This window comes from Mus caroli, unplaced genomic scaffold (genome assembly GCF_978045245.1).
Source record: "Mus caroli unplaced genomic scaffold, Mus_caroli_1 scaffold_11, whole genome shotgun sequence".
NCBI classification, from domain to species: Eukaryota; Metazoa; Chordata; class Mammalia; order Rodentia; family Muridae; genus Mus; species Mus caroli.
In genome coordinates this window covers 122782842-122854930 of record NW_028227266.1, presented here as the reverse complement: position 1 = coordinate 122854930, position 72089 = coordinate 122782842, and the positions used below count along the sequence as shown (strand labels likewise).

General features: G+C 40.0%; 2 protein-coding genes across 2 annotated transcripts; both read left to right on the top strand.

Moving 5' to 3' along the window:
* The first annotated feature begins 32178 nt into the window (after positions 1–32178).
* Positions 32179–33249, top strand: LOC110302544 (C-C chemokine receptor 1-like protein 1). The gene has a single exon (XM_021173351.2). It carries the CDS (start codon positions 32179–32181, stop codon positions 33247–33249), a length of 1071 nt encoding a protein of 356 aa, XP_021029010.1.
* An 8648-nt stretch (positions 33250–41897) lies between these two features.
* On the top strand, positions 41898–47871 carry LOC110302114 (C-C chemokine receptor type 1). Its single transcript, XM_021172896.2, has 2 exons — positions 41898–42260; positions 45975–47871. Exon 2 carries the CDS (start codon positions 46042–46044, stop codon positions 47107–47109), a length of 1068 nt encoding a protein of 355 aa, XP_021028555.1. The 5' UTR covers positions 41898–42260; positions 45975–46041; the 3' UTR covers positions 47110–47871.
* Positions 47872–72089: the final 24218 nt, after the last annotated feature.

Genomic DNA, 72089 nt, shown 5'->3' with positions numbered 1-72089 from the left:
TCTAATTTAACATCCCAGCCACACATACCTAGTTACTTGCTGTTTTTCCTGGACACATGCTCGGGGTCTATAACCTCTCATGAACACTTCCTCCTCTCTCTGTCTCCTCTCTTCTCTTTTCCTCTCTACCTGTGATCTGGCCCATTTGGGTAACTGAAAACCTGCCTACCTCTATCTACTGCCAAATCATAGGCTTTAGTCTTTATTAACCAATCTGGGATAACTTGGGGAGCAAGCATCATTTTGTATGAGTGAGTCTCTCCAAGTCAGGGGCAACCAGATCTTAGAGGCCAGTATTTAGCAGTCAAATACATAATAGCACTATGTGGGTGTTGAAGCTCCAAATTTAGATCCTCACAGTTACATGACAAGCACTTTGCCAGATGAGCCATCTCCTCAGCCTCTTAGTCTCTCTTCATTATCACTTAAAAAATGGTATGAGCTTTGAGTTATGAAATCTCTGTGTCTCAGGTATTTTTGTTAAAATGGCACATGTATACTTTATAGTCATGATTCATATTTCTCATTATTCATGAAAAATAAATGACTTGGGACTATGTGCCAACCAGTGTGTATCAAGTGATTCAGGCCATATGCTTGAATTCTAGTATAATCTACTGTGTTCTATGAATGAATGTGTGGAACACCAAATGAAAGTTCTGAGGAGTTCAGAAAACATGTCCATGTGGGCCACTGGAACTAGAAAGTCTTCACAACAGAGCAAGAGTCTCATACATAAAACTTCAGGTGATAGAGGGAAATTGTCCAAGAAAGGGTAAATATACTCTCCACAGCCAGGAGCTAAGATTTGTCCTTGTAGCAAATGACACTAGGGAACAAATATACATGGGTCCTGATACTGGGACTCAAAAGTCAGTGAAATATACAAATGTATCTATATGCCTACCTGTCTATATATCTATTAATCCGTTCATCCATTAGGAAGACGTTGATTCAGAAGCTCCATCTCTCAGAGAATTCAGAACCATTGGAAGGTCTGTTCCAGAAGATGGAAGTCTATGTTACCACTGCTACTACTTTATTCCATACACTTCCAGAGAGGTTTTATCTTTCGATTCAGTGAAACATCAACAAGAGGCTGATGACATCTCAAGATGAACCTGGCAGAGACATAGAAGCTTGAAATGAAGTGCAGAGACATACAATTGAGCATTGACCTTAACTAGATTATAAAAAGCTAAAGCAGGTGGAGTACATTCTATAGAAACTGAGGAACCACTGAAGGTTTGGAATAACAAACTAGTCATCATCTTACTTTAGGTCTAGGTTGATAACCTTTAAAGCATTTCTACAGACAGTTTATGACAAAACCATACCAATTTTTGTTATACTAGGATTATTATCTTCCCATGAGTGCCTCCAGAGAGAACACTATAATGTTCATAAACATTTCTTCTGGGAACTGCAAAACATCACAAGGAGAAGCATATTCTGGCAGTTTCCTAACTGCAAGTAAGTGAACCACATCCACACAGGACCAAATAGTGATGCCAAAATTCAGACTGCTTTCTCACATTCATGTGAGAAAATGCCACAGGCTTAGAACCAATCGAACAAAATGTGTATTTGCCTCAGCTTCACTCAAGTCTCCAGCATGCAATACTCAGGGCAGTGGAAATTATAGCTAAAGTGGAGCACAGGACAAATACTTGATAAGGAACCCCAGCTACCGAATGATGCCTTTGCAGAGAAGAAACTAGGAATTAAAAATCATCAAATTGTAGTGTTTCCTAGAAAGTTGGAGAGATTTTAAAACCATTGGAAGATTTCTGTAAAGATACTACTGCACAAGATGTTTAAAGGTAATGTTAAAAACATTTTAAAAAAAAAGTATCTTCACTTAGATTTCTAGACCCTGTAGAAAAGCACAGGGGTGAAGAAGCACCTTCTGCTGCTTGGAAACAAAGTTGTTTTGTTTGTTTCTAACATTTCCACTTCCCACCAGTTCTTTAGTCAGCCATATGTCAGGGTTTTTAATTTTTACTTGTGCCCATTTTTGGTGTACAGTTCAATAAATGTGACTGCTACATACTCCCTTGAAATGCTGTCATAATCAAATATAGAACACTTGCAGCTCTTGTCCTCTATGACTTCCTCATCCTCACTGGATCTTTCATGCTAAGTTAGCAAGAATGCAAAAAATATGATGAAAATGCTTTAAAAAAAATAAGGGCATTTCTTTCCTCCAAATCCTTGAGCACTTTTTAAAAGTTTTAAATGGTTCTTGTTTTTCAATTGAAAATAATATCATGCAATATATTCTTAGCATAGTTGCCCCTCCCCTACTTACCCAGACCTTTTTTGCCTTCCCCTTTCTTTAGAAAGTAAACAGTCAAACAAAATATAATTTTCAAACTTAAAACCATAAGAAACAAACACAACAAAACCCATTAAAACATAAGATTGGAAACATATATAGACAAAATATAAAACAAAAAAATGTCCAAGCAAAGCAATAGGAAACTCTTTTAAAAATATACAAAAATACCATTGCATTCCATTCCTGAAGGGTGGTTAGAATACCCAATGAAACTCCATTGGAGAACACTAGTTTTTCATTTGTAAGCAGGTGTCAGTTGTAGATAATTTCTTGGTTAGGGGTGGAAGCCTATCTCTACTTCCCCTTCTCAGTGGTAGAACCCCATCTGGCTTGAATCTGTGCAGACCCTGTAAATGCTGCCACAATCTCTGTGAGTTCATATCTGCATCAGTTTCATGGTGTCCAAAAGACTGTTTCCTTGGAAACAGTCATCTATCCCCTCTAGTTTTAAAAATCTTTACACCTTCTCTTCCACATAGCTCCCTGAACCCCAAAGAGAGGTTTTGATGAAGAAATTCTATTTAGGACTGAGTATTCTTTCTTCTTCTTCTTCTTCTTCTTCTTCTTCTTCTTCTTCTTCTTCTTCTTCTTCTTCTTCTTCTTCTTCTTCTTCTTCTTCTTCTTCTTTGCATTCCTTTTTTTAAAGTATTAGATATTTTCTTTATTTACATTTCAAATGTTATCCCCTTTCCTAATTTTCCCTCCGAAAATTCCCTATCCCCTACCCCTTCTCCCTGTTCCCCAACTCACCCACTCCCATTCCTGGTCCTGGCATTCCCCTATACTGGGGCATAGAACCTTCACAGGACCAAGGGCCTCTCCTCCCATTGATGACCAACTAGGCCATCCTCTGCTCCATATATAGCTAGAGCTACAAGTTCCACCATGTGTTTTCTTTGATTGGTGGTATAATTCCAAGGAGCTCTGGAGGTACTAGTTAGTTCATATTGATGTTCCTCCTATGGGGCTTCAGTCCCCTTCAGCTCCCTGGGTATTTCTCTGGCTCCTTCATTGGGGACCCTGTGCTCTGTCCAATGGATGACTGTGAGCATCCACTTCTGTATTTGTTAGGCACTGGCAGAGCCTCGAAGGAGACAGCTATATCAGGCTCCTGTCAGCAGGCTCTTGTTGGCATCTGCCTAGTGACTGGGTGTGATGGTTATTTATGGGTTATATGCACTCACTGATAAGTGGATATTAGCCCAGAAACTTAGAATACCCAAGATACAATTTGCAAAACACATGAAATTCAAGAAGGAAGACCAAAGTGTGGATACTTTGTTTATTCTTAGAATGGGGAACAAAATACCCGTGGAAGGAGTTACAGAGACAAAGTTCAGAGCAGAGCCTGAAGGAACAATTATCCAGGACTGAGTATTCTAAGATCTTTCTACACACTGTCCAGTTGTGGGTCTCTGCATTAGTTCTCATATACTGTAAGAAGCAGTATCTCTGATGATGACTAAATGAGGCACTGTTCTATGTGTACAGAACAACATTAGGGATCATTTTGTTTCTATGTCCCTTTAGCAGAACAATAGTGTTTGGATTTCCCCTAAATCTATTTGGTCTAAGATTCAAGACCACTCAATCAGTGTCAGATATGAGTTTATCTCAGAAAATGAGACTGAAATACAATCATAGAGTGGTTGGTTACTCATATAATCTTTGTGTCACTGTTGTGTCAATATTTTTTTAAAAAAAGTGATTTTAAAATGTAGCATTTGGGACTGGGAAAACTGCTTAGTAAGCAAAGTGCTTTCCTCGCAAATACAAGGTCCTGTATTTAATAACCTGAACCTACATAAAATGCTGTATATAGTAGAATATACGTATAATCCCAGCTCTGGAGAAGTAGAGAGAGGAGGATCCCTGGGGCCTAGCCTAATTGGTAAACTTAAGGCCAAGTAGAGAACTGGTGTCAAAGAAAGTGGACACTGTTACTGGCACCAATACTCAACATTGTCTTTCAGTCTCCACATGCATGCACATATATGCTGCACATATGTAAATAATAAATAAACATAACAAGGAATTCAAACAATGTCTAAAAATTTCAAAATAAAAAATGTCAAAATAAGTCGTATTATGTACTCTTAATATCTTAGTTACTGCTCTATTGCTGTGAAGACACACCATGATCAAGGAAGCCTATAAAAGAAAGCCTTTGATTGGGGCTCACTAATCTTCCTCAAGTAGTGCCACTTCCTGGTGACTAAGCATTCAAATCTATGAGACTATGGGGGCTGTTCTTAGTCAAAGCTCTTCTGGCTTGCCCTTTCTAGTCTCCCTTTTTCCCCCCACCCCCACTTCTTCTCTCCTTCTGTTCTTCCTTTCCTTCCTTCTATCCTTCTTTGATATTTTTTATGATTTCTTTTACGCTGGATCTCATTCTGTAGGCTAGGCTATCCTTGAACTACAGAATGCCTTGCCTCAGCTACCCTACTACTGAAATAACAAGCATGTGTGACAACAACCAGCACACATATCCCTTTCAGCTTAGAAAGACAATAATCCAGTTGCATTGAATGACCAGGAATGCATAAGTAATATACATTTTACTAAAAATCAATATCACAGGATCCTCAGGGATGAGAGGGCTGGGTGAACTAACTCATGATGATGCTTGACTGTTAGGAAGTAACCCATGATGCTCATCAGGATTAGGGATTGTAGACTATGGCCAACCTAGCTTTTAATGTTTCCACCACCTGGTTTTCTGGAACTTGACATGATCTGAAGACAGTAAGGCTTCCCTCTGCTTTTGTCGTCATCATTGTCTAGATGTTTAGCAAGTTAAGAAATGGAGAAGAGAGTGAGAAAAGGAGTCTTGTTAATCAACCTACAGACATAGATATACACACATATCACATACAAAAACACAAGTTAATTTTAAAAATAAAAATAACCAATGGCATCAGCATTGACTCAGAAATGGAGTCACTGTTCACTCCACATGTAAATAAGGAAAACTCAGATAATATCAATTGCTAAACACAGTAAAGGCAATGGTTGAATGTCAGTTGAAAGAGTAAGTCTCTGAGAAACATGCTTCTTGATGGAATGTGTCAATAAAGGAGCCAGATGTAATTCTGAGTAGTAGGTCATAGTCCTGGGAGACTTTGCATCAGTCTCACAGATGACAAGGAGCCTTTGTACCTTTGAGAATGTAGCTTCTCCAATGAATAAACCAAGGATCCATACCCATGTTTGTTCTTTTAAGATCCAAGCATCACTGTCATAGTTGGCATCAAATTAAATAGTTGTGTCCTCCATCCAAGAACGTCAATATTGTCTAAGATGGTCTTTCTTTAAGCATATGGCATGGACTCATGAAATTTAGAGGGGATTCTCTTATATACTATTGAAGGGGGTAAACGTTGTAGTGATAAGCCTGTTAAAACTTAGGAGAGATACATTCATCTCAAATAATTTCCAACACCCCTCAAGACCAAGCTCCCTAGGAACATCTTGAAGGTGCTGGTTTGATGGCCAGTTGCCTAGTTCACATAGACCATACACAGTGCTCTGGGCCTATTACTTCACATTCTTAGAAATCTTGCTACAAGTTCCTGGGTTAGTATCAATGATCCTGCTGAATCTGTCCTATAGATAAGGAAAAAGAGATTCAGAAACGTCATAACAGCCACAGAGAGAGAACAGTTGACTCCTTTTTCTGCACTGTTTTACTATAGCCAGGTGTCTGTCACCCTTCAACTAAAGATGGCAACAAACACAAAAGGAAGCAGAATCCAAAGTTTCTTTCTGAGACTGAGAGTAGTCTGCACTCTCTAAGCTCTTTCTAAACTGGGAAAAATATTTGGGACATCTATTCTGGAGTTGTGTGCTTAAGGCTCTTAGCTCTCAGGGAAAACTAGGGCAAATGGGAAAGCCTGAACAAAATCTTTATACTCTTCGACCTTCCAATTCTCTGTGTCACTTTACACTAAAGCAGAAACATCTCTGGGGGAAAGAAATCCCATATCACAATAAAATAAAAGACAGATTAGGTTTATAAGAGAATGTAAAGAAAAAGCAAACAAAAGCCATTTACTGTGGGTAATCCCAGCACACAAGATGGGTTTGAGGCTATTCTAGGGTACATAGGGACCCTGTCTGTAAATACCCTTCAGAACTATGAAAAAGGCAAAACTCTTGCAGGAGAACCCAGTTCAAGCTGTGGCTTTGAGCACACAAAAGGAAGGATTGTCTAACAGCAGAGAGAGAAACAGAACAGAAAGAAGTACAGGCTTCTTTTGCTTATGTCCATTTTCTTTCACACAGATGAAGAGACTGGTGGCTACTTGAGACAGAAATGTTAGGCCCAAATCGAGATTTCTACTTACTATCATTTCCCCAAGAAAATCAGTAGACATTTAATGCATATCCTCCTATGCTTCCTCCAAAGTGACTGAATATATTTCTGTGCAAAACAATCTAGACTTTATGGATCCCAAACATCAACAGCAGCAAGTCTTTAAAAAAATTTCCCACAGTAGCCCACTATGCAAGAAAGACTGAGAATGTGGAAGTTGAACTACTATTTGAAGAAGTGGTGAGCTGATGACAGACTCATGTCTGTGCCTACCAATAAGTGAGCATGGATCGGGTACTCAGTAGAATTGTTTGGACAGAAACTTTTCAACAAAATACACCCATAGTAAAAGCTGAGTCCACAATACAATGTCAACAAACAGGGCTTTATGAGAAGATGGGAAAGTGATTAGATCGTGGAGCACTGGTATAACCAATGGATTAATTTATTAGTAGATTCACAATAGAACCACATAGGGTGAGAGGTTCAGAGAGTTAATTTCATTTGGAGTGGTTAAGCATTGCAAAAAGTGAATGATTTTTTTAAATGTGGTAAAGTAGCTACACTGAAATACAAAAGGAAAGAGCTAATGTGAAAATTGATGGAAAGGGTATCAGTCTTGAATCGCAGGGGTGTTAATGGATTCAAACTAAGGAACCACACAGTAAAGAGAATAGATGAGAGCCTGAAGAAGGGACAATGTAGGGACTATGCTACCATCCTGCCAGAGATGGTGCTGAGAGATTTACCTGCCCCTTCTTGGTTAAGCCTCCAGTGAGCCTATGAGGTAACTGCATTTGTTTTTTTTACAACTTATCAGAAGAGGAACTGAAGTAAACTATTAAGTAACAAGTCAACAACTACATACTAAGAAAGGACTGGGGCTCGACTTGGAACAGTTCTATCAGATACCTGATCTTAGCTTCTAACTCCCACATCTTCTGCCTCCATGCAACTCTGAGCATGTGCCAGGTGGAGGGATGAATGTGCAGTTGACACTTGGCTGTGTATGACAGAGTGCTTTTATGGGATCCCAAATTTCCAATGTCCCAGACTAAGCCCCCTATTTTTTTAAGTCAGAACATCTCTGCTTTAATTCTACACTTACTTTTTTTTTTTTAATAAAGAAAATTTTCATGTGGTGACTTCCTTATAACAAAGAATATGTTCTCTTTTCAAAGGAGAGAATGTGAGCACTGACAATTCTCTGCAGCATTCTCTAGTCCCTCCATCTGTTTGAAAATGTACTGGTCTCTGGATTACTGGAATCCTAACAAAAACATGGAACTTAGTATGTGTTGTGGATGGCCCTGGTGATGCCTGTATTTTGATGTTAAATCTGCTTCCCCAGGAGGAGTTGTCTGGAAAGAGGAATGAGTCACATACTCAGGTGACTTCTTGTGAACCTTCCCCCAAATGAATAAAGGGGTCAATCACTGGGTGAGCAGGTGGGACTTCCGGGTTGGACAAAGGAAGAGAGGAAGCAGGAGAGAGTTAGGGCCTTTTGGGACAGGGATAGTGAGAGGGCAAGATGTAACTACTAGTGTCTCCCAGCTTATATGCCGAATCTGCCAGGATTTGCCACCCTAGGGTTTAGATTTAATATGGCTTATAAGATTAAAATTCTAGTTGTTGTTATCTAGTGATGGAGTTGGAGTTACCATTGTTTCTGAACTAAGTTTGTGTGGTGTTTTCCTTCACACCGTGGCTCAACTGGGTTCAAGAGAGAAAAGTGCTGCAGCAAAGCATGGGATTGCCTGATGTGCACCACAAAGGCTGTGGGGATTTTGAAGCATGGGGCTGATGTGGTAGCAACCCAACAGTGGGAATTTAGCAAGCTGGGTGGAGAAATTTTGGAGCTCTGAGTCAGAGAGTCTCCATAAGATAAGAAATGGCAGGTAAGACAGCTGGGGCTGAGATTAGCTAGGTATAGTGTGGGAACTTGCCGTTCTTTTTAATATTTCCCACAACTATGTTATTTTTTTTAAAAAGTTATTAAAATATAATGAATGCACATTAAACCTTTCATTTCTACAGAGTAAAAATATCTTGACATCTTCTGTTAGTTTGAGTTTCTATTGCTCTAATAAAACACCATGACTTTGAGGCTAGGGGAAAGGGTTTATTTTATCTTAAAGCTTCTAGGCCATCATCCATGGAATCAAGACAAAAACTCAAGGCAGGAACTAATCAAAGGCCATGGAGGAGTATTAATTATTACTAGCTTACTTCTCATCACTTGCTCTCTCTGCAAGTACTGGTTGTCCTGAAACTCACTATGTAGAGCAGGTTGGCCTGCTTCTGCCTTCTAAGTGCTAAGATTACATAAGGTATGTGCTACCATGACAAGATCAGCTTGCTTTCTTATAATATCTAAGACCATCCAGTCAGTGATGGCACTGTCCACTGTGGGGTACCCACTCACACTATGCATCAATCAAGAAAATAGTTCACAGGCTTTCGCACAGGCCAAATTGATGGGGCATTTCTTCAATTGGGGTTCCCTTTCCCCAAATGACCCTAGCTTGTATCAAGTTGCCATAAATGTTAGCTAGCACATGATTGTTTACATAATTGTAACAATTCCTACTATAAATAAAGAATATTTCCATCACTCTAGGATACTCACTATATCTCATATTCCATTCTCTTTTCTACCTCAAACTCCTGATAACCACCACTTCCAGTTCTGAAGATAAGTTTCCATAACATATAATGAATGCTTCTTGTAAAAGTAACTTTTATTCTCCTGATGTAATTGTCATCTCTGAGACTTACTTCCCCAGTCTGCTAACCTAGACCTAGTTCTGGAAGCTTTTAGCCTCCATAAAATTTTATCTAGGCCTAGAATGTTTTCAACCTCTGAAATTTACTGCTGAATAAGTTTACCCTTTCCTAGGACTTTCTGAGCTCTGGCTACCTGGTTCAACTCAGCTGTTGTGTGTCAAACTTTTCTCCAAGCTGACTGATTCAATCTAGCTTCTCTTAGTATCTTACTGAATTCCTCCACTTGGCCTCAAATTAATTCTGGCAATATGTTCAAATCTTCAGTCGATCTCTGGCTCATTCTGTCTTCACCTTGCTCTCTCTTCAATCTGTCTCTATAAAACTCTCCCAGTAAAATTCCCTCCTTCTCCCTCTCTGTGTTGCTCTACTCTCCCTTTCTACTGCACTGCTCTCCACCAACTCTACTGTATTCCTATACTGCTCTCTTCTTCCTGTGCTATCTTTCTCTTGAGTAGCTTCCCTTTCTTTTTCTTCCAATTTTTTATTAGGTATTTTCTTCATTTACATTTCAAATGCTATCTGGAAAGTCCCGTATACCCTCCCCCCACTACTCCCCTACCCACCCTTTCCCACTTCGTGGCCCTGGTGCTCCTCTGTACTGGGGCATATAAAGTTTGCAAGACCAAAGGGCCTCTCTTCCCAATGATGGCCCAATGTTTTTTAAATTTTCACGTCACTTTTGTTTCTTACTGAGTTTTGAGATGTGTTCCAGGCACAATTCAGTTCTTATGCTACAAATCAGCATTCTTTCTTTTTTTTAATATTTTTTTATTATGTATTTTCCTCAATTACATTTCCAATGCTATCCCAAAAGTCCCCCATACTCTCCTCACAGTCAGCTATTGGATGGATCACAGGGCTCCCAATGGAGGAGCTAGAGAAAGTACCCAAGGAGCTAAAGGGATCTGCAACCCTATAGGTGGAACAACGTTATGAACTAACCAGTACCCCGGAACTCTTGACTCTAGCTGCATACGTATCAAAAGATGGCCTAGTCGGCCATCACTGGAAAGAGAGGCCCATTGGACATGCAAACTTTATATGCCCCAGCACAGGGGAACGCCAGGGCCAAAAAAATGGGAATGGGTGGGTAGAGTAGCTTCCCTTTTGTCTTAGGGTTTCTATTCCTGCATAATAATGACCAAGAAGCAAGTTGGGGAGGAACGGATTTATTCAGCTTACACTTCCAAATTGCTGTTCGTCACCAAAGGAGGTCAGGACTGGGACTCAGGCAGGTCAGGATACAGGAGCTGAAGCAGAAAACATGGAGGGATGTTTCTTACTGGCTTGCTTCCCCTGGTTTGCTCAGCTTGCTTTCTTATAGAACCCAAGACTACCAGCTCAGTGATGGCACCACCCACAAAGGGCCCTCCCACCCTTGATCAATAATTGAGAAAATGCCTTACAGCTGGATCTCATGGAGGCATTTCCTCAACTGAAGCTCTTTTCTCTGTGATAACTTCAGCCTGTGTCAAGTTGACACCCAAACCAGCCAGTACACCTTTCTTCTCTGTTCAGATGGGCATATCTGATTCTGTCAAATTTTTCTTTGATTCATCATTTTGTCTGCCACTCAATTAGACAACACTTTCAAACGTGGGTGATTTATTCTAAAAACTAACTTTACTTTCATTGTTTTGGATTAAAGGTAAGGGCATGTCTGTATTCCATCCAGAGGAACTAAAGGTATGTGCTAAGGCATGAGTCCCACCACAACTAGAAACAGGTTCAAATATCACTTAACAGCTATTTGTTTCAAGTTTTATGTGGTAGCCTCCCTTTCCAAGGTTCTTATTTCTATGTTAGTTAATAAAATTCTAGGTACCATAGCAAATAAATTCCAAAATATAAAATGACTTGAATGCATAAGAGTATAGTTATTGTTCATGTAGCACTAATGAGGGTTTCTAATTAGTCTCTAAGTGTTAATTCAGAGACCAAGGCATCTTTCATGTTGCAATTCTGGTATCACAAAAGTCAACATGCAAAATCACATTTTTATAGCTATCCTTAGGAAAAAAGAATGCATAAAAGAATGTTAATGATGTGTAAAAATCTCAAAAACTAATATAATAGATTTTTTTTAAAAACAATGTAAAAAATTTAAAAGATGATGTTAGTGGAATGGTTTTATAGGCCACTTTAGAAATTACTCATTCATTTTTTTTTGTCTGTTTCATTACCTCATTCAGTGAAACAGCCATATACAAGATTAGATGAGCTAGAAATGTAGCCACCTATGTGCCACATGCAACATATGTAATACCAATATCACCATCATTGATAATGCAACATCATAACAATAAAACAACCAACCATAGGTAAGGGTAATTATCCTCAATGCAGGTGGCACACACTTGTTATCTAAGCACCCAGCAGGCAAACACTGGATTGTGAGGTTTTCCAACTTGACTACATAGCCAGATTTTGTCATAAAACAACAATAATAAAAACAAACATAAGCAATAATATCTGGGTTTGGTGGCTACATGTGGGATGGATACTCAGGTAGGGCAGTCTCCGGATGGCCTTTCCTTCAGTCTCTGCTCCACTCTTTGTCCCTGTATTTCCTTTAGACAGGAGCAATTCTTGGTTAAAATTTTCGAGATGGGTGGGTGACCTCATCCCTCAAATGGGGAACGTGCCTAACCTCTGGATATGGTCTGTACAGTTTCTCTCTCCCCTTTGTTGGGTATTTCAGCTAATGTCATCCCTGTTGAGTCCTGGGAGCCTCTTGCTTTCCAGGCATCTGGGACTTTCTGGTAGCTACCCCTAGTTTCCCATCCCCCCCATGCTACACACCTCTGTCCAATTTCCTGACCCTCTGTACATCTCCCTCATCTCCTTCCACACCTGATCCTGGCCCCCTTTTCCCCCTCCCTCTTCTCTCTTCCTCCCATGTCCCTTCCACCCTCTACCTCCCATGATTATTTTGTTCCCTCTTCTAAGTAGGACTGAAGCATCCACACTTTGGTCTTCCTTCTTCTTGAACTTCATTTTGTCTGTAAGTTGTATTGTGGGTATTCTGAGCTTTTTTCCTAATATCCACTTATCAGTGAGTACATACCATGTGTGTTCTTTTGTGACTGGGTTACCTTACTCAGGATGATATTTTCTAGTTCCATCCATTTGCCTGCGAATTATGAGAAGTCATTGTTTTTAATAGCTGAGTAGTACTCCATTGTGTAAATGTACGACATTTTCTGTATCCATTCCTCTGATGAAAGACTTCTGTGTTGTTTCCAACTTCTGGCTATTAAAGGTCCCATGGCTCCAGCTGCATATGTAGGAGAGGATGGCCTTATCTAGCATCAATGGGAGGGGAGGCCCTTGGTTCTGTGAAGGCTCAATGCCCCAGCATAGGGGAATGCTAGGGCAGTGAGGGACAAATGGGTGGGTGGGTGAGAAGCACTCTCATTGAAGCAGGGGGTGGGGGATGGGATATAGGGTTTGTAGAGGGGAAACCAGGAAGGGGAATAACATTTGAAATGTAAATAAATAAAATAACCAATAAAAAATTAAAAACAAACATAAAAGAAGAAATACTGTCTGTTCAACTGTTGTGTGCCATTTTTTTTTTTTATCAAACAGTATCACATATATCCTTCAAACTCTATGACTTTCCTACCGACAGACTAGAAATGAAGCAGTATGGTATCATATGACCATGTCCTGCCAAGTATATATAGCTTTCAAGTGTGCAAGAATAGATCGGTGCCTTGGTCTTTGCTCAGCCCTTATTCTGTGATGATAACATCAAACAAAGCAATCGATTGCAGTAGTTCCTCCTCTGTGAGAGATACAAAACATCCACAGCAGAGTTCAAAGGTCACCAGAATATCAAGATAATGTCATGTTGTTCAAGAACTCTAGAAAGACTAGGAGAAATACTCACCATGACTTAGTCCTTAGAGCAGATTGCCAAGCAGAAATCTATACCACAGATAGAGAGTGGGGTTATTTCATGTGTCACAAATAAAATATTTTTTGAAATGTTAGGTGAAAATACAAATTTGAATATCAAGGGGGAAATCTATCTGAAAGAAAAGGATTAAAGAAGGTGGGGTTGGTATGAATATGAAATAAGACCCAGGGAGGAAGACAGTACCAGTGATACCTGAAAGGCTGTATTGTGGGGACTGTACGAAGAAATAGACTCAGATACTGGGCAGCAAGAAAGACATTTGGTTAACAATGACAGAGATGTTAGAAACAGATTTTCACTAAGTTCTGTGCATGTCACTTCCCTATTATTTAGAGTTTAGTCATGAAAATTCTTCCCTGGGTATGTTAAGTAGGAAATGGTCTCCAGATATAACTCAAGTCATATATGACTTCACAGTCAGTAGGGTTTTTTTTTCATGGTACCCACTAAAATAAACTACGCCCAAGTTAAAATTAAATCATATAGAATGTATTCTCATGAAAAAATAGTCAAGTAAAATTTAATAACAGGAAGATAATAAATGTTCTGTGAATGAGTTTGTCTTTTCTTCGATATATATATATATATGACTTGTGTTTTATCTTTGGCTCTTTTTGTTCCATTTGTTTTGTCCTATTCCAATTTGTTTGTTTTCATTTTATCTTTTTTTATTAGTATTCTTTAGATGCCCATTTGTTTTCTAACTAAAGACATAAAGGGGGTAAATTTGAATAGGAGAGGAAATGGGAATGGTCTCAGAGGTGCTGATGGAGGAGAAACCATACTCAGAATATGTTGCATGAAAAAAATCTATTTTCAGTGAAAGAAAAATGGAAAAATGTTCTGGAAATTTCAAAATCATTTTTCTGAGTAATCTAAGGGTTAACAAGGAAAGACTGGTACACATCTTTAACCCCAGCACTCCAGAGGCAAAAGCAAGTGGATCTGTGAGTTTGAAGCCAGGCTTGTCTGCAGAGTGAATTCCAGGATAGAAGGGGCTACACAGAACCCTATCTTGGAAAGAAAAACCAACAAACAAACAAAAAAGGGAAGCGTTAAAGAAATAAAAATACTTAAAACTATGAAGCTGGAGAGATGGCTCAGTGGTTAAAAGCACTCATTGCACTTCCACAGGGCCTGGGTTCAATTCCCAGCACCCAAAAGATGCCTGAAACTTCCATTCCAGGGGATCTGACCCTCTCTTCTGGCCAGATATGCATGCATGTGTTGCCAAGCCATACTTATAGGGAAAAAAAAAACCTCATATACATAAAATAAATTAATTTTAAATACACAGGATTCAATTAACATAAAATTAACAGTTTTGAAGATATATTACACATAGCTAAAACACAGGAAAGTGTGCAGAAGTGTTAAATACTTATTTTAAAAAAGAGCTTAGGCAAACGGCTAAGAAAAGCAAACAAAATCAACCCAAAGTCAATAGAAAGAGCAAGATATATGAAAATAAAAGTAAACTTTTAAAATTACTCATTGACTCTAATTTGTGTCACCCATGTCCTGCTTAACAATGGAAGGTGGTCACCTACTAAAGCCATAATATTAAAGAAAACTGACTGTCCCACCCACAAAAGCCACCAACTGTCCATAGCTATTCAGTTAGCTGTGGGGATTCATGAACCTCTACTCTCCATGATATAATGTTGATGGGCTTAATCTTACTCACGTTATTTGCAAATAACCATGACTGATATGAGTCCACAAATGCAGTAAGGCATCCTGTTATGTTTAGAAGATACAGTTTTGCTCCAGCTCTCCCCAACTTCTGACTCTTACAGTCTTCCCACTTCCCTTCAGTGGCTCCTTCACCTTGTGGAGGGAGTGTGAACTACCTGTCCCATTTGTGGCTGAGCACTTCACTGACAGTCATTTCCTCAACTTTGACCAGTTGTGAGTTTCTATGTTAACCACCATCCACTATACAAAAACATATTTTTCTGATGAGGTCTGAGATATGCACTAATCTATGGATAAATATGTGCAAATTTGCAGGGCAGTCTGACACCATATCCTTTTAGCTGAATAATAGTAATAGGTTCACCTCTGGGGTCTATGTGGTCTCCAACCTTGGGATTTGGGCCAGGTTTACACTACCAGAAATGTGTCCTTTCTGTGGATTAGCTTTTAATCCAATTAGATTTTTCCCATAGCATACATGCCACTCTTGGACCAATGGACATATCTTGCCATGCTGGTCATCACTGTACCTCACAAACTTCAAGCTGGGTAAGACAGCTACTGAGTTTCTTCCCCACTCAGCAGCAGTCATGATACTTTCCCATAGTATGAAAGATATGCAGCAGGAGGAAGTTTCCTGATCAGTAATGGTTGATCTCTCCATTCCTGTGACATATGGTATCTTCAGAAATAGTGTTATATTAAAGTTCTGGTAAACAACAATGAGAAAAGGAAGACCATAAAGAAGAAAAAAAATGAAAAGATAAGAAAAACTCAACCAACAGAAAATGAAATGAATACAGGAAATCAGTGAAACTAACAGCTGGTTTTTTTAATTAAATAATAAACCTCTAGAATACTTAGAATGATAGAAAGAGGGAACAGGTTTAAGAAAGAGAAAGAGGGAAAATAGGAGAGAGAGGTAGTGAAGAAAGGAGGGGAAAGAGGAGGGAAGGAATCTAAAATCACCAATGCCATTGTGATTGTTGTTGATGGAGATGGAGGGGAGTACACTGTGGGCTATGCCGTCACTGAGCAGGTGGTCCCAGGTTGTCTAAGAAATCAGGCTGAGCATGAACCACTAATTGAGCTAGTAAGCAGTGTTTCCCCATTATTTCTGCGTCAAACACTTGCCTTAGTTCCTGCACTGACTTTCTTCAATGATAGATTGTTACCTGGAAGTATAAGCTAAAATAAACCTAAACCTTTTCCTTCCCTAAGTTGCTTTGGGTCATGGTTTTATCACAGCAACAGAATAAAAACTAGAACACAATATATTGGTGTGTGTGTGTGTGTGTGTGTGTGTGTGTGTGTGTGTGTGTTTGTACTGTAGGTGGAAGGCAGTTGGCAGTCAGAGATAAGTGAATATCAGGTATCTTCCTTGGTAGCTCCCCACCAGTTTGTTGTTTTGTTGTTGTTTGCTTTTTATTTTGTTTTGTGCTTTTGATACTGCATTTCTAAATGAACCTGGAGCTCACCACTTCAGCTAGGCTAAATGGCCAGAGAGCTCCAAGGACCTTTGTGTCTCAATCTCCCCAACACTGAAATTACAGACACATGATGCTGTGCCCCTCAAATTTCATGTGAGTGGTGAGAATCTGAATTCAGATATTCATGCTTGTCTGACAAGTACATTACCAAATGAACCATCTCCTCAGCCCTAAGATTTTTTTACATTAAAATGTAACTTTCCTAAAATGCACTTTACTAAGCTTAAGATTTCCCACAAAATTGCAGAGCTTCTGCAAGGCAAAAGACACTGTCAATGAGACAAAAAGGTCACCAACAGATTGGGAAAGGATCTTTACCTATCCTAAATCAGATAGGGGACTAATATCCAATATATACAAAGAACTCAAGAAGGTGGACTCCAGAAAGTCAAATAACCCCATTAAAAAATGGGGCTCAGAGCTAAACAAAGAATTCTCACCTGAGGAATACTGAATGGCTGAGAAGCACCTGAAAAAATGTTCAACATCCTTAATCATCAGGGAAATGCAAATCAAAACAACCCTGAGATTCCACCTCACACCAGTCAGAATGGCTAAGATCAAAAATTCAGGTGACAGCAGATGCTGGCGAGGATGTGGAGAAAAAGGAACACTCCTCCATTGGTGGGATTGCAAGCTTGTACAACCACTCTGGAAATCAGTCTGGCAGTTCCTCAGAAAATTGAACATAGTACTACTAGAGGATCCCGCAATACCTCTCCTGGGCATATATCCAGAAGATGTTCCAACCGGTAAGACGGACACATGCTCCACTATGTTCATAGCAGCCTTATTTATAATAGCCAGAAGCTGGAAAGAACCCAGATGCCCCTCAACAGAGGAATGGATACAGAAAATGTGGTACATTCACACAATGGAGTACTACTCAGCTATTAAAAAGAATGAATTTATGAAATTCCTAGGCAAATGGATGGACCTGGAGGGCATCATCCTGAGTGAGGTAAACCAATCACAAAAGAACTCACATAATATGTACTCACTGATAAGTGGATATTAGCCCAGAAACTTAGAATACCCAAGATATAAGATACAATTTGCTAAGCACATGAAACTCAAGAACGAAGACCAAAGTGTGGACACTTTGCTCCTTAGAATTGGGAACAAAACACACATGGAAGGAGTTACAGAGACAAAGTTTAGACCTGAGACGAAAGGATGGACCATCTAAAGACTGCCATATTCAGGGATCTGTCCCATAATCAGCTCCCAAACGCTGACACCATTGCATATACTAGCAAGATTTTGCTGAAAGGACCCAGATATAGCTGTCTCTTGTGAGACTATGCCGAGGCCTAGCAAACACAGAAGTGGATGCTCACAGTCAGCTAATGGATGGATCACAGGGTCCCCAATGGAAGAGCTAGAGAAAGTAACCAAGGAGTTAAAGGGATCTGCAACCCTATAGGTGGAACAACAATATGAACTAACCAGTACCCCCTGGAGCTCGTGTCTCTAGCTGCATATGTATCAGAAGATGGCCTAGTCGGCCATCAGTGGAAATAGAGGCCCATTGGTCGTGCAAACTTTATATGCCTCAGTACAGGGGAATGCCCTGGCCAAGAAGTGGGAGTGGGTTGGTGGGGGAGTGGGTGGGGGAGCAGGTGGGGGACTTTTGGGATAGCATTGGAAATGCAAATGAAATAAATACCTAATTAAAAAAAGAAAAAAAAAAGATTTCCCACATGCTTACACCCATATAATGACCAGTCAGGACAGTGCCAGAAGCTCAGAACATCCCTAGTGCTTCTTCTCCATCAGTATACATAGAAGTCACTGCTATCTTCATCTCTATCACCATATATTATGGTGTCTATGGTGATAATCTTTAATTAATATAAAGGAGCTCATAAAATGCATGGGATGGTGGTATTTTATTTTTCCTGCATGGCATTCCATCATACAAATATAGAAAAATATATTTTATTATTAATGTCTTTTCTTGCTCAGAAAGTGCAAAGGTCATCCAAGGCCTCACATGTGTTAGACTTGAGAAAGAAAACATTTCCACAATGATCTGATGAAGCAAGCTTTATTTAGACTGGCCAGACAACTGCCTCTCCCTAAATCAGCATTTCAGGCAGCATCCCTAGCTGTGTTTTGAGGTCCCTCTTATGGGGAAGGGTTAGGGTTAATAGAAAACAGCTGTTAAGATAACTGGCTTTTAGCACCTGGACAGAAGTGTGGGGGACTTGGCTCAAGGCTGCCTGTGAGTTAGATACTAACAAGAATACATCCTGGGGATGGGGAGTCAGCACAGGTGTTCAGGAGCTTAGCAAGGTAATGGGGTGGGCACACTTCATGGGGTTACAAGTTCAGCCATGTGCATGATTTGCATGATACAGTAGGTTTAGGAAATAGAAACGTATTCTTGTAAGGTGTGGAAGCATAATAGCAATGTATAACATTATGGCTCCTTAACAACAATGTGGCTCCTGTTTGGTTTCACTCTTTTTTTTTTTTTTGATTTTTTTTTATTAGGTAATTTCCTCAATTACATTTCCAATGAGTGCTTTTGCAGCTATGTCTTTTTTGGCCTCTCTTCCTCTTACTAAGTCACTATTCAATTATTAGGTCTTCTTGTTTTTTTTTTTTTTAACTATTCTTAATCACCACCCAATGACCTCAATTCTAAATATTATACCCATATTGTTACCACTCTAGTAATTCCTCACAATAAAGATTATATTTCAGCGAGTAGAACCATGGAAGAGGGGCACATCTGAATCATATACAAGCCACAGCAATAGGAATTTGAGATTTCTAGTTCAAGACTTTGTAAATAAAGTTAATAAAAATGTTTTTGAGCCTATCTTGGGTTTGTATGCATCTGTTTACCTTGAGTAGATTTTCCTGGTCATGGAAATGACATGTATTTAGCTTTGCAATTATCTAAGTAGTTCTATCAATTTACACATACCAACAATGTGTAAGAGTTCTGGTTGCTCCAAAAATTTATCAACACTTCATATTGTCTACTATAAGGGTTTGCTTTTGTGTAGTTTTATTATTAGTTTTGCACATTAGCCTTTCTGCAGGGTATGCACTACCTTCTCAATGTAATTTTAATTTTGTATTTCTTGAATGACTAATGGTATTTTGAATACTATTCATATACACGTTGGTTATTTGGATACATGATTTTATGTAGAACCTAATCAAGACTTTTGCTTATTAAAAAAACTTTACAGTATCTGAAGATTTCCTTACTGTCTTGTAGAAGGTTTAGTATATTTTCTATATAAATCTTTTGTCAGAAAAGATATCTCTGACCTATTTCTGACCATAGACATACCAGTCCTTGATACTACTACTCCCATCAAACCTGGTGCTGATCTGTTGTTTAGCTATTTCCTCCAAACTGAAACACTTTCCTTGAGAGAGATTAATAAAACTCAGAGAGTAAATAAAACTTACATCTCAGGAAGCTCTCAAAAGTTAAAAGCTTCACAGGGCCCTCCTCAGGCTTATGTACATGGTGACAATTGCTGGGAAGAAAACACTCTCTGACCAACCTGTTGTCGAATTGTGAAGAAAACTCTAGGAAGAAAGTTTTGTGAGTTATCACCCATGCTAAGAAGGGATTTTGATGTGTGGCATCCTAAGAGCTACTCCTGCTCCTGTAAGTCAGTAAACCAGTCAACTTACTGGTCCTCTAGAGTAGAATGGAAACAGAATAATTTCTTTGGTCCATCTTCAGAGCCCAATCTGGGTATCAGCTGTTTACTCACAGAACATAATGTGATCCTATTTGAAAATACCTCTACAGTTAAGGGTCTGAACCTTACTCAAGTCATCCACCATCTGCCTGTGCCTCAGGCTCAGCACATTGCCCTGGCCAACCAGCCAAGTGTATAAAAGGATCAAAGTATCCTTTCTTTCTCAGAAGAAAGTTTTTGTGCTAGTGAATTTTGTTAACAGAAACATAGACATATCTAAGAAGAGAGAATCTTAATTACAAAAAAAAAACCCAAAAAAACAAACAAAAAAAAAACAATACCTCCAAAAGTTTGACTTGAAGACCAGTCTGTGGAGTATTGTCTTAATAATGGATGTGGGAACACCCAACTCACTGTGCACAATGCTACCCCTGGGCAGATTATCTTGGGTTGTATAAGAAAACAGGCTAAGTAAGCCATGGGGAATAAGCTAGTAAGCACCATTCCTTCTTGGTATCTATGTCAGTTCCTGCCCTCCTCCCTTTCTCCCTCTCCCCCTCCCCCTCCCCTTCCCTCTCCCTCTCCCTGTCTTTCTCTGTCTCACCTCCACACTCATCCTTTCTCTCTTTTTCATACACACATTCTGCTCCATGCTGGGAATTATAGAAAAATGCATGATAAAGGATTAGGAATAGGCCCAGATGGAAAGAAGTTTACAATACATTGGGAAAGAAAGACATAATGCAGATGACATAATATAACAAGGTATGACATTAGCTAGTACAAGGATCAGTATAGAATCAAGAGTTTTAAAGCTTGGCATGAAGCACCACAAAGTGTTAACTTGAACTGAACAAAGAGGAGATATTTCTAGAGCACTTCCTTGAGATACTCTCTCCTTTCTCTTTTCAGCGTGCGAATTTCTTGGCTGCTTACATATAGAAGGCATTTATCAGATACTTACAGGTGTCACTGAGGCTTTGGGTGAGGAAACAAACAAATGCATAACTCCCATTCATTGAATACCTTTATGTGCAAGGCATATGTATTAAACTACATTTAATTTCCCCCAACAAATCTAAGGAGGAAATATCATGGTCCCTGTAGGAAAAATGAGACTCAAGAAAGTGATAAAGAAAACTACCCACAGCCATATGGCTGGCATCTGTAAGAACTCTTGAGTTAGTCATAGGCATAGGCAGTGTCTGGAGGAATCCTGTAGGAGTGTACTGCAAACAGTGTAAGACTGGCTTTCTTTAGGAGGGACAAAAAAAAAAAGAAAGAACTGAGAGACGAGAGGGAAGTGTGTGTGTGTGTGTGTGTGTGTGTGTGTGAGAGAGAGAGAGAGAGAGAGAGAGAGAGAGAGAGAGAGAGAGAGAGAGAGAGAGTAAAGGCACTTGTGTACGCAGAGGTCAGATAATGATGTGGGTATCTTGCTTTTTCACTCTCTGCCTATTCTCTTGAGGCTGGTTCTCTCATTTAACCCAAAGCAAGGATAACAGCCAGAAATCCTCTTGTTTCAGAGAATCTAGGTGCTCTTACCCACTAAGTCATCTCCTCAATACCATTTATTTACTTCCAGTCACCTTGGTGAACTCTTTGGCCAATATCAAACTGTCAACTTAATACCACCAAAGACTGACAAAGGTACCTCAAGATTTAGATTTTGGTTTTATTTAAAATGCATGCTAAGTGCTTTATATGAGTTATTTTCTTTAATTTATTAATTTATTTTTATGTGTATTATGAGCATATGCATGAGTTTTTGTGGCTCACATGCATGCAACAGTCCACAGAAGCTTGAAACTAAAGTTACAGGCAGTTATGAGCCACCATATGGGTGTGGGGAATTAACCCTGGGTCCTCTGCAAGAACAAGTGCTCTCAACTGCTGAGTCATATCTCCAGCCTGTGAGTTATTTAATTAATAGTCATAGATGAGAAAAAATGAGGATAAGAAAAAATATTAATTCTCTTAATACAAAAACTTACATGTAACAGAAGTGACAGTAATTATATTTCACAAAATGAAAGACTTTTAGTGAACAGAATGGCATTGCAAATTAGAAATTGCATTTTTGCAAATTTTACACTGCTTGGCACAGTAGAAGTCAACTGGCTTCTCACTGCTGCTTCTCCAGTAGATCTCTTATGATGTTGATTTGGCTGAAGTTCATGAATAAAAACTAACTTTATACAGATGCATAATTGGAATAGGAAGGTAACTGGGGTGCTTTGGTTTTGAGAACCCCCAAGGATCCTTTGAACACATTTTAAGAACTGGAGTTAGGTAATAGTTAACTTGGTTCCAGAGTCAAATAGTACAAAATAATAATTATTTATTTCTCTCTTTCCCAGGTACTAGATTCCACTCATCAAAGACTATAAGTATTAGCAGTTTACTGAGTTTTCTTCCAGAGATACCAGAAATACCTCAAGGAGGGAACATGCACAGAAACCACTGAAGAATCCCATTGCGTTTGTGTACTCTTCTAGCCTTTTATTTTATTTTGAGTCTGATATAAGGTTGTATAATGTTTCGAGTAAAATTACCCAACACTTACACACTGCCAGCAAACATCACTTCCTTATAACCTGTAATTTGTAAGCTAAATCCCTAGAAGCTAGGTGTTTGTGGTACAAGCTCTTGATTCCAGCACAAGCAGAGGCACACAGATCTCTGTGAGCTTGAGTCTAGCCTGACCTGCTGAGTAACTTGCAGGACAGCCAGGGCTGTTACACAGGGAAAGCCTGTCTTGAGAAGCAAACAAACAAAAGAAGGAGATAAATTCCTATAAATATAATTTTTGGAACAAAATATATACCCACTGCATCATAGATATAATCAAATATGCCCTGAGGCAGGAAACTTTAGTTCCACTTTCACCAGCAAAAGGGAGACGTGCCATTTTCTGCATGCATGACCACACACACACACACACACATACACACACTACTCAGGAGTCAGAACTGACTCCAGGACTCCAGTGGCCCCCAGTAATTCTCAGAATAGACCCTAGAAGTAGCTATCTATCTGGACAGCATAGTGGGTCCATCCATAGGTGCCACACCCAAAAATAAATTATTAATAAACACTCATACTTGACTATACCTGATACCCTATTCAGAGTCTGTGGCCATCTCCTACCCCCAGATCATCTGATTGACCCAAACATGTCTTACTAGACCCTGAGCAAATGCATCTTTACAATGTGATTTTTTACTCCAGCCATCTCTCCTAGCTGACTCTTGAACTCTATGCAGACTGATATCTCACTAGACCATGATACATTCACACAGCAGTGTGTAGCCCAGTCCACAGGGAATCAGGTGAAAGTGCAAACTTCCATTCAGTAGTCTATGGGACAGTGTTTCTGACTGGCATCACTCAAAAGCAAAAGTCTGATGAGGATTCTCAATGTCTAGCATAAAATGAAGCACTTAGTGAGATTCTTAAGACAGCTCCTCCCCATGAGAGGTTGGACCCAGCAACCCATATGTCCAGCTAGCCCCCAGGTGACAACGACACTGTTGAACCACAACGTCACCTGGATTAACACTAGCTCCTGGCTTTGTCTGATTCATATTGCTCAGGTCTCGATGGAGGACACACACACTTCAGAGATGTGACATACTTGAGATAAAGGGAAGCAGACACCAGTTACAGCAGGATCCGGGTATATCACAGACAATTTTCAGGTACGTACACTAAACTGTCTGAATCTTGAGCTTGGGTTACAAAGGTTCATTTTATCAGACTCTTCTTTCCTCCCTGCTGCTCCCTAGGCTCAGACTACAATGTGTTGTTCTGATAAGTAGCCACAAGCTCAAACCTTTTCAGCTCCATGCTTCTATTCTGTGCCCTTTGCCAGTGGGAGCCATCACACAATGCTGGAAAGACTGAAAGCTGAGAGCCAGTACTGTGCTCTTCCTATATTCATAAGCTCTCTGATTCTGCCCCCCTGTGTCTGCTTTGTGTATCTTGCTATAACTAGAGGCTTAAAAGGAGGAACTGGTCCTAGACTCAACACTGCTTTGCAGTGGGCACAGCCAGGGCAGATACAGCATAGCGTACATATGTGTACAGTGGAGGGGTGTCTATTAAAGTAGAAAGAAACCTGTAATAAGCAATGCCTATTCATCTGTTTTCTTTGTTAGGTAAGTAATTGTAGAGCTCAGGTTGCACCCTGCCCAAAGTTACTATGAGGGACTAGAGGCCAGACAGGCAAACGGGTAACGAAAGGGCTCACAGATAATAAATATAGCGAATTTATGGTTTCTTCCTCAGCCTTTTATGTCAATCTAATTCCCTCTCTTCCATTCTGTGCATGATCCCAGCCTATTTCACCCATTCAATACCACTACCTAACTTTTTTTCCTGTCTTGATAGTTTTTTAAATGCTCTAATGCAGTGGTTCTCGTCCTTCCTAATGCTTCAATCCTTTATTACAGTTCATGTTGTCGTAACCCCCAACCATAAAATTATTTTCATTGCTACTTCATAACTGTAATTTTTCTACTGTTATGAATTGTGATGTAAATATCTGATATGCAGGATCTCTGTGGAAGGGGTCATTTGACCTCCAAAGGAGCCACAATCCATAGGTTGTTATTCCTACAGGTTAACATACTTATACTTTTCTGTTACTTACATCCACCTAGAGAATTTCCTTCCAAGTGATTGCTCACACTGTCTGTTCAAGCTTCCTCATGTATGCCGACCATTGAGAGAAAAAGCCATATGGCTACCCCAAGTGAAGATTATCTGAATAGGGCAAGGTGAGAAGACTGTATGGAGGGAGTCTGATTCTCAGCTGGAGCTGCACAGCTGCTTACAGCCAAACTTCCAACTTGAAATTTTTAATCATTTAAATGTGCCTATTGATACATAATCATGTGAGCTACAATTATAAGCAGGAGACCATTCCAGCTTCTCACAACTCATGTTCACTGAAAAACAGTAAACAAGTAATTAAATTTTTGTATGCTAAGTACTGATAAATTAAGCAAGGAAGGAGCCACAAATTCTATTTTACCAAAAGCCCTTTAAAGACTACCTTACAGAAAAAACAGCATATCCTTAGATATGGAGGAAGTAAGGGCCCAAGGACTATGCTTGGGGCACTCAAGTCTTCAAGATAAGACACTAAACAGGAACTAGCAGCAGAAATTCAGTTCTAGAAAGAACAGAAACTAGGGGAGTGAACAAAATTAAAGACAACTCTTTCAAGTAACTTTGTGAAGGAGAGTGGGGAATGGACGCCTAGAGATGGAAGTAGCATCAAGAGAGAAATGCTTTTTTTCTTTTTCTTTTTCTTTTTCTTTTTCTTTTTCTTTTTCTTTTTCTTTTTCTTTTTCTTTTTCTTTTTCTTTTTCTTTTTCTTTTTCTTTTTCTTTCTTTCTTTCTTTCTTTCTTTCTTTCTTTCTTTCTTTCTTTCTTCTTCTTCTTCTTCTTCTTCTTCTTCTTCTTCTTCTTCTTCTTCTTCTTCTCTCTCTCTCTCTCTCTCTCTCTCTCTCTCTCTCTCTCTCTCTTTCTCCCTTTTTATGTTTGCATGCTTGTTTAAAACAGAAGTAAGTATATGTGTGTGTGCTCATAAGAACAATCCATTAGGGTATTGTAAGAACTAGTAAGACAGAAAAACTATTACATTGTGGCCATGAATGGGTGAGACAGACTGGAATCCTGCACAAAATGAACAGGAGTTAGAGTGGAGTATGGAGGATTAATCTATGACTCAGGACTGAAGACAGAGTCAAATGATACCATAAAGAGGAACCGGTAGCAAAGAAACTGGAAGTTTAGATCCTATTTTCTCAGTGAAATAGGAAGCAAGGTGGTCAGAGTTGATATTGGAGAGTTAGGGAAAAAAAACAGAAAATTCTAAATAATAACCTGTGGACATAAATGCAGCTGATAGATATTAACTGTACCTTTTTTATTAATGATTCCATTCGTTTACATCTCAAATGATATCCCACTTGCCAGTTACCACCTCCACCAAACCCTCATCCCATGATATCCCACTTCCCGGTTACCCCTCTGGTACCCTCCCATCCCACTTCTTCCCTCCCCCTCCTTTTTGCCTGTATGAGAGTGTTCCCCTACTCACTCACACTCTCCTACCCCACTGCTACCTACTCTGCGGCATCAAACCTCCCCTGGACCAAGGGCCTCCCCTCCCGTTGCTGTCCGGCAAGGCCATCTTCTGCTACGTATGTATCTAGAGCCACAGATCCCTCTAGGTACACCCCTTAGTTGGTGGTCTAGTCTCTGGGAGAACTGGGTGGTCAAGCAACCTATGTTGTTCTTCCAATGGGGTTGCAATTCTCCTCTGCTCCTCCAGTCCTTCTGCCAGCTTCCCTACCAGGTTCCCTGAGTTCAGTCTGATGATTGGCTCCAAGCTGCATCTGCATTGGTCATTTGCTGGCTGGACCTCCCCAGGAACTGCCACACATGGTTCCTGACCATGGCCACAGTGTTGGATTTGGTGTCTGCAGACATGATATATCCACAGGTGGGACCGTTCCCCAGTTGGCCCCTCCTTCAGTCTCTGTTCCATTTTTTTGTTTCTGTTCTTCCTTTGGACAGGAACATTTCTGGGTTTAAAAAAACTTTCAGAAGGTTGGATGGACCCAACCCTTGACCAGGGGCCGAGTCTATCTACTGGAGGTGGTCTCTACAGGTTTTGTTTCCCCTTTCTCTGTGCGTTACAGCTTTTAAATGGACCCTTTAAACATGGCTCATCCAGAGAGTGACACCAGTCCATATATGGTTATATGAGTTTTCCAAATCATATTCAACGTCATTGGTGCAGGGAGATAGATCTAACGAAGTCTGAGATTTTGGTCATTGAACATGACAAGATCATAAAAAAAGGTAAAGCAGTTGAGAATGTAGGAGATGGGTTTATTGTCTGCTCATGTGCTTTACTGTCCTCTCATGGGTCTTATTGTCTGCTTGTGGGTTTGGGGATGATGAATTAGAAAGACATAGGGAAGCAGAAAGTCTGTAGAAGGACTGGAGAGTTGGCTCAGTGGTTAAGAGCACTGACTGCTCTTCATTATTTCAAATCCCAGGAACCACATGGTGGCTCACAACCATTCATAATGAGATCTGACGCCCTCTTCTGGTGTGTCTGAAGACAGCTACAGTGTACTTAGATATAATAAGTAAATCTTTTTTTTTTTTAAAAAAAGAAAGTTTTTAGAAATATTGAACATCAGTGGCATTCAGGTCCCACTAGGGACAGAGGGCTGTGGTATCAGGATACTACAAAATATGGACAGTGAAAGGACTGGTGGTCAGGGACTAGGAGTCTTAGAACAGAGACTGTGAATATTGGAAATAGAAAGATCCAGGAGCTAATTGTAGCTGGACTTTTGGTTACATTCTTGGGTTCTTTTTCCTACCTCCATATACCACCCCTATCCCTTTCAACAGCCCGCCCCCCAACATTGGGTAGAAAAGGAAGATTAGAGAGGAACTGAACAACCATATCATTAGACATTAGACTACTTCCTGCTGATTAGAGGTGTCCAGTTCTTTGGGGCAAATTCGATCTTCATCTTTGGGACATCTCCAACCATTAATCTAACAAACAGCAACTGGGGTAGCAGTGGCAGGTGCTGCAGCAGAGGGAGAACAATAGCTGCCACTTCTCTTGGGGCTCTGGAATTTATATACCCTCTGAAGAGACTCCAGAATTCCAAATGTAAGCTATCTTCAGCTGGCAAAACCACACTGCTGCAAGAGCACAAGGGAAATCAGTCAGCTGCTGTGGACAATCTGAAGCAGTCCCATACCCCACACATGGGACTAAAACAAAAACATATTCCCATAATAATTCTGTGTTTTCAAAGAAACAAAAAATGCTCACTACAACTAATCATGAGGATAGTTGCATAAAGGGAATTTAAGGAATTCCTTAGCTGGGGCCCTAAAATAAATGTGAGCATTGAAGTAGAAGTTAAACAATGGTCTTAAAACAATTGTACATCCCTTTACATGGTAACTCTGTAGCTCTTCACTGGGCATGGCTTGGCTTTGTGAGATTCTCTGGTATTAGAAGGCAGAAGAAGTGATAGTGACATGTGAGAATGTTACCTTCACAAACTCTTAAACTAGCCTGAGAACACCATATAAAAGACCCTAAATGGGCTGACTCAACATCCACAAAGAGTTAAGCTGAGGCACCACACACATAGCAAAGCATAAATACCTCAAAAAGTAGGAAGGGGATCTGGAGCTCAAAAATCCGTTTTGCCACGGGAGGGATGGGAGTTATAAATGTTTTAGGTGGCTTAGGATACCCACCCATGTTGACTTGCTCAACTTAAACAACGAAGGGAAGCTGATAGGCCTACAGTTTCAGGTACACAAATACATGAATGGCTTTATCACACCAGTCAGGACCAGTCAGCCAGAAGGGAGTCCCTGCTAGCCTTTGTCTCAGATTAGCAGGGTAAGGAAGAAACCAAAAATTTGCCATATTTATTATTTATTGGTATGCCTTTTCCTTACCTGTCAAGGATCTGTCTAGCTTTGTGTCCAAAAGAGTCACTTAGGGCAGGACACAGCCTGAGCATACAGTTATCTACCTACCTAAGTGTGTATTGTTGTTCACGTGCTTTACACCTCTCCATTACATATATGTATATGCCATGTATATATGTACTGCCCTCCTGAAATATCATGAATGATACTTGATATGAGTTTGGAGAAAAGAGACTTAACACTGCCCAAGCTAAAATTCAAAGAGCAGGGTCTTCCTGAACCTGTCTGGAAAAAAAAGAATTCATGGGTTTCTGGGACAAAGGCCCAAAGCAAGCATATATTTGCAATACCCACAAGCAAATATAGGCATGCTTTAGAAGTCCTTGGAGGCAGTATTAGATTTTCAAGGAACAGATGGAGGTTTTCACAGACAGTATTTCTTGCTCCTTGAGTTCCACATTAGGGTGCATCACAGGTCTGGATTATCCAATCAGGAAGGCATGGCTGATGAAATGCTAGAAAGTACACAAAACAGGACTCTCCCTAAAACAGAGAACCATGGTTGGTAATGTTTGTTGATTTCTATGGTAGATAGTTGCAAGCTGTCAACATGTGTGCAGAGGGAACAGATGCACACAACTGACTCTATGAGCCACAATAAGCATCTGGCTTCATCTTGGGCCTGGATACTTCTTATCATCTCTTCGCAGACACTTCACAAATGAGCAGGCTACAGAAAACTAGTAGAGTCCAGGCTCTAGAGATCTATATGTACACTGTGCAAGGGACCTGGGGCAGACTTCTACAAGAAACTATTCACAGGCCTGGGAGGGTCAATGGCAAAATGGGCCTTTGCTTTCTCCTCCAATCACAGCCCAGGTCATGTCTCCTGAGGATCACCTTGCCCCACATGACATTGTTCTCCAACTTTGGTTGACTCTGCACTAGAGCTGTCTAGAAGTTATCTAGAAGTCCTGAGTGCCAAGCTGAATGTCTGCCCTCTTCAGCACTAGCATGAACAGCAGGAAGCAGAAATCTCTGCCTCAGTCATTCCTGACTGCCACCCTAGTTTCCCCAGTGAGAGCTGACAGGGAAGACATGGAGGAGTAAACACAGGGACAGAGCTGATAGGAAATGAAGAGACCCCTCTAGACACTCCAGCAGAATATTTCCCCCTTTTCCAATGTGCCTTAATGTTCAAAGACCACTGCTGTAGAACAGTCTTTGTAATCAGGAAACATTTACTAAAGATCCCAGAAGGGAGAGCAGCAGAAGCCCAGGGTGATCACAGATTGATGGTGCAGGTGCAGCATAATTAGCTGATAGGTATTTGGGTCAAATACTAAAACTCTGATCAATAGCAACATACTGAACATTTTTCTTTATTTTACAATTTTCTTAGGTTTTATTTCACATGTGCCACTTCTGCATATTTAAAGATACAGGGGACATTTCAGTACAAGGGCACAGTAATGGGAAGTCAACCCTGGGTACCTCAGAGATCTGCCTTAGCTGTTTGGAAATATTCAAATATATCTTATCAACCATAGTCACCTTGCTGTGCTATGGCGCACGAGAAGAGCTGGGCTGTCCAGTTTCAGCCCTGTCCTGTTTACTGTCCTCTCTCCTTCCAAACTCTCTCCACCCTTCTTCCAAACTCTCCTCAAGACTCTGTCTGTAACCACTACTTGACTTTCTAAATCTGTGAGACAAGCTTTCTAGAGATTTCATAGCATGATTCACATGGAAGAACTGTCATTGACAATCAAGAAAAATCCCTTTCTATGTTTCCTATGAAGAAACCCAGTAAGGAAAGAAGGAATACAGACATTGTGGTCAGAACTTCTGGTAATGACAGGCATTAGAACAGGACTACTGCACGACAGCCGGGTCTCTGATAGTCACTGTCTGGGGGTACAGGGATACTTTTCACATTGCTTCATAGCATCTTTTCAAGGTAAGCATTCATTAATATCCCCTGTTCCAGATGGGGAACTTAGACTCAAAGAATTGGATTGATTCATCTAAGGTCAAACTGCTATTATGTTATAACAAAGCTCATATTTCCCCTCTTGAGGGATTCTTCAAAGAACTAACTGGAAAGAATTCATGTACAAATATACACTGTGTGGAAGAAGTCCAACAGTGGCAAGCTGTCTGTTGGTCCCTTGTTTGTCTCAAAGCAGTCCTGATTTAAGATAATAATAATAATAATAATAATAATAATAATAATAATAAATAATAATACATAAAACAATAGCAATAATTCAGAACCCTTTTCAGCAGAGTCTCAGTTTCTATCTAGCTCCTGTGTTCTGTCTCCTGTTGGATACAGGCATCTCTTACTCCTTGAGCCCATTTTCCATTTCTGTGTCCAGGTCATACCCTCCTCCTAGCTCTCTCATTGTGCCTCACTAGGGCTGTTGAGTTAACTGTAAATCTACCTGTACCATATAAAGGCCATGTGATATGGATCAGCCTAAGCCAAACAAACAACCTAGTACCCTGAGTTTTAACCTGTTAAATAATGGATTATCCTACTAGGAATTTACTGTCTTAACTGTGTCAAAAGGGATTATTTCTTCATTACACAACACTCTTGGCCCTGTTTATTAAATAACAGTGGTAGTCTTGTTTTTTTATGCAACAATAATGAAAGGAAAGAAGGAAGAAAGGGAGGGAGAGATGGAGGGAGGGAGGGAGGGATGAAGGAAGGAAGGAAAGAACGAACAAACGAACGAAAGAAAGAATGAAGAAAGGAAACCTTTTCCAGGGATGACAAGGCCTTTTGCCCTCTAAGAACATTTATTGATTGAAATCCATGAGGTTGTTGAATTTATTACTCTTTGCCAAGACTAGTCCTCTTTCTAGAACCTTTGTGGAGACTCCAGGGGCAGGCTTAGCACTTTAATTAGAGGTTGGAAAGTCCAACCATTGTAGGGTTGGGTTTGAACATCCTCTATTTCCATGCAAACCCTCATTCTCACCATTCTGTGTCCTGGGGCACAGATTTCAACAATCTGCACCTTTGAGATGTCACCTATAAAATGAGAATCCTCAAGAGGTTTTAAATACTAAGTTCAACATCTAAAGCCCTGGGCGTGGGTAGATCACTTAGGAATCTTTAGTTTGCAGAGGGCTGTAAAGTCCCCTTTTGTGTTCTCCTTACACACACACACACACACACACACAGGCTAAATCACTGAGTAAATCATTTACACACTTTTTTTTCTGTGACTCTATTGAATTAATGGTTTAATGTGGGTAGAAAGGATGTGAGCACTCTTTTTATCATTTCAACTTCAGGGTTTAGTAAACTCTAGGCACTAGTAAATAGTTCCATTGGTTGAAGAAATATAAGCATCTCCTTATCTTTGTTTTTCAGAGTGCTACGTGTTTAATAGCAAAGCAAATATAAAGGTCATTGTCCGTGTCCTGTAGAAGAGTTTACAATGGAGATTCCAGCTGTCACAGAGCCCTCCTACAACACAGTTGCCAAGAATGACTTCATGTCTGGATTCTTATGCTTCAGCATAAATGTGAGGGCATTTGGAATCACAGTGCTGACTCCCCTGTACTGCCTGGTTTTCATCATTGGCGTGATAGGCAATGTCTTGGTGGTTCTGGTGCTCATACAACACAAGAGGCTTCGAAACATGACCAGCATCTACCTGTTCAACCTGGCTATCTCTGATCTGGTCTTCCTCTCTACATTACCTTTCTGGGTTGACTATATCATGAAAGGAGACTGGATTTTTGGTAACGCCATGTGTAAGTTTGTGTCTGGATTTTATTACCTGGGCTTGTATAGTGACATGTTTTTCATCACCCTGCTTACGATTAATAGATACCTAGCTGTTGTCCATGTTGTGTTTTCTCTGAGAGCCCGGACTGTCACTTTTGGCATCATCAGTAGCATCATTACCTGGGTCCTGGCTGCCTTGGTTTCTATTCCTTGTCTCTATGTTTTCAAATCCCAGATGGAGTTCACTTACCATACCTGCAGAGCAATTTTGCCCAGGAAGAGCCTGATACGTTTTTTAAGGTTTCAGGCTCTAACAATGAACATCCTTGGGCTAATTTTGCCTCTGTTGGCCATGATTATCTGCTACACACGGATCATCAATGTTTTACACAGAAGACCCAATAAGAAGAAGGCCAAAGCCATGCGCCTGATTTTTGTTATTACGCTTCTCTTCTTCCTCCTCTTGACCCCTTATTATCTGGCTGCCTTTGTTTCTGCTTTTGAAGACGTCCTATTCACCCCTAGTTGTTTGAGAAGCCAACAGGTGGACCTGTCCTTGATGATAACTGAAGCACTTGCCTACACCCACTGCTGTGTCAACCCAGTCATTTATGTCTTTGTGGGTGAACGGTTCCGGAAGTACCTCTGGCAGTTGTTTCGGAGGCATACAGCTGTATCCCTGCCACAATGGCTGCCCTTCCTCTCGGTGGACAGAGCACAGAGGGCCAGTGCCACGCCTCCATCCACAGCGGAAATTGAGGCCTCTGCCGACTTATAATTCAGACCCTGGAGACCAACAAAGGCCCAGAAGGGTGAAAAGACAATGTGCCTCTCCAAGACAGATATGGAGGATTCATTGTCTTGTAAAACAGAGGAACCTTGCAGGTAGCTTAGATAGAATGTTTGCCGCGATCTTCTTCCTGTCAGAAAGGGGATGTATGACCAAATTGATACATTCCAGAGACTGGGACAATAGGTTCCAGGGAAGGGCTTAGACCCAACAAGAAGTAGGGTTTGTGCACTGGCACTCCCACTCCCAGTGATTGTGGAACCAGTTGAGTACACAATTGAGTACTGAACTTGGAATTCAATGGAATTCACAGATGCCTCCTCTACCTCTTGAAATCTCTGGGACTCAAGGTTAAAGTATTTGAAACATATTGAGGCACTGCTTTGTCATTTGTAGGGAAGTAAGTAGGGAAGGATATTCACCTTTCCTGTTTATAGTCTTCTCCCTAAAGGATCAGGCCTCTAAGTATATAATATAATTAATATAATATAATAATGTACGCTACATATATTATATTTATTATATTACATTAACCTCCATCTCACCTTACTAATCCTACAGGGTCTATGTATCTAATCTGGAGTAATAACATGTAACTGATTTGTGTTTACTTAACAGCAGAGTCAATATGTGTTGTGTGAAATTTAATCTGGAATAATTATATGCTCTACTGTGGAACTTGGTTTACCTGATGGTCACATTTTCAGTGGCTGCCATCTGCTTACCTTGGGAGACTTTACTGGGTTTGATAACTCCATTTACTGATTTTATATCATACTGGGAACTTATAGACTTTTATTTTCTAGTGTTTTATGTCTCACAATAACTTCTTTCCCTGTGATACCTATGTATTCATTTCTATGTTGAAAAGAAAGTCTTAATTATGGTGTAATAAATTTCATCAACTTTTTATTTTGCTTCTGCTTTTCAAATATTGTTTGAAGGCTTCTTGGGCCCATCTTTTCTAATTTGTCCAATATTTTCTTCCACTGTGGCAATATTTCATATTTTAGACCTTAAATCTGACATGTAACTGCAACAATTTACTCAATTTCTCAGAGATTAATTATTCCAATCTTTGAAGTATATATGATAGTGATGGTTTCCTGATGAGATTGTCGTGAAGAATAACTAACAACACACACAAAGTGCTAATGTAAATGTCTGCCACATAGTATCATGTAAGTGAATGTAGAGTTAAAATAAATGTACTTAATTATAATGTTTTTGTAAGTCATAGAATATGTGAAGATGAAGCAAAAAAAAAAAACCAGAAAGATGATTCTAATAACTAAAGCTTCAGAAATACCAACCAGAAAAAAATGAGTTTTTATTTTTTCATAATGAAAGGACAATGTCAGCAAGGGCATTAAGAAGCCATAATGTAGGCTGATTTTGCTTTCTTCTCTGTCAAGTTTCTATGTTGTCCAAGGGTTTGGTCTTTATAGCTCTGTGTACTCTAAAAATGGACCAATATTTATTTCTAGTCTTTTCACTTCCCATTCTCACTTTCTAGAGTAAGAGCTTCCTGTCTAAAAAGAGCTGGTAGACTGCTGTTCTGTGCTACATCTGGATAATATCTTCCTAAAAGCATTGCTCAGGATATTCCCTGTCCCCTGCTACATCTCCATAATGGGGAATCCATGAAGCAACACCTTAGCTAGAGTGACACACCAGCTGTCTTGTCCTCTTTGAATAGCTTGCTCCCTCCATTTCCTTGGGAAAATAGTGACTTTATCATTACTATGACAGAATACCCACCAAACAGAAACTTAAGGAAGGAAGGGTTCATTCGGCTCACAGTTTGAAGTCATAAGTGTGTGAGGTGACTGTGGGTTAAGATTCAGGAAAATCTCACAAACAATATCTTGAACTATGTTAAAGCCCAAATGTGTCCTGAGTTCCTTGTGATCTGTGTGTGTATAGTAAGAATTTACTTGATGGCCTTTTTAATCTACGTTTTTATCTTATCACCCTATAAACCTGTACCTTAGAAACCACCTTAGGGTTTCTCTTACATAAAAAAAAGTTTCTGAGCAGGTGAGATGGTTCTGTGCGTAAAAGCACTTGCTACATAAAACTGAGTTGGAGTTCAGAACTCATGGTTGAAGAATAGAACAAACTCCTGGATGTTGTCCTTGAACATGCTGTGACATGTGCACACCACACCCACACAGACATATAACATAAACACACAATAATACTAATATTTTCTAAAATGTATAAGGAGAGAGTTTCTTAGATAAGTATAGTAAAACATTTTGCTTAATTTTCTACAAACCCTGAACAATGTAACTCAAAAAGCTACCCAAAATCCTATAAATGGCTATTGTCAAGACACTTTATGGGGCTGAGAGTACTTGCCTAGCATGCATAAAGCCTTCCGTTTGATCCCTAGGGCCACATAAACATGAAATGATATAATCCTATAATCCCAGCACTGAGGAGGCAAAGTCAGGAAGATAAGGAGTTCAGAATCAATATGAGCTATGTGAGAACATGTTTCCAAAAAATAATAAGTCTAAAATGACTCCCTGGGTAAAATGCTTGCTGCAGGAGCATGAGGACATGAGTTCTAATCCCCGGAGCCCATATAAATCCAGAGGTTGTAATATACATCTGTAATACCAGTTCTCCTAAAGAAGGACAGAATCTCTGGAAGATCCTGAGTCAGTTAGCTTCATGTATCCAGTAGTGAACAAGTATCCAGACACTGCCTCAAGCAAGGTGGAAGTCAAGGACCAAAACTAGAGATTGCCCTCTGAAACACATGCAATGGTAGGCTCATACCCATACTCACACACTTGCTTGCACATGTACATGTGTGCTTGAACATTCACATGCATACATACAAGCAAATCCAGGGAGATTTAAAAACTAATGATACCACATTTTCCACGGTGATTGCTAACTGGACTGAGCATATGGAACAAACCTATGATCCCGTAATCTCAGAAACTGGGAGGACCAAACATAAATATCATGAGTTTGAACCATGCTTGAGCTATATAACAAAATCTTGTCTCAAAAAATGTCTCTTTAAAAGACACTTAAATGTGATTATTCTTCTCTCTTGAGCAGCTATACCCACTTTAGGGCATGACCTACTGTCCTGTTATATATCTGTCCTCCTCTGTGTTTAATTCTGTATGCCATGAGCATTTTATATCAGGAATGGAAGGACATACCCATATCTCTCTATACAGTGTCAAAATTTATTGAATAAGCAATAAAGCCATATCAGTTTGTTGACTGGAATTTGCCAAATAAACCCAATATTGCTTTAATAGCTGGTGATTATCAATAACACACTCCTTTATTCCAATAACATCTGTTCATATGTGTACCTGTGTGTTTGTGTGTGCACATGTGCACACATGTGGAGGCTAGAAGACAGCCTCAACACCCTCAGATATAATCCACCTTTTTAAAACTTCTTTTTATTTTGTGTATATGAATTCCATGAGCCTAGGACCATGGAGATCAGAAGTGAGTATAGCATTTCTTGAAGCTAGATTTACAGGTGATTGTAAGCCATCCATTGTGGGTGGCTTACCTTCTAGCCTCAGCCTTGATTTTTGAGACAGGTTCTCTCATTGACCTAGAGCTCACAAAGCTAAACTGGATAGCCATCAAGCCACAGGGATCTGTCTGTTACCTCCTCTCTAGCACTAGCATCACAAATTCATGCTAACATGCCCAGCTTTTAAAATACAGGCTTTGAGGGATCAACTCATGTCCCCATGTTTGCAAGTTAAGCAATTTACCAGCTGAGCTTTCACCCCAGCACATTAATTCCATTTTAATCAATATTAGCTCTCAGATCACAAATGAACACTTCACACAAGAGTATACAAATATACAGGCTACAAAATTGCAAAGAAAATATTAAAGAGGCTTCAGAGTTAAGAAACATTATCCTGAAGAGCAAGGTAGAGAACACAGGTACAAGGAAAAGTCTATAGGGACCAGATAAAAGTCTTCACTTCAGTCTCAAACCTGTTCAAGGCCAGAGGTATCAAATGGAGGTCTGGATAACAAGCTAATTGGGGTTCAGTTTAAAGTGGGCAGAGTGTCACTAAGCTTGAGTTGGAACCCATTCTCAGTGGCAATTTTCTTGGACCAGGATCAAGATGAGTGACTAGGTAATCAGTCAGCATGTTTTCCACTTGTCAGTCTGGGGATGTTCCTTCTTACCTGCACCAGGTAAGGGGATTGCATCTACTGTAGTTCATAATCTAATGTCTCTGGTGTTTTTGATATGATGTGGTATGTTCTCACATATCAAAACGTATTGGTATAAGTAAATAATAAGTTTGTGCCTCCTAGTATGCTGGCAAATAGTGGTTGCTTGCTTATATAAACAAGATGTGGAGCCATTTTTCCTTGATTTTTATGCTCAAAATGGAGTAACTCCAGTCAAGACTATGCTGTATAAAATGACATTGTTCAAGGCTAGACACTATCTGAAAGTTGACACAACATAGATGTACTTGCTAGTTTTGTGTCAACTTGACACAGGCTGGAGTTATCACAGAGAAAGGAGCTTCAGTTGGGGAAATGCCTCCACGAGATCCAGCTGCAACGCATTTTCTCAATTAGTGATCAAGTGGGGAAAGGCCCCTTGTGGGTGATGCCATCTCTGGGCTGGTAGTCTTGGTTCTACAAGGGAGCAGGCTAAGGAAGCCAGGCAAAGCAAGCTAGTAAAGAACATCCCTCCACGGCTTCTGCATCAGCTCCTGCTTTCTGACCTGCTTGAAATCCAGTCCTGACTTCCTTGGTGATGAACAGCAATGTAGAAGTGTAAACTGAATAAACCCTTTTCTCCCCAACTTATTTCTTGGTCATGATGTTTGTGCAGGAATAGAAACCCTGACTAAGACAATAGAGAAGCCAGAGCTGGCTCAGCCTGCCCTCATTATATGATTTTTTTTCTTATATTCAAACTGCTTTAAACCAACAAATCCTGAAATTATTTTCTGTGAGCTATTCAAGATCTCAGTTTCACCTAAAGAGAAGTCTGTGAAAAAAGTCCTCAGTCTACATAACCTACAGTGTTGAGTTAAAACCCCCACTTCACTGACCAGTAGACATTTTCAAAGCACATTGTCATTTATACTTTCTAAAATGCCACTTTGCAGTGATGAAGGTCAGGAGAATGCCCACTTCTCAGACCTATAATAATGGGAGAAGGGATGGTCATTGTTGTGGTATCACCAGAATCACTATTGTTTGAACTTTATTCCTTTTTATTGAAAATATTTTTATATAATATATTCTGATTATAGTTTCTTCTACCCAAATTCTCCCCAGCTGCTCCCCACCTCCACTCCTGTCTCTATCTACACTCTTTCTGTCTTTCATTACTAAGAAAATAAGTATCTAAGTAATAATAATAATAAAATAAGATAAAACAAAAACAAACAAGTCAGAATAGGACACAAACAAAAATAAGAAAAAAAAAACACAAAGAAACACAGCAAGAAGTACGTGGATATGGAGATGCATATGTCCACACACACAAGAATCACACAAAAACACAAAATCAGAAGCCATATTGTATATGCAAAGGGCCTACAAGGTAAATAGATGATTAAATAAATGTCCTGACACAACATTATGAGACAAAGAACCTCCAAAGATGCCATTGAGTTCATGTTGAGTTGTTCATCTACTGCTGAGCATGAGGACCTACCCTTAACGGTTTGTTTCCCCCATGAGACTCCTTTGAATAAAACTTTATTTTCAAGTGGTTATCAATTGAAGACAGCTTCTGGATTAGGAGTGGGGTCATGTGTCTACTTCATCTTTCACCTCTAGGACCACATCTGGCAAAGATCTCTGCAGGTTCTATACATGTTACTACAGTCTCTGTAAGTTCATATGTGTGTTGGTCATTCTGTGGTTCTAGCTTTGTTTACCTGTGGTCTTCCATCTCCTTGGCTCTGGCACTCTTTATGCTTCCTCTTCTGCAGAATTCCCTGAGCCCTGAGGAGAAGGAGTTGGTGAAAACATCCCATTCAGGGCGGAGTGTTCTAAGATTTTCCACTTTCTGCACATTATCTGTCTATTCCCATCTGGTGCAAGAGGGAGTTTCTCTGAAGATTGCTGAGTACAGATCTATAAGTATAGCAAAATGTCAATAGAAGTCACTTTATTGCTGTGTTCCTTTAGCACAGTGGTTCTCCATTTTCTAATGCTGTTACTTTTTAATACAATTCCTTATGTTGTGGTGACCCCTAGCCCATAAAATTATTTCATTGCTATTTCATAACTATAATTTTGCTACTTTTGTGAATTGCAATGTAAATACTGAATATACAGGATATCTAATATGCATCCCCTGTCAAAGGGTCATTCAAACCCAAAGGGCTCACAGGTTGAGAACCACTACTTTGGCAAAACATTAGTATTTCATTTTCTCCTAGGTCCTGGGCCTATTTAGTTTCAGGTTCTTAACCACCAGAGCAATGTCAGGTATGGGTTCCATCTTGTGGAGTAAGCCTTAAATTAAATCACATCTTGGTTGGGTACTCCCACAAGTAATCAACCACCATTGATCCTGCAGGCACATCACCATTGCAAATCGAAAGGTTTGTAGCATGTTGTTTTTTACCTTGCAGGGTACCTTCCAGTATTATGAACATTGTGGTGTATTAGTCCATTGGGGTAGTCCATCTAGGTAGACTCCAGCCATATTCAATGAGTTGTGTAGGTGTTGTCTTGAGCAATAGAGTCTTCCTGACAGTTTGTAGAGAGCAACCAATAACCTTGGGAATAGACTGGGCTATTTGGGGGTTTCCATGAGACCACTTTAATCAATAACTCAATTATATGTAAACCTTTCCAGGTACTGGAAGCTTCATTTGGTGACAAGAGATGTACATCTGGAATTTTGTCTTCCCATTATTTGGCAATTTTATTTAGATCAACTTAATATGTGTATATATTTTGGGAAAATTCTACTGTATGTTTCCATATGGCCTCCCAAATGATCCTTAGCTGTTGATGTGCATCCCCATATCACTCCTCAATTCCCTCTTCCCTCCCCCCTCCACATTTGATCCTCCTATTCCAGCCCAGCCCTCATTCATCCATACCTATCCATTATATTTCCCCTTCCTAGACTAATCCATCCCTTTTCCATACTCCCATACTCTATACAAACCTCTTTGGTTATATGGATTATAGCCTGATTATCAATGATTTAACAGTTAAATCCTCATCTACATGAATACCTACTATATTTGTCTTTGTGTGTCTGTGTTACCTCACTCAGACTGATTTTTTTCTAGCTCCTTCTGTCTGAAATTTTCATTTTTAATGGCTGATTTGCACAATATTCTATTGTGTAAATTTATCACATTTTCCTTATCCATTTATTTGTTGATGAACATCTAAGTTGTTTCTATTTCTGACTATTATGAATAGAGCAGTAATGAACATGGTTGAGCAAGTGTCTCTATAATATGATGTAGAGTTCTTTAGGTATATGCCCGAGAGTGGAATAGTTGAATCTTGAGGTAGATTGATTCACAGCTTCCTGAGAAACCACCACACTGATTTTTCACTGTGGTTGTACAAGTTTTTGCCCTTCCACCAGCAATGGATGAGAGTTCCCCTTACTCACATACTCAGCAGCATGTTGTTCTTAGTACCTGTGCTATTTATCACCTTCTGTTCAGAAAGTTTTTTCCTGTGCCAGTGAGTTCAACATATTTTCCACTTTTCTATCACAGTGTATTTGGCCTGATGTTGAGGTCTTAGAAATATTTGAAGTTGAGTTTTATACAGGGTGATAAGTATGGATCTATTTGCAGTTTTATACATGCAGTCATTCAATTTGAATAGCATCATTTGTTGAAGATGCTGTCTTTTTCCCAATATGTATTTCTGGCTTCTTTTTTATTGAGCCAGACCCTCTGATATTCTTCATATTCTCTTCTACCTCATGCACCTGCCATTAACCAAAGTGGACAGTATTAGACCCAAGACTCAAAGAGGTGTAGAAAGGTGTTGGGCTTTGCACTCATGTGACCATGTCTGGCCAGTGCATACATAAACCAAAAGTATCAAGAAGGAAAGGGGAATCTACAGCCATATTACCCTGAAAATAGTCAATGGGTTTTTTTTTTTTTGTATGATTTAGTCTTGACTGTCCTGGAACTCACTATGAAGACCAGGCTGTCCTGGAGCTCACAGAAATCCTCCTGCCTCTGCCTGTTTAACGCTGATATTAAAAGCATACACACCATTCATATCAGAAAAACAAGGGAAAACAGCCTGTATTGTGCTCTCTCATGCCAGATATCATGAGAGAAAAACATTCCTTGAGGTTTGGTGGGGAAAGGATTTGGGAGCAGAAGAGAGGTATGCAGAGCAGTTAGAGTACAAATAGAAATAACTTAGATATAGATCTCCAAAGAGAGGGGATGCCTCTGTAGGTCCTCATTCATTAGCCAGATGATTTTGAGGAACAGGATATGAGTTCTGGTTTAGACCTTTCCATTTGCAATCTTTAGAAGGGGGGAGGCTCCTCGCTGACCACAAGAACTCTATGACTAGCCCTACATTTACACGCCCACACACATCAATTGCTCCATGAGTCCTAGGAACAGCTCACTGTCACACACAGAGTCCAACTCAACTCCATCTAACCCATCCCTACACAATTCTTGTAGGGCAGAGCTACCTCTGAGAAGACTGGAACTTTACTGGAACTGGAGCAGAGAGGACAGACAGAACACTTTAGTGAACTTGGACCCCAGGAATTGGCCACTGGTGAGCACTGTAGTGCTTCACAGGCAACCAACCATAAAAAAGAAGAACTTTACACCATTCTTGTCATTCTGAAAGGCTATAAAACCAGAGTCTAATCTCCATCATCATACAGGAAGCCAAGAACTTCCTACTAGGTTGGGACCTTGAACCTTGAATTCATAAAGACCCTCAAAGGCCCAGAAACAAAGTCTGTGTGGACAAAATACTCTGGAAACACAGTAAGTGATGTTTGTCATTTCTATGCCACCAGGTACTGTGAAAGGCAAGCTTAAGTCATGAGTGCAGTTCTGGGATCCTCAACATTGGATAATGCTTTGAGAATCAGATGGAGCCTATGTAGCCCATTGTTGCATCTGTAAAACAGTTAATACTTGGGAAATGATGACAATGCTGGACTTATTATTAAGGCTGGATGCTCAGGAATAAAACTTTTTCTATACAGTGATATTGAGGAATTTGTTGTTGATGATTAATTAAGAGAGTAAACCAGTATAAAGAGACAAGAAATGCCTTCGTTGAAAGTTATTTTTAAAGTTGTCTTTATGAAACTTCGCCAAATAGCAACAAAATGCAACATATAAAGAAATGGTAACAAGAGACTATATGTTAGCAAGAAAAATTATTGCAAATGCAAGAGTGACAAAATTCTGAACCAATTTCTTAAGAGTAAAATTACAAAAATGGGACTACTGTCTTGGAGAAGGAGAAAAGTCACTCTCGAGAAGTAGCAAGTAGATGGAATTTTAGACTGCAATTGTTGAATTCTAACATGGTGTATGTTGGTTTTATGATGAAAAGAGATGTGTAGGACTGACACTAACAAATGCCTATTTTGCTTTAATTTCATGAGTTGGAGAGAGAAGGGACAACTATAAATTTTCAAACAACAGGAAACCCTTAGATTATCATAGACAGTTTGCCTCTGCACAACAAATAGCAAGAAGCTCTAGGATTCTGAAGGAATTATGTAGCAATGGCCTTGCATTAGGATGCATGAGAGACAGGACTGGGTTATTCAATGAGGAAGGCCTAAGTAGTAAAATGCTAGAAAGTGAACAATATTGGCCTCTCTCTAAAACAGAGAACCATGGTTGATACTATTTGTTGATTTCTATGGTAGATAGTTGCAAGTTGACATGCGTGCAGAGGGAACAGATGCACACAACTGACTCTTTGAGCCACAATAAGCATCTGGCTTCATCTTGGGCTTGGATACTTCTTATCATCTCTTCCCAGACACTTCACAAATGAGCATGCTACAGGACACTAGTAGAGTCCAGGCTATGGGGATCTACATGAGCACTGTACAAGGGACCTGGGGCAGACTTCTACAAGAAACTATTCACAGACCTGGGAGGGTCAATGGCAAAATGGGCCTTTGCTTTCTCCTCCAATCACAGCCCAGGTTATGTCTCCTTAGCATCACTGTGCCCTGGAACTGCTACAACCTGAAATTTTAGGGAGAACAGACAGAGCTGGGGTTTCTCAGTAGGCAGGTGGCTGTTGAACACAGCACCTGACAGTGCTGAACTCAGCCTGACTTCACTTTGGCTAGAGTTCCACAGGAACTGGGCTCCTGAGGATCACCTTGTCCCACATGATATTGCTCCCCAACTTTAGTTGACTCTGCACTAGAGCTGTCAGCTATCTAGAAGTCCTGAATGCCAAGCTGAATGTCTGCCCTCTTCAGCACTAGCATGAACAGCAGGAAGCAGAAATCTCTGCCTCAATCATTCCTGACTGCCACAATAGTTTCCCCAGTGAGAGCTGACAGGGAAGACATGGAGGAGTAAACACAGGGACAGAGCTGATAGAAAATAAAGAGACCCCTCTTGACACTCCAGCAGAATATTTTCCCCTTTTCCAATGTGCCTTAATGTTCAAAGACCACTGCTGCAGAACAGTCTTTGTAATCAGGAAACATTTACTAAAGATCCCAGAAGGGAGAGCAGCAGAAGCCCAGGGTGATCACAGATTGATGGTGCAGGTGCAGCATAATTAGCTGATAGGTATTTGGGTCAAATACTAAAACTCTGATCAATAGCAACATACTGAACATTTTTCTTTATTTTACAATTTTCTTAGGTTTTATTTCACATGTGCCACTTCTGCATATTTAAAGATACAGGGGACATTTCAGTACAAGGGCACAGTAATGGGAAGTCAACCCTGGGTACCTCAAAGATCTGCCTTAGCTGTTTGGAAATATTCAAATATATCTTATCAACCATAGTCACCTTGCTGTGCTATAGCGCATGAGAAGAGCTGGGCTGTCCAGTTTCAGCCCTGTTCTGTTTACTGTCCTCTCTCCTTCCAAACTCTCTCCACCCTTCTTCCAAACTCTCCTCAAGACTCTGTCTGTAACCACTACTTGACTTTCCAATTCTGTGAGACAAGCTTTCTAGAGATTTCATAGCATGATTCACATGGAAGAACTGTCATTGACAATCAAGAAAAATCCCTTTCTATGTTTCCTATGAAGAAACCCAGTAAGGAAAGAAGGAATACAGACATTGTGGTCAGAACTTCTGGTAATGGCAGGCATTAGAACAGGTCCACTGCATGACAGCTGGGTCTCTGATAGTCACTGTCTGGGGGTACAGGGATACTTTTCACATTGCTTCATAGCATCTTTTCAAGGTAAGCATTCATTAATCTCCCCTGTTCCAGATGGGGAACTTAGACTCAAAAAGCAGATTGATTCATCTAAGGTCATACAGCTATTATGTTACAACAAAGCTCATATTTCCCCTCTTGAGGGATTCTTCAAAAAGTTAACTGGAAAGAATTCATGTACAAACATACATGGTGTGAAAGTAGTCCTACAATGGCAAGCTATCTATTGACCCTTTGTTTATCTCAAGGCAATCCTGATTAAAGATAATAATAATAATAATAAACAATAACTTATAGCCCATTTCAGCAGAGTCTCAGTTTCTATCTAGCTCCTGTGTGCCGTCTCCTGTTGGATACAGGCATCTCTTACTCCCTGAGCCCATTTTCCATTTCTGTCTCCAGGTCATGCCCTCCTCCTAGCTCTCTCATGGTGCTCTCTAGGGCTATTGAGTTAACTCTAAATCTATCTGTTCCATATAAAGGCCATGTGATAGGGATCAGCCTAAACCAAACAACCAACGTGGTACCTTGTGTCTCAACCTATAGTTATAGTTGTCCTACTAGGAATTTTCTTTATCAGGAATAGTGATCTTGGAGCACCATGATTTTTACATTAACTAGCATGCATTGTTTCACTACAACTGAAAGTACAATCTTGTAGACTCTTGAACAACAGAAAAAATAATAACCTTTCATAGCTATGAACTTTTTGTTCTTATCCACAACTGCCCTCCTCCCCAGAGCTTTTATGGAGACAACAGTGGCACAGCCAGTGCTGTGAATAGAGGCAGAAGAGTCCTATCATTTCAGAGCTGGGATTGAACAACACACTCATAGATTTCTACTTCAGCTCTCATTGTATGTCTTGTGCCTAACCTTAGGCAATCTTTAGCTCTGTGCCATCGCTTCTAAGGTCTTGCGCCACAATGCAGTATCCTGTGGCAATTTGTACCTCTGTTTCATCACTTCTAAATAGGAACAATTTGCCCATTTAATAGGTGTTGAAAATTAAGTCCAAACTTGGCTGTTTGGGGTTGATATGAAATCTTTATTTAGAACAGTATGAAAAAAAATCACCTTTTGTGTTTGATCCAATGAGCTCCTTAAACCATCACTCTTGAAATAGTTGAATGAATTATACACACACACACACACACACACACACATTTGTTCTGTCCCCCTCTTAGTCTACAAGGTCCATGTGAGTAGAAAATGCAATGGCTTCTTACCCTCCTTAGGATTTGGTAATCACTAAGTATCAATCCACAGTTTATTTGTTAAAGAAATATAATCATTGTCTTGTCTTTGTTGCCCAGGACTCACTGTCTTTAACAGAAAAGTAAATTCAGAAGCTATTATTCCTGACCAGTTCCTCGCCAAAGGATGGAGATTTCAGATATCACAGAAGCCTACCCCACAACCACAGAATTTGACTATGGGGACTCCACTCCATGCCAAAAGACTGATGTAAGAGCCTTTGGGGCTGGACTCCTGCCCCCCCTGTATTCTCTCGTGTTCATCATTGGAGTGGTGGGCAATGTCCTAGTGATTCTGGTGCTCATGCAGCATAGGAGGCTTCAAAGCATGACCAGCATCTACCTGTTCAACCTGGCTGTCTCTGATCTGGTCTTCCTTTTCACTTTACCTTTCTGGATTGACTACAAGTTGAAAGACAACTGGATTTTTGGTGATGCCATGTGCAAGCTTCTCTCTGGGTTTTATTACCTGGGCTTATACAGTGAGATCTTTTTTATCATCCTGCTGACGATTGACAGATACCTGGCCATTGTCCATGCTGTGTTTGCCCTGAGTGCCCGAACTGTTACTTTTGGCATCATCACCAGTCTTATCACCTGGGCCCTAGCCATCTTAGCTTCCATTCCTGCCTTATACTTTTTTAAGGCCCAGTGGGAGTTCACTCACTATACCTGTAGCCCTCATTTCCCCTATAAGAGCCTGAAGCAGTGGAAGAGGTTTCAGGCTCTAAAGTTAAACCTTCTTGGACTAATTTTGCCTCTGTTAGTCATGCTAATCTGCTATGTAGGGATCATCAGAATTCTGCTCAGAAGACCCAATGAGAAGAAGGCCAAAGCCGTGCGTCTGATATTTGCTATTACTCTTCTATTCTTCCTCCTCTGGACCCCCTATAATCTGAGTGTATTTGTTTCTGCTTTCCAAGATGTTCTATTCACCAATCAGTGTGAGCAGAGCAAGCAACTGGACCTGGCCATGCAGGTGACTGAAGTGATTGCCTACACCCACTGTTGTGTCAACCCAATCATTTATGTTTTTGTGGGTGAACGGTTCCGGAAGTACCTTCGGCAGCTGTTTCAAAGGCATGTGGCTATACCACTGGCAAAATGGCTGCCCTTCCTCTCTGTGGACCAACTAGAAAGGACCAGTTCTATATCTCCATCCACAGGAGAACATGAGCTCTCTGCTGGCTTCTGATTCAGACCATAGATGTCAACCAAGGTCTAAGAAGAGAATGAGGAGACAGTATATTGCTCTCCAAGACCGATACTGACAGTTCTTACAGTCAGGATTCCCAATCTTGTAGAGTCAAAGGAAACTTAGAGGTAGCTTAGGTATAAGTCACCTCTTTAATTGTTTCCTTGAACTTCTGTTAGAAAGGAGATGAATAAACAAAGTGGGGCATTCCAGAAACTGGAATAATGGTGACAATGAGTGGCGTGGGCCCAATAAGAGATAGGATCTGTGGTTATTAATTTAAAAACAAAGCCACTACTTTTACTGAATTCAATTCCTAATGATGTTATATTCTGAAAAAAAATTAAAGCATTGTAATAGAGAAGAATTTTGCATACTTGCATATTGACATATATTATAAAGTATAAGATGTTATGTCAAAAAATTAAAACTGTAACAAACTAAAGTTTTTCTATCCAATTATTTTAAATAATTAGCAAAGATGCAAATAAATCAGAGAATAAATGCAATAGCATTGATATGAAAATACTGATCACAAGGAAATAACAATTAAAATATAAAAGTTCTTTTGGATGCTAAAAGTAGTGAATAAATATTATTTCATTTTACTAACGAAGATGCACATTACAGATCCAGATATGGAAAAAACAGTCACTGACTTGCAGTTTGATACAAATGTAAATTAGTGCAGTATTTCTGAAAAGGAATTTGAAAAGTTCAAGAATACTCAAAAGATAAGTAGTCAATTTTAGGGTGATATTAACAAATGCTATTAAAATGTCACATAGTTTAATAATTTCAGAAATATTAAATGTCAGTCAATATGGTATATTTTAAAGAATTTTTATTGATCTGGGAATATGTTCATAATATTACTAAATTAAAATGGAAAATTAAAAACTGGCAAATGGCTCACTGGAAAAGGCACTTACCACCAAGCTTAACAACCTGAGTTCAATTTTAGGAACCCAAATGATGAAAGGAAAGAACTGATTCTAACAAATAGTTCTTTGATCTCTATATGTGCACATATGGAGACATACACCCAAATAAATTAATGCAAAAAATATATAGAATTCTTTTGGTCCATATTTTATATATGAAAAGAACAAACTAAAAGAATACATCAATCCATTTTCCTCTGCTATAATAAAATCCCCAAAGCTGATACTTTATAAAGAATAAAGGTTTGTTTAGCTTGAAGCTTTGAAGACTCAGCATGACATTCTGCTCAGCTCTCATAAGAGCTCCATCAGTGCATCACTGCACAGTATAGGCTTCATGATCTGAGCACAGGCAAGAAGGCAAAAAAAATCACATGGAGTGGCAGGAATATGAAGAACTAAAGAGGCCTGTCTCTTGTGGGGACCATCAAGGGTCCTCTGAGAATGACTTAGTTCCTTTCAAGAGTAATATCCCTGATAATAAAAAAAAATCACCTCCCACTTGGATCAATGACGTTAAAGGTGTCATCACCCATAGACTGAGAATCAAGCCACCAACATGAGTCCTTGGAGACAACTCATTTGATTAGGCCAATGAATCCCCAGAATTACAAGTGAATCCCACCACACCTGGTTTTTTTAAGAAGGTTGATAAAAATCAAACTCAGGTCCTTGTGCTTTCAAAGCAAGTACTTCACCAGCTCAACCACATTCCCATGTCTTTGAATATTTGTTTAAAGAGTTGTTAAACAAACAACAAAAACATGGTTTATAAATTGCAAAAGGAACTTTAATAAAAAGATTTTTTCAATATAACTTTTCCATTTCAAAGATACCATTAAGAAAATTAAAAGACAGCCGGGCAGTGGTGGCACACGCCTTTAATCCTGGCACTTGGGAGGCAGAGGCAGGCAGATTTCTGAGTTCGAGGCCAGCCTGGTCTATAGAGTGAGTTCCAGGACAGCCACGGCTACACAGAGAAACTGTGTCTCAAAAAAGAAAGAGAGAGAGAGAGAGAGAGAGAGAGAGAGAGAGAGAGAATTAAAGACAAGGAATAAAATGAAAGAAAATACTTACAGAATATAGTCTGCTATAAGACATATTCAGCATTCATAAAGAGCTCATACGGCTCAGTAGTAAGAAGTACAAAGGAAGAACACATATTTCCCTGCAGAAAGCAGACAAATGATTGAAGAAATATTAAAATGCTTTTTTTATTTCTTATTAGAGAGATAAAGTCACAAAAATCACAGTCACATTGCTTTTTATACTCCATGGAATTACTATGAGACATATGTCATACACAAATAAATGGTAACAAGGATATGGAGATACAAAATCTCACATGCTGTTGGTAGTGTTATAAAATAATGCAACCACTTTGTAAAGCAATTTATTTTTCCTGAAGATGCTAAAACTTAACGTAACAATTCCGTTTCTCAGTAATATCTAAGAGAAAAAAAGCATGCCTCCCCCACAAAATTTGTGGATGATCACTGCCATAAATGAAAAATGATCTATTTACATCTATCTATTTAGATCTATCAACAGGTAAATTAAAAAAATGTTTATCTGTTAAGTGGAGTTCTTCTTTAAGATCTATGGGCACCAGGTATGCCTGGTGCCTTTATGGGTGTACCTGGTGCCCATAGAGGCCAAAGAGGCCATAGAGGCCCATAGAGGGCATAGAGACCTATAGAGGCCATTAAGGCCATAGAGGCCAAAGATGATATCAGATTGACAAGAACCAGAGTTACAGACTGTTGGGCTATCATGTAGGTGCTGGAAACCAAACCCAAGCCTTATCCAAGAGTGGCAAGTATCCTATTGACCAATAAAAGACAGCAAAATAAGCTGATACGGTGGCAAATGCCATAATCCCCGCACTAGGGAGACAGAGCCAGGTGACCACTTCGAGGCTAGCCTGGTCTACAAAGCAAATTCCAGGACAGCCAAGGCTGTTATACAGAAACCCTGAATCAAAACACACAAAAAACAAACAAAGAAAGAAAAATACAGCAAAATACTAGCATCTTTTATGTGGTAAGAGAGCCTCAGAAACTTCATGCTATGTGAAATGATTCAGCCTCAAGAAACCACCTCTTACATGATTTCATTAATGTGCAAATTCCAGAAGGCAAATATAGACACAGAAAGTAGATCAGCTTGAAACATCCTGGGCTAGAAACAGACTAACTGTGAGGAGTGTTAGTAAACCTGGTAGAAATATGGGAAAAACAAACTTAGGATGATCATATCAAGTTACATTAAAAACACTCTACATCAGCCAGGCGTGATGGCACATGCCTTTAACCCAGCACTAGGGAGGCAGAGGCAGGCAGATTTCTGAGTTCGAGGCCAGCCTGGTCTACAAAGTGAGTTCCAGGACAGCCAGGGCTATACAGAGAAACCCTGTCTCAAAAAACCAAAAAATAAATAAATAAATAAATAAAAACATAAAAAAAACACTCTACATTATAAATGGAATGAACCTACTTTACTATATGCAGAGCGTTATCTTATAAAGTTAGTAAAATTTATGTGATTTAAAAAGAAAGAAAGAGAAAGAAAGAAAGAAAGAGAGAGAGAAAGAAAGAAGAAAAGAAAAGAAAAAAGAAAAGAAAAGAAAAGAAAAGAAAAGAAAAGAAAAGAAAAGAAAAGAAAAGAAAAGAAAAGAAAAACAACTTTTCCAGAGGCCTGAAAAGGATGTTAGATTCCCAGGAACCAGGGTTATACACAGTTGTAAAATAAATCTCCTGACATAGATACTGGAAACCAAGCTCAGGTACTATGCAAGAACAGTACATGTTTTTAACCACCAAGCCATCTCTCCAGCCCATAAAGTGTATGTGATTTTTTACCCCTGAAGAATATCTGAAACTTGTAGCAAAGAATTGACAAAAAAGAAAGAATTCTACTTTTTTAGTGTTCACTGTTTAATTTTGTTTGCAGTAATTATGCCCTATATGTGATTAATGTCACCATTTTATGCAGAATATGTCACTATAAAAACTTCATAAATAGAATTACTGTCTAGTATACAATATTCCAGTGCAGCACCATCAATTATCAGCTCCCTAAGAGGTCTCAGAACCTAAAATACAATTTTTTTTGCCAAGCTAACAGGACTCAAAAAATATCAGACTATAGATGTTAATGTTCCCAGTAATGCTGGTAAAGACTGATATACATGTATAACTTTCAAAAACAGTGTCTTGTGTTATGTTGTGAGCTGTTCAGAGAGGAATAAACACCATCCCTTTCTACTTCCTCTGGAATGCTTCACCACAATAATTAGTCTGCAAAAGGTGAATATCCTCACAATTGGTCTCACATATGCTTGGTCAAGTTAGACTGGAATCATCGCCTATTAAATAAAGAATTCATATGGGATCTTCTCTTTGGCAAACATGACTATGTAATAACATAACCACTTAAAAGCTTTTCACAGCTTTAAGCTACATATTTGTTTCCATCTGACATGTTTTGGTTTGGTTTTTTTTTTTTACGTGTGTGGCTTTTAGAAAATATCTCTATCTTCTCCTTATTAAGAAAGATAAAGTTGATATTCCTCAAGGGATTTCTTTCTTAGACATCCCACTCTCAGACATTTTTCAGCTGAACAGTTGTTGCAACAAGAAATAAAGCAAATGTTTACACGATACTTAACTGCTTCAGTCTGGCCATCTATGTCTTACAGTTGGGTTGTAAGTTGTCTTCACATTAACCCTATTATATTTGAATAATTTGCACTCACTACACTGTCATAGACTGTGTGGATAGCCCTGGGGCTAATTATATTTGATGTTAATTCCATTCTCCTGTGGATGCGAACAAGTGAGGAGTCAGCACTCAGATGATTTCCTGTAAACCTGCTTCTCACCTTAATTTGTAAAATAAAGGAGAGCTGATAATTGGGCAGAAAAGGGAAGGTGGAGCTGAAAGAAAGAAAAGAAGGAGGTTTGAGAGAGAGAGAGAAGGCAGAGGAGGAGGAGGAAGAATAAAAGCAGAGCAGAAGCACATGGCCTGGAGAAACTGCAAGTTATAAGGGGTCTCATAGATGTGGAAGATGGTAGTGTGGCCGTAGATCTGCCCAATCTAGGTGCACAGCATGTATTTATATTAATTGAGTCCTGTTTTCATTGACGGGGCATATTTGGGTTGGAGATTTACTACAACAATAGACACTACCTCTCTGTTGTCTGTAGCCACCTATCTGACCTTCTGTAGTATATCCTTGTTATGATAGCCATCCACAGTAAACCCAAGAGTAATCACCTTCCAGCCAGATGAAAGTGGCCTCTTAGACACTGTAGTTGGCTAAATAATGGTTGCACGGATAACCAGGTCTTAAATACAGATAGCAGAAGGGACTTTGCAGATAGGATTAAGTCAAGGCTTTTGAAACGGAGATGTTAGCCTAGTAGGTTTTAAAGATATAGCAAGTCTTCCAGGAATGAGAGGACCTAATGCACTCCATTTTAAAACAGACAGACATGTTAGGCCTTAGGTTTCAGTGTCCCAAAGAAGCAGGCAAGGCTCCCCAGGAGAGACACAGAAAATGGGCCATTAGTCAATAGCTGCCCTGACATATGGCCAAAAGAGATAACGAGCCCTGAATTGGGACAGTCCCTGAATTCTTGAAGTCTTCACCAAAAATAGTAGAAGTAGCATAGCAACCAATCAAAACTGGTTGTACTAATTTTGTACTAATGTCACTGCTGCACTTCTAGCCCATCATGTTAGAGGTTACCTAACCCTTCTAGAAAATTACCCTACCCTGAATAAAAGGAGGCCTGTGAGCTCCTCTGGCCATTGTCATTCTGATGAATGGTTGACGTCCACAAGCTAGGTGTTTCCGAAGAATAAATGCTCTTTGCCTTTGCATACTATTTGATTCTGGGATCCTCCTTCAGTGATTCTTGAACCCTAGCAAGAGGAAGGTAAGGGAATATTGAATTACTGAAGAAAAGAAGGCAAAACAACACCAAAATTCATAACCAAGGAATCCTGCCAGCCGAGAACAATTTTAAAAAATAATAATAAATAAATTTTTCTATGGAGTCAATAGAATAAAACATATTTTAACCCCAGTAAGAATCATTTGAGACCTCTAACATCTACACTGTAGGAAATTAAATGCGTGTTGTTTTAAGATTTAACATCTGAGCCGGGCATGGTGGCGCACGCCTTTAATCCCAGCACTCGGGAGGCAGAGGCAGGCGAATTTCTGAGTTCGAGGCCAGCCTGGTCTACAAAGTGAGTGCCAGGACAGCCAGGGCTACACAGAGAAACCCTGTCTCGAAAAACCAAAAAAAAAAAAAAAAAAAAAAAGATTTAACATCTGTGTAAAATTGTTCTGGTGGGCATAGGAAATTCATATAGACATCATGGTTATGGTTTTATCCTTCTTATAGCCAGCATCCAACCAAATGGTAGTTAATACCTTCCCCTCCTTCCTTTCCCATCTAGAAACCTGGTCCCCAAATGTCTTCACAGTATCTATTTTGTTCTTGTTAATGTTGTTTTGTTTTTGAGACAAGTTCTTACTATGTAACTCAAACTAGCCTCAAATTTGTTATGTAGCCTAGTCTGGTCTCGAACTCACAATGGCTTCAAGTGCAAAGATTATAGGCATTGACTCTCAAGTTTGGCTATATTTTTCATATTTAGAAACTCATCTCAAGAACATTGTTATAATCACTAAGATGTTGCAAGACTACAGTCACTTGCAGTCTTTCAGTTCTACAAAGGCTTATTTCCAGTCACAGAAGAGTCCACAGAAGGTTATTTCCAGGTCAGAAATCCCCCTATGATAGGCCAAAAAGAAGGTCATTGTCTCTGTGTGTTCCTCTAGCAACTAGAATTGCCTTCTCCCAATAATTCTCAAGGTTATTCTTCATTTATTCTGGGCCAGCCAACCTACAACATGAGAACCTGGGCAGCCATGGACACAAGGAGCATCTGAGGAAGATCAAGAACAACCTCTGTCTGCCATTCAATGTTGTGGGAAAGAGAGAGATGCCCTCCTCCCACCCCTTCCCCCTCACCATCTAAGACAGGCAATGAATTTGTCCCTGTCCTTCACCTGCAATAATACTCAGGGAGAACAGGCCTCAACCTCGCCTGGGCAGCTCAATAGATCTGGTCCTGCTGGCATGGGCTCTTGGGCTCAGGTGAGTCGACCTGAGAGCTTGCTCTGCCCCTTGCTGGTTGTGGCACTGGATAAGCTAGCCTAGGTAGTGATGGAGAACTCTCCCTGGTGGTTTTCAGGAGAGTTGAAGGGCTGACCAGCTCAGATACCACCCAGACCCAGATCCAGAGCTTTGAATTGGCCCACCCTAAAACATCCTGCTGGAACTGTTAAAGGAGCCTGTCATACAGACCCAAAGCTGCATGATTTCCATGATACAAGAAACAGGATAAGTGTGAGGAGTCCAAGTGAGGATCCAGTATTGATAGTGTAGCAGAAGCCAGAGGCCTCAAACCAAATCAATGATTCACTGCAGTGAACATTTGCAAAGTGTGGACAAAAGATATATTGTGAGATACACTACAGATTCCATATGAGAATTTTTTTTCCTTTTTTTTTCCTTTTATTTTGGTGGGGAGGTTGCAGGAGCAGAGGGCAGATACAAAGGGATGGGGAGATGAGTGGGTTTGGGGTGCATGATGTGAAATTTGCAAAAAATCAATAAAAAGTTAAATTTTTAAAAAGAGTAGTAACTAATATACTGAACCAGAGTCTGAATAATAGAAAATGGGCATCTTTATTTTTTAACACTTTAAAAACCACAAAGGTAATTCTGATGTTCCATTTTGACTGAGAACCATTTTTCTTCAGTGGTTGACAATCTGTCATTAACAATCAGAAGCAGCTTTGGATATGCTAGTAGTATCTAATGTGTAGATGCTTTGAATGCTGCTAAACATTCTGTAATTTGGACTACAGGTCCCCAAAACAAAGATTCTCTGGCTCAGAACATCCATGTAGCTAAAGTTAAGAAACTCTGTCTTAAAGGATGGACCATCTAGAGACTGCCATATCCAGGGATCCATCCCATAATTAACCTCCAAACGATGACACCATTGCATACACTAGCAAGTGTTTGCTGAAAGGACCCTGATATAGCTGTCTCTTGTGAGACTAGGCCGGGGCCTAGCAAACACAGAAGTGGATGCTCACAGTCAGCTATTGGATGGATCACAGGAGCTAAAGAGATCTGCAACCCTGTAGATGCAACAACAGTATGAACTAACCAGTACCCCGGAGCTCTTGACTCTAGCTTCATATGTATCAAAAGGTGGCCTAGTTGGCCATCACTAGAAAGAGAGGCCCATTGGACATGCAAACTTTATATGCCCCAGTACAGGGGAATGCCAGGGCCAAAAAATGGGAATGGGTGGGTAGGGAAGTAGGGGGGAGGGTATGGAGGATTTTTGGGATAGCATTGGAAATGTAATTGAGGAAAATACGTAATAAAAAACATATTAAAAAAAAAAAAGAAAATGAAACTCTGTCTTAAAGGAACCACACATGTCATTGTCTTGGCTACTGGCATAGGCTTAATGAACTCAGCTGGGTTCACTACAACTAATACAAATGTGGGTTCTGTATATAATCCAATAGAATCTCACTTAGTGACCATACAGAATGTTTTCCTAGGCTTCTCAGTGCCAAAACTCACTTTGTTGTTTGCTAGTGTCTTCACTAAAGAGAAGGAAAAATAATTAAAATTGAGTTTTTCTTTGTTCAGCAATGTAAAATTATCACATTTGATTTAAAGTTTAGTCAATAATATTGTTTTTATACTATCGATGTAATTCAGCCTTGTTTCAAAGTAGTATATAGTGGTTGTCAACCTTGACTTCTGATCTCACTGGAAGGGTGGCATCCAATATGCTGGCTGTAATAAGAGCATCCCCATTAGGTTGTGAATCTTTTAGACACTAATAAACCTAACTCACCAAAAAAAAAAAAAAAAAAAAAAAATCAACCCCTATATCTGTAAGCAATGGGAAGGTACTAAGTGAAATTAAGTTGCTAGATTCTTTGTATAGTAGTCATGTTCCCTAACTGGTTGTTGGTCTCACTGAGATGTAACGTATCCACAGAGCTGCTTTAATTCTGAAGTGTTGGATACCCAAGTCACTTATTTTCTGTGCCCAGAGATAATCAGATGATAGTGTTCAGTTTCTAGCATGTGTCTCAAATTGACTTAACTGACTTTCCTACTTACTACCTGGTTACTACACAGTTTCCTTTGAACTGTTTAAGTTCTTACTTTTAGTTCTTACTTTCTAAAAGAAAGTAAATTAATCCTTTTGTTCATGAATTAGCCATACAAAAGAACCAGAAAGTAAGAACTAAAAGTAAGAACTTAAACAGTTCAAAGGAAACTGTGTAGTAACCAGGTAGTAAGTAGGAAAGTCAGTTAAGTCAATTTGACAGCCTTGGTTCAGCGGCCTGGTCTGTGAAGATCTTCTGAACCTTCCTTAACCTTTACCATTTATCTCTGCATTACTGTTCCCACGTGTTTTCCTTTTCAAAATTGATAGTATATGATACATGGCACACTATTTTGTAAAGGACTATAAAGTAATTTCTATAATGTACTGGCTAGTTTTGTGTCAACTTGACACAGCTGGAGTTATCACAGAGAAAGGAACTTCAGTTGAGGAAATGCCTCCATGAAATCCAACTGTAAGGCATTTTCTCAATTAGTGATCAAGGGGGAAAGGTCCCTTGTGGGTGGGACCATCTCTGGGCTGGTAGTCTTGGTTCTATAAAAGATCAGGCTGAGCAAGCCAGGGGAAGCAAGCCAGTAAAGCACATCCCTCCATGGCCTCTGCATCAGCTCCTGCTTCCTGACCTGCTTGAGTTCCAGTCCTGACTTCCTTGATGGTCAACAGCAGTATGGAAGTGTAAGCTGAATAAACCCTTTCCTCCCCAACTTGCTTCTTGGTCATGATGTTTGTGCAGGAATAGAAACCCTGACTAAGACACATTATTTCAAAATTTGCAGGCAGTTGAGCTTTATTTATTTACTTCCCCGATAAGGCAAAAGGTCAACACCTAGAAATGAAAGTAACACAAAATTCCCTGGAAACCATTCCTCAAAGTGATTAGACACGAAGGTGGGTCCCAGGTCATTAAGTTTGAGATGGTCTCACATGAGGACATATCTGTATAAAAGGGAAAGAACAGGAGAACTCTGCATGGATCATTAAGAAAGAACAGAAGGAACAATGCCTAAAGAATAGAACTATCTACATTTAAAGAAAACAGGAATGAGAGAGTCTTGGAATGCACTGTAATTGCTTGCACAAAGTTGGTCTTGTTATCTGAGTCACATTCCTTTATTTTTGAATATTCCTGGAAAGGAACCTATATTTTAGGTCCTGTGAAGTAAAGGAGAAAATGGCCCCTCAAAGAGTAAGTAGCATCAGTAAAAGCTTGATGTTAAAGAAACTCAAACAGTGGAAGAAAGCAAATAAAAGTTAAAGATTCAAATAAAAAGTTAAAGATTCAGCTTGGCCATGCATCCTGCAGGAGTCAGCAGGATGGCCTAGGCAGAAAAATACATTTATTTCACTTTGTCCATGACACTTCTAGGAGATCAGATGATGTGCAGGTTGAAAGGCCAGCGGATGCAAAGATGTGGAAGTGAAAAATAACTGGTCTCTCTGAAGGAACAGAAAGTAGCCCACAGGACAGGAACACAGCATAGGTTGAATGAGCAGGAAGAGGGAAGAGACTGGAGTGGTCAGCAAACACCAGACAACAACAGACTTTGTAAGCCACATTTAAGTCTGCACCAAACTCAATCAGCAAATGAGTCAAATTCAGGAATGACATAATCTAATTTCAAGTTTACAAGGATCATTTTGGATGCAAAACAAAAGTACTAAGAAAGGTAATACAGGAGATAAATGTCAAAAGAAAGTTGAGGATTCCAAGAGATGAAATGATAACAATTCAACTTGGAAACTGACAATGAGGAAAAAGGCATCTGGGAAAGCACTCAGAAGGAAGGGACACTAAAACTGTGTGATTAGAAAGGTGTAGGCAGGAATACCAGCTACCTGTTCCTGGCATCCCACTGGAGGGCATTGTCTTGGTCTAAGATGGGGAGCACACAGGGCAGAACACACAGGTTTCAGATGTACCACATTTGCTCATACATATCTAGACACTTACACATGGTCTTCTAAAAGCCAGCATTTTGGTAACCAAATGGCTTCAAATAAAATGTAAATTTCCTGTTCTTAGAGAACCATAACATTGGGCCACCTAAGTTTGTAATCACCAGCCAGAAGTCAATAGGTAACAAACCACACATCAAATCTGTCTGTTGGCTTTTGTTGTACCAACCTGGAGTTAATAATGACTTTTAGAAAACAAATAATATGCAACAGAAATCATATGTGGTCCATGAAGCCTGTGTTCACTATCTGTTTGTTTAAAGAAAACATTTGCCAAGCAGGCTCTGAGCATGGGTCTGTATTTTGGTGGGGCATTTCTTCTCTGGTTTCATGGTCCATCCAGCACTTGTCTTTCCAAACATACCTTACTTGAGCTCGTTATTCTAAATCCTGACTTAAAGTGGCAAGATGAGAAAGGGCCAAGACAAGGCAAGACAAGAAAAAATTTTAATAAAGGGCAAAGATAAAATAGTGAAGGAACAGAGTTGTGATAGAAAACAAAGAGGGGGGGCTACTTATCATTTTCTAAGGTCAAGAAATTAAGTATTTCAGAAGACAAGACGAGTTTCAGGGCCTTTCTTGGAAAACATCTGAACATGGTAGCTTACAATTAGTTTGAATACAGCAATAATAAGATCCAAGTCACCAATAATTCATTGGTATCACATTAAGTAAATAAATCAAATCACTTCTCTTTGGTGTCATTGAACAAAGAGCAAACACAGATTTGAATTCTCTACTTCACACACCCTGTTTTCTGTTCGCAGTTGAAAAGGTTTATTCAACAAGAGAGAACACCTTTGGCAATGATTTATCACAAATTCATCCTTTATATAGTTTTATCAACTAATGGTTCTAGAAGGTTCTAGAAAGGTTCCACGGGACTATCCTACTTGAACAGGTTAAAAAAAAATTCTTGAGTACGTCCAACCTAATAGAGGAGGGATCTGAAGGGGTTTTCTGGCCGGAACTACTCTCATCTCTCACATGATCTTCACTGAAGCCTTGATCGTGATAATAAGGTATGAACTTCAATGTTTGGACACTGTCCGGATTTCTCCAGCAGGGTCACACACCAGCCTCCAAGAGTGTAACTCCTTCAGCTCACATATGCTCTGTCATCATCCTCGAACATACCTCCTACTGAAGTTGCTGGCCCAGTTGGCTGTTGGCTTTCCTGGGTGTAACTAGAACCTACCCCACATCCTACAGTTCAAGCTGCTTTTGTTCTGATATGTTATCTTTCTGAGATGTTTTAGAATAAGTTTCGAGGACTGGACCCTTAAGAACTTCCTCAGTACTTCAGTGCACATTTACTAAGATATTCTCATGCAGTCACAGAATAATGATCAAAACCAGGAAATCTAGCTCTTAACTGATGCTCTGGTCCAAAGTCTATGTCCACCTATTGTGAATGCCCTGAAACTGTCCTTCATAATCTCTCTCTCTTCCCATGTTTAACCTAAGTGAGGCCCTTGAATTCAACTCTTCCATCCCTTCATTAGGCTCCCTAGCCCCTCTATCAAGCTCTTCTGTCCCTCTATCAAGTTCTATAGGCTCTCGATGATGCTGTCTCTCAATCAAGATCTATTGGCTCATCAAGTTCTGTTTTCTTCTCAAACTTTCCTATCTCTGCAGCCCACCTTGCCCTGGAGAAACCCTTGCTTGGCCTGTTTCATGGTAGAGCCAGGGATGCTCACAAGTTCTCATCTTCACAAGGACACTTGTGCTTGCCCAGTTAGTTTTCTGGCTTTCTCCTCATAGTCCTTCCTGAAGCATACCCTCCTGAAGAAACACCAGAGAGAATACTTCCTCTGATTGCTCAGGGAAGTATTCTCTCTGGTGTTTCTTATGATTTCTTTACAGCCAGGAATATGTGTTTCCGGTAACTTCATGCTTGTTCCCCTTTTATAGTAACCACACATTTTATTGTAAAACAACATGCCATTCATGATAAAAGAAACTTCTTGAAAAGGAAGAGAACATAATGTGAAATTCTCTTTCTTCCATGTATAGCAACTCCAAGGATGTATTTTACATGGTGAAAGGCATTGTGCTTTGCCATCATGCCCCTCTCTCTCCTCTCTCTCTCCTCTCTCTCTCTCTCTCTCTCTCTCTCTCTCTCTCTCTCTCTCTCTCTCTCTCTCTCTCTCTCTCTCTTCTCTTCCTCCCCCTCTCTGCCTCTATCTCTCTGAGTTGTTTTTGTCTTTATAAGATCCCACATTGTAGTTTAGGCTAGCGTACATTCACCAAGTAAGCTGAACTAGGCTAGAACATGCAGCAAACCCCTACCTTGACCTCCCAATAGCTGGGATTGCAGACATGGTCTTTTCACATTCTTTAAGATGCAGGTTGTCCCTTGTCACTCACTCTCTTTCACACATAACCATCAGGCTAAAATGCCCATGTAACAGTGCACTATCTGACCTCATCTCCTGATATGTAATTCTTGTGCTACATGCAGAGGGCTACTTCCTGCTATGATACCCACCTGATGAGGTTTAAAGCATGGGTAGATGAAGTTTGAGGAAGGTAAAAATTACCTTCAAGAAATTTGACAGTAGAAAGGTAAAGCCGCTTGCCAAGATTGCAAAATCAATTTAGTGATGGATTTGAACCAAATTTGACATCAATAAATTTAGAATATGGGGCATACTCAGCGGAGTCGAAAATAATGAGGAAGAAAAGGGAGAAAGATACTCAGGCAGTTGTCATGGTTTGCCATGGAAAGGGGACTTTGTAAGTAAGTCTTAGAAGAGAAATCAGGGGAAAGCAGGGTTTGACTTTACAACTATGTTATTAACTTCCAGATGTTTTTATCTGCTCATGTCACCAGCATGCCAATAACCTCCACTGACAACCTGAGAGGCAGTGCAATGACTTCTGTGGCACACTCTGCTCCTACTGACATACTCGCACAGGAGAATGCAGCCTGTGTAACCGCTGAACTTCTGGTTTTGCCAAACCTGCTAGAGAAAGATATGACACCACAGATCATGCTGTCCAGTTTTACCCAAGAGGACTGGACTCTAGTTAGGAATATGATGTTATGTGCTGGACACAAATCTGGACTTCTATGTGGTCGGGAACAAGTTAGGCTGGGCTCTCCTCTCCTTGTCAGAACTCAAAAGAACAAATGTAGATGTTCCAAAGTTTCCTAACATTGTGCCCCAGCATTTTAGGGACTGAGAGGGAAACATCTCCCTTTTTTGTCTGTGTTTGTTTACTTGTTCCTTTGTTTTGAAACAATGCATCCCAGACTGGCCTTAAACTTACTTCGTCGTAACTCAGGATGACCTTGAATTTCTGATCTTCCTGTCTCAATTTCCTGAGTACTGGGATTACAGGCAGCACTAACACATCTGTTTTATGCAGTGATGGGAATCAAATCCATGAAGTTGTACGTACTAGGCAAGCATTCTACTATCAGAACTACATTCCCAGCCCATTTCCAGGATTTTTGCATGGTAAAATAGCCATTGAATTTACCATTTTAGCTATTTTCAAGTGTAGAGTTGAAAATGCAACCCTTAGCACCACTCAGAACCTTCTTAGCTTTCCATGATGAAACTATGCTCCCTTTGAACATTACTTCCCTACTACTCCTTCTCTTCAGCTCCCACAACCCCATTCAGCTCCCACAACCCCATTCAGCGCCTGTTTCTGGGAACGTGATGCCACTCTGTGTCACCAGCTTAGCTCACTCAGCATCATGTCATATGTTCGCCTATTCTGAACTTTGTATAGAATTCTCTGATTCTATAAACCATGAAACTACAAAATGTAGGTGAAAGAAACCAAATGATAAACAGATACTTTCTGTATTCATGGCATCAAAAATCTCAGCAAAGGAGCTAGAAAGATGGCCAATCAGTTAAGAACTCTTGTTGTTCTTGAGAGTTCAGTTCCTAGTACCTGCATCAGGCACTCATAATGTCCTCTTCTCACTACCAAATGAACTCATATGCATATGGTGCACATGTATGCATACAGACAAAATACTGTGTGTGTGCCGGGCAGTGGTGGCACACACCTTTAATCCCAGCACTTGGGAGGCAGAGGCAGGCGGATTTCTGAGTTCGAGGCCAGCCTGGTCTACAGAGTGAGTTCCAGGACAGCCAGGACTATTCAGAGAAACCCTGTCTCGAAAAAAAACAAACAAACAAACAAAAAAAGAAAGACAAAAACAAAAAAACACTGTGCGCACGTGCGCGCGCGCGCATGTGTGTCTGTGTGTGTGTGTGTGTGTGTGTGTGTGTGTGAGAGAGAGAGAGAGAGCATGCGCACATGTAAACTGTTCCATGAAACAAAAAATGAATTGTATTCTATTCAAATCAAAACACTTTTAGTTTGAGAGAAAATTTGTAAACCACATATCTAAAAACATTTATTTTCAATACATAAAGAACTCTCAATACTTAATATTAGGGCTGAGAGTGTGGCTCAGTGATAGATACTTGTCTGGCATGTGTAAGGCTCTGGGTTCAATTTCCAGCACCATAAAGCAAAATATTCTTTTTAAATTTTAACATTTACAAATCCAGTTAGAAAACAAGAAAAATATGTAAAAATATTTCACTGAAGAATCCATAAATGGGATGAAAAGACAGCTCAGCAGGTAAAAGCATGTGTCATGCAGGCCTGACAACCTGTGTACGATCTATAGTAGAAGAGAACCAACTCCATGAAGTTGTCCTCTGACCTCTATGCCATGGCATACATGTGCCTGTACTCACATCATATGCACATGGTGATACAATTAAAGTTGAAAGAGAAACCATAAAGAAAACCAGTAAATACAATAAAACATGTTCAGAAGCACCAGCCACTAGGGAAATGCAGCTCCATTTTACATCCTGGGTCACAAAAGTGCCAGTGAAAATTAAAGTGTGCCCAGCACACTCTATGATAAAGACTGGCAATATCTTTTAAAAGTAAATGTGTGATGCCCTTTGACACAACAGTTGAAAACCTGGCCATTTGTCCCAGAGAAATAGAAACATATGCTTACAATAAAAACCTGTGTGAAGTTGTATTTGTGATAGCCTCAAACTAGAAGTCATCCCTAATGTCCTTGGATAAGAAACTGTATATCCAACCAAACTGTTTCACCCAACAATCATAAAGAATAGGCCACTGGGATACACTATAATTTGGGTGCATCTAAAGGGCAGAGTTGGGCTGGGGGACAATCTCAAAACATGTTCTGTGGTTTCATTTACACAACATTGTCATGTGACAAAGTAGAGGTAAAGAACAGGCTGGTGCTTTCAGAAAGAACGAATGGAGTCTAGTGTGTTTTGTCAGCACATGGCATAAAGAGATCTTTGCGATGCTAGAATGACCCTGCATCAAGATTATGCTAATTACTAGATTCTGTATGTGATAATAATGATAAAGAACTATAGAAATGTACTGTGCCAAAGTCTAATCTTGTTATGGTATCAAACTGCTATGAGAGCTTACATGCTTGTTATTCACTACTTGAAAAATCTTCATCTCAAAGGTACAACTCAGAAAAACAAAATTCTTTTGAAAGAAAAATAGCTTTGGAATCAGATAAATCTCCCTCCTAAGTTCCTGCTCACCTTGCCTCCCTCTGTGTCTCTTCCCACATCCTTTTTCCTTACAGAGTGTTGTCAACTCTGCCTCCATGCCATGGCACATGGATATTCCCATCACTCAGCTAGGCACTCGGAGGGCAATTTGAAAGTTACAAAGTACATTTAAATGTCATAGATCTGTTTTTCTCAGATTATCAGAGCATTATCCCTCCTGTCTTTCATTCTGTTGTGGCTCTTTATTTTTGCATCTCCTCTACCCATCCTAGTGAACCCTCTGCTCCCTGCCTTCCTGTGTCTTCATTACACACACTTCCCTTAGTAAGTTCAGCCACACAGGGACTGCAATGGTTGCAATGTCACCGAAGTCATTGTCATTTCTCTTGCATTGGCTCTTCCCCAGTATCCTCTGACTCTGATCAGGGCTCCAGCATCCAGATTCCCAAATCAACAGTCTAGTTATTCCTTATATCCCACACCCACTTAGATCAGGCAATTGCACCTCCTTCTTAAAGCCTCTGGAGCTCCTTCTCCGCACTCCACTACATTAGCCCAGATACATGGCTTTGGGTCCTTCCTTGTCAAGTCCGTTGTCCTAATCGTCTACCCAATAGCCAAACAGAACTGACTAAGAATCTGACTGTCCCTCTCTAATCCAAAATTCCTTCCAATTTGACTAAATTCTACTCTTATTCCACAAAATTTTATTAAGCACTGTCTCAGAAGCTACTCTTGATGTGATAAATGGATTGCTAAATAGATTCTACCTGTTAGAACAACAACAAAAAGCAGTATCTTGCACTTCTCAGAGCTTATATTTTACCAGATATCAAGATAAGAGATAGAAAATAAATGCTAGAAGAAACTTAAGACAAAATTAAAAGACAAAGAACAAGGAAGTAGCAGAATAGCAGACTATATCTAACAAGAGTTCCTTCCTCATCTGACCTTCCCTCCATCCTGCCTTCCTTCTTTCCTTCCTTCCTTTTTCAGGTACTGGAAGTTGAATCCAGATCCTCACACATGCTTGGAAAGCACTCTACCACTGAGATAGATCCTCAGTTGCCTTCTTACTTTCTTTTTATTTTGACACATCTTACCAAGTTATCCAAGCTCGTAGCTCACAATCCTATCTTAGTCTTCCCAATAACTGAGATTGCAGGCCTATGACACAGCCTGGTTATGTTGTCTAAATTTGTCAGACAATACCTTTTATAATTTAGATAGATGTGAAATACCTAAACTCGTGTTGAAGGATTAGTTCTAGCTAGTAGCACTGACAGGTGACTGAATTATGTGGGCTCTGACATAATCAATGGATTAATTCATAATGAGCACATAGACAAATGAGACATAGGGTCTGGGTAAGAGAAACTAGTCACTAAAAGTGTATATTTAAAAGGTATATGTTATCCCTGACCCTTTTCTTTCTGTTGCTCTACTTCCTGGCTACTATGAGGTGAACAATGCCTCATACTAGCCCCTTGCAGCATGATGTTCTCTTGGCCAAAAACAACAGAGCCAGTAACCATGGACTAAAACTTCTAAAACCATGAGACAAAACACGTCTTTCCTCCTCTTAGATTGTTTTGCTTGTATTCATCCCAGTGACAAAAAGCTGACTAACACTCTATCTCACAATGTTTTGAAACAGGAAAGCAGTGTGATTGCTTAACAGCCAACGGTCCTACCAGTACTGAGCTGTATTGATGTTCCTCTCCAAGTTTAGTAACAGCCCATTCTAACTTATAAACCCCTAATAAACATTAATAACACCCTTTTATGGCCAAACATACTCTGGAATATATCAGAGAAGCAAGGATAATGAATGAGCACTTTTTGAATCAGTCCAGCCTGGACTAGTTTTTATTGTATGCACAAAAGATGAACTGTATCTAATCAGTGAATTTTTTGAGATAACCCCTATATTCCATGTTATTCTTATGCATAATAGTCATGATTAAAATAAGATGCATCATGGGAAATGACATGTACAGTGAACAAAGACTTACATAGTCCAAGCCTGTCAGTTTAAACAGAAAATCACTCACACCCAATCCTTAGCAATGAACTCTTCTTTCTCCTAGACCTTCAGAAGAAAAACCCAAGTAATAACCAAGCACTCGAGCTGTATGCTTCCTTAGATACATACAATTGCTTCCTTGCAGTGTATGGACTCTGTACTTTGTTTCTGAATAAAATCACTTGCACTATGTTTTCAATTGTTTGAACAAAATGTAATAACCTAAAAGCACCAGCCATGCAGAGAACCCTGCCTCCGAGAAAATCAGTCAGAGACCCGAGAAAAAGAAAAACAAGGCCATGCATTTGCCTGGGGGGAGGGCAATGTGATTAGGGAGAAGGACTAGTACAAAGGTCCTAAGGTGGAAAGACACTTGAAGAACAGCAAGGAGACCAGTGTGGATAGAGGAGGAATTGGCTGTGAGGATGTATGGAAAATAAGACCATAAAGGTGACAACACCTGGGTTCTTGTAATGGATATGAACTCCATGCAAACCCTTTCACGATTTGGCCTTTCTTAACAGGGTTCTTGCTTACAAATTCTTTCTCAGATTCCTTCATGTTGCTCCAAACCATATATTTTGCAAGTGAACTGTTCTACAGTCAACTAGAACACAGCTTCTCTATGCCTGGCCAGGCCTTCTTACTAAACATACCCTGGACAGGGTTGGGGGTGTCTCTGAAACCCCAGGCCACAGGATCATCCCGCTTGTGTTCACAAGAGTGCTCTGTAAGAGCCCTGGGTTCTCTGATTTGCCATTTTCCCTAGGTTGGTCTTTTTGTGTTCCCAGCTCCCAGAGCACAGAGCAGTTAATGTCAAACACTGAGAGTTGGGCTGAGAGACATGTGGGCATCTCTGGTCTCTCCCAAGCAAAGGCAAATGCTCCAGAATATTCTTTCACTCTGAGTATCACCACAATCAGAGCTCCGATGTTCTCAATTTCTCTGCCTAACTCTGAGTTTGTTTTGTGTAGCACTGTTTTGCCAAGGGCAAGAATGGCCTTTTTAACTTGATATTTTTTTTTGTCCAAATATACTTAATAAAAAAGATTGATGATTCTATGTTAATATAAAGTTGTGGACTTTTTCTTCTTCTTCTTCTTCTTCTTCTTCTTCTTCTTCTTCTTCTTCTTCTTCTTCTTCTTCTTCTTCTTCTTCTTCTTCTCCTTCTCCTTCTCCTTCTCCTTCTCCTTCTCCTTCTCCTTCTCCTTCTCCTTCTCCTTCTCCTTCTCCTTCTCCTTCTCCTTCTCCTTCTCCTCCTCCTCCTTCTTCTTCTCCTCTTCCTCATCCTCCTCCTCCTTCTCCTTCTCCTCCTCTCCTCCTCCTCACCCTCCTCTTCCTCCTCCTTGTTCTCCTTCTTCTTTTTGTTTTGTTTTTGAGACAATATTTATGTATCCTTGGCTGTCCTGGAACTCACTCTGTAGACCAGGCTGAACTCTAAGATCTGCCTGCCTCTGACTCCTATGTTCTGGGATTAAAGGTGTGCACCTGGCCAGAACTTTCTTCTTAGTCTTAGCTGTACTCTCATCTGCATGCAATCTTGTGTTGATCCAGTGAAATCAGCTAAAATTGGATTATTCACTTATTTCAGTAAAGGTGTCTAAGTTAGGGGTATGGAACAAGTAGCTCAATTGATAGTGCACTTGCCTGACATGAAAAACCAACACAAACTGGTGTACAGTAGCATAAGTTTATTATCTCAGCATTCAGGGGGTGGAAAAAAATAATCAAAAGTTTAGGGGTGTTCTCAACTCTACACAGAAATATATAAGGTCAAGCTAAGACACAAAAGACCGTTTTTCAATCAGTCAATAAGCAAATAAATAAATAGTATCAAGGAAAAAAAGATGGTGGGAGTGATTAGCTCCTTGCTCTTCGGAGAAGTGGGAAGGAAATCAGCATACTGTCTAAATAACACTATTTATTCTATATCTTAAACTTACTCACACCTTTGACCAAGAGCATCTCTTCTGGAAATAATTCTGAAGCACTAGTCAGAGATATCATCTGTATAATAATATTCAATGTTCTGTCAACATTCATATTGAACATTGGAGACAGAAACACTGCCTAACCACAATATATATGAGCTATGATATACTCATATGCTGAACTAGGATCTTCATCAAAAATTTTTGGAGAGTTTAAAAAGTGTGGAGAAATTCATACAATACAATGCCAAGTGATAAAAATGGAAAACAGACAGCTTCATTTCTGTTTTACTAAAAGACCAGAAATACCTCACACTATAACTGTGAAATTCTATTTTATTTTATTTTATTTTATTTTATTGCATTTCTCCAACTTTCCTATATTAATTACATAAAAATAATTTTAATGGTAATTATACAATGTTTCACACATCTAACACTACAGAAATATTAACAGATATCTACTAGGTCCACATTTGTAATACACATTAATTTCAGATTGACTATATATTTAAACATGAAGGCAAAATGGTGAAAATGTGAGGATATAGACGACCCTCTATGATCTCAAGACAGGAAGGGTGCTCTTTAACAAGACATAGCTTCAAATCATTGCCTAATAAGCCAACTTAAAGCTAATGGTTTAAAGCCCAATTAGTTATTATCATTAACAGTTATAAAGTTCACCATGTGAGCCAAGCTTAACTGGGCAAGAAGTTCTGTGGTCTTCGCTGAGCCCACTCATGAAACACCATCTAGTCTCAGGTTAAGTGAGGCTGACTATTGGGGGTGCAATAGACATCTTAGTTATCATCTTACAGGCTTATTTGACCTTATCTACAAGGTAGCTGTTAGATTCCAAGAATACAGAGGCTTGATGCTTGCCTCTGTGCTCAGAGCCAGCACAGCATCATTTCCATCTTTGACAGCTGGGAACAAGAGACCTAGGCTAAATTCCCATGGTCACGGGGTGATTCAGACATACCTTCTTTAGTGTTTACCTTTCAAAAATAATGACTCCCAAACCCTGAAAGCATACCAGATGGCAAAAAAAAAAAAAAGCTTCTTTAGCTTTTACGAATATTTAAGGACAAGTCAATGGGCTAACAGAAGAATTCCTGACTTCCCAGGGGAATGTTCCAAGAAAGGAAAAGGGAAGATGCCTTTCTTTCCATTTGTACACTGGAAATTTTACTGTTTTAAATTTATCCTAGCACATGATAATGAGATAAAAGCAGTGAGTAAGGTATGAGTCTGTGTCCTGGATCTGTGGAAAATTACCACCATTCAGATACCAGAAGGAATCACCTGGGATCAGGCAAGGCACCGATCTTCAGAAGATAAGATGGAGGGCTGCTGTCCTAAGGACCATCTTGCTCAGAAAGGCAGGAGGTAGGTGGTTCTAGAATGTTCCAAGTATGCTTTGGCAACATCTCTGGACAGGTAGTCTCAAGCACTCGAGCATAAGAAATGCTTTGCCCTATGTGAGACCCACACTAGCCAAGCGTTGGGATCTTTTCTCATGGGCTCAGAATCCCCTTACTGGAGACTCTTCTTGATACCTAGGCTATAGTAAAACACTTACTTCCAGTAACAGAAAAACTGCAAACATTTTCAGTAAGCTTCTGCAAACCACAGAGGATGGCAACAACATCCCCTTTCTCACTTCAAATCACAAGTGACTCCGAGGCGAGAGTGACCTGAGCCAAGGAAACATGCCTAAAGATAGACAGTTCCAGAACCTCCAACCAAGAGCAAGAGGCAGGTTGGCAGCAGATGCTTGAATAATAACACAAAGTGGAGAGCAAGATTCAGGAAAAAAAAAAAAAAAAAAAAAAACACATGCACAGAAGCAGCAGAGACTGTCACTAACAATTTATATTTTTCCATAAAATAAGCTTTAATATAAAACAAACTTTGAAAACATGAAGATTTAAAAACGCCCTGGGATGGATCCCCGGGTATGGCAGTCTCTAGATGGTCTATCCTTTCGTCTCAGCTCCAAACTTTGTCTCTGTAACCATAACCACCCTCCAAACGCCATTGCATACACTAGCAAGATTTTGCTGAAAGACACTGATATAGCTGTCTCTTGTGAGACTATGCCGGGGCCTGGCAAACACAGAAGTGGATGCTCACAGTCAGCTATTGGAAGGAACACAGGGCCCCCAATGGAGGAGCTAGAGAAAGTACCCAAGGAGCTGGGGGGATCTGCAACCCTATAGGTGGAACAACAATATGAACTAACCAGTACTCCCTGGAGCTCGTGTCTCTAACTGCATATGTATCAGAAGATGGCCTAGTTGGCCATCAGTGGAAAGAGAGGCCCATTGGTCATGCAAACTTTATATGCCTCAGTACAGGGGAATGCCAGGGCCAAGAAGTAGGAGTGGGTGGGTGGGGGAGTGGGTGGGGGAGGAGTGTGGGGGACTTTTGGGATAGCATTGGAAATGTAAATGAAATAAATACCTAATTTTAAAAAAGCACCATGGAAGACAATATAATTCTTTTTTTAAAAATGCTAAATTTGGTATTACAGGCCTGTAATCACCATACTAGGGAGGCAGGGTCAGTCATAAAGGACTCCAGAGGTAAAGGCAGGCAGATTAGAAGTGCAAGGTCATCCCAGCTACATAGTTAGCTCAAGCTCAGCTGAGCGACTTGTACTTGAGCTCTTGTCTCCAACAAAAGAAAACATTTAATGAAAGAAAGAGAGGGGAGAAGGGAGAGGAGGGACAAGAAGTCAACACTCTTTCAGAAGCCCAAACCAAGGACCAAAAAGGCATCATGCCTTGCTTTGCAGAGTGCAGCCAAAAGCAGAACTAGACTATTACTAGCATCATCAACTGCTTTCCCCAGACACTGTAGATAGCAATTAGGAAGGGATGGAAAATGTGGACAGGAAACTGAGGGAACAGATCCTGAAGAGTGTGGCACTTTGCTATCTGTGGTATGTGTTTCAGGGTCCAGCTGTGGTTCTGTATCCTCCACTTCCTCCCTCTCAGGGTGTTCAGACTCTGCTGCAAACTAGGCTGGAAGGATGAAGTGGAGTCTGGAATTGGCAGGATCTTAGTCCAGCTGGGAATCAGTCGGGGTAGGGAGCTTCTCTGAGGATCTTCAATGAAAGATGGAGTTCTACAGGATCCCAGTCTGGTTGGGAGTGACGGGGTGGGGCACGAGGTGAGGCTGTTCTAGGATCTTAAAAGTTATAGCCCTTTTAGACAAAGGCCTTCTCTGATGATCTTCAATTAAACAGCTCTTAGCTTGTGTGCATACCTTTATTGGGGGCAGATTTGTACACATACACCTTATTTGAGGTGAACCAGGGGGTATATATGGACTTTGGAGAGTGGGGAGGCAGTTTTTTAGGGTAAATGAAAATCACTGGCTAGAGTTTAAAGTTCTGTGAATGCCTCATTTGTATGGAGAGGCATTCCAGGAAACCCAGGTACATGCTTGGCAAGTTCTTATGGGAGCTGGGGAGTTTGTAAGTCTGCCAGGGACTACTCAATCTTCCCAAGGTAGAGGCTGTGGGGATACCCAGACAAAGTCAGGGAAGGGGAAGCCCTACTAGTAAAGGAAGTTCTCCATTTTGCACCGAGCTCAGATAAGCCATCCAGTCAAGATAAACTTTGACCTTACTTTGTGCTTCACTTCCTCTGCTTTCTTCCTCTCAGGGTATCCAGATGCTGCTGCACACAAGGCTGGAAGGATGAAGTGGAGCCTGGAATTGGCAGGATCTTAGTCCAGCTGGGAACCAGTGGAGGGTAGGGGGCTTCTCTGAGGATCTTTAATGAAACAGCTCTCTGAGACAATTTTAGCTTGTGCATATACCTTCATTCAGGGTGGGCTTATACACTTACACTTTATTCAGAGTGAACCAAAGGTTATATAGTTTTAGGGAAAGGGAATGAGAATGTCCAAAGTGGGCAAATTTCATTGGCTGAAGGCTAAGGCTACTGAGATGACTCAGTTAACATGGAGAGTCATTCCAGGAGTCTCAGGTGAAGGATTACATGACATTCCTCAGGTAGTCAATGTGGGGTCTGGAATCTCCCAGGTAGAGAAGAGGAAGCCCTGATGGCAAAGGGAGTGTCATTTTGCACCAAGCTCGGGGCTTTCCAGTAACATCAGACTTCAACCTTAGCAGCAGGGTTTCCTCCCAGCCATCAAGCCTGATGACCTAAGTTCAAATTCTATGGTGAAAGACTCTTGCCAGTTATTCTTTGGCCTACACACATCACATCACATCACTTCACATCACATCACTTCACATCACATCACATCACATCACATCACATCAGAAGCATACACA

Bases quoted from the DNA above. Each gene is read 5' to 3' on its own strand.
- LOC110302544 (XM_021173351.2), top strand. From the start codon at position 32,179: ATGGAGATTCCAGCTGTCACAGAGCCCTCCTACAACACAGTTGCCAAG.
- LOC110302114 (XM_021172896.2), top strand. From the start codon at position 46,042: ATGGAGATTTCAGATATCACAGAAGCCTACCCCACAACCACAGAATTT.